The following is a 72,089-nucleotide window of genomic DNA, read 5'->3' as shown; positions in this document are numbered from 1 at the left end:
CTACAATGAACAAGGCGTAGGCTTAAGTATTCAGTGCTAGATACAGACCCACACCGCTCCCTATACAGCTCCTGGGTAAAGCAGACTACCACTCAGCTTGTTATTTTCACTCAGAAGATGGGTAAAACCACCATCAGAGGTTGCTCAAAATTCTGCATACCAAATTCCTGTTCCAATTCCTTGTGGTGAACCCAGGAGAAAAAAATAAAAGGCATCGATGGGATGAACCTGGTGAGGAGGCAGAACTTTGCCCTGCATCCACCTGCTTACTAGACATCATTGCGCAGGGATAGTTGCACTAATATTTTAAGTGTGCTGGTATTTATCTTCTGTCAGAATTTCAATGATACACATTCCCGCAGTCAGGAACCGGAGAGAACCAATGCGTAGCAAGGCACCATTGCATCAAGAAAGAGCAGGGCAATATTTTGCCACAGATGTGGCATCCTGTGCAGCAATGGAAATCCATCCATAAAAAGCAGCCTGTGTCCTCCATTTCTTCTCAAGAACCTTTTCCAGACGTACATTTAACCATTTCAGCCCAGGTCCGCAGTGGGTTTCAACAAAGAGCAGCTAAACATTATACAACCGGGACATTTCCAACATGATGGGAAGGGGCTTTTTACAGTGGTACTCAGTGACAGGACAAGAGAGCACAAGCTTGACCATAGGAAGTTCCATCTAAACATGAGGAGGAACTGCTTTCCTGTGTGGGTGGCAGAGCACTGGCACAGGCTGCCCAGAGAGGGGGGGGGGAGTCTCCCACTCTGGAGCCATTCCAAACCCGCCTGGACGCCGTCCTGTGTCACTGCTGTAGGTGCCCCTGGTCTGGCAGGGGGGGTGGAACTGGGGGAGCTCCAGAGGTCCCTCCCAACCCTGACCATTCTGTGATTCTGTGATTTCAGAGATAAAAGATAGACATGAATAAACAGCGCGTGGGTTTTAGACTCATAGAGATCTCCGTTGCTTGTTATGCAGGTTTGGCTGTTTTCTGCAGCTGCTTTCATCTGGATATCTGTCCTCCGTCCTGCTTCTGAATTTTATGTTATCCGCCACCCAGAAGTTCTTTTGTAACTTTGTTGCCCAAGAGCAATAGCTGTCGTTGGGGATCTCTCCTTTAGTAGTTTATGCAGAGCCATGTATGGGGGTTGGGTAGTTAACTTCAAAAGGAAATGACAAATAAATGTCCCTACCATGAGACCCTACAATCATGGAGATGTGGCTATTTTATGGTACCGGAGGTCACAGATGTATCCCTGCAGGTATATGCATAATGAAGATTCACATTCACCCTCTCAATCCTCTTGAAACTTTTAGAGACGGCTAAAATCCCTTCAGAAGTATTCACTACATTCTGCCACTGACACGGTCAAGAGGCTAGGAATTATCTGATATGCTCTAGTTACACATCTACTGGCACAGTAAAGGATTCGTTTCGTTTAATTTTGGCTGTCTGAAAGTTAGGTGTCTGGTTTAAGTCAGTCATCCAGACTCCAACTGTAATCCCATGGAGAACAGCACACTCAGGAGCAATTCATCCCAGCTTAAAGAGGGTGTGCGAGATGGGTGAAATCAGAATCACAGAATGGTTTGGGTTGGAAGGGACCTTGAAGATCATCTCATTCCAAGTACCCTGCCCTGCACAGGGACACCTCCCACTAGACCAGGTTGCCCACAGCCCCATCCAACCTGGCCTTGAACACCTCCAGGGATGGGGCAGCCACAGCTTCTCTGGGCAACCTGCGTCAGTGTCTTACCACCCTCACAGTCAAGAATTTCTTCCTAATACCTAACCTAAATCTCCCCTCTTTTAGTTTAAAACTGTTCCCCCTCGTCCTATTGCTCCACTGCCTGATAAAGAGTCCCTCCCCAGCTTTCCTGTAACCCCTTTAGGTACTGGAAGGGGCTATAAGGTCTCCCCGGAGCCTTCTCTTCTCCAGGCTGGACACCCCTAACTCTCTGAGCCTGTCTTCACAGTAGAGGGGCTCCAGCCCTCTGATCATCTTGATGTCCACCTCTGGACTGGCTCCAACAGGTCCATGTCCTTCTTATGTTGGGGGTCCCAGAGCTGGACACAGTACTCCAGGTGGGGTCTCACCAGAGTGGAGTAGAGGGGGAGAATCGCCTCCCTAGAAATGAATCTCACATTGCAGACACTCGAGTATTCATGACTCTAGAGGGAGCCTGTACCATGAGTCTAGATTCAAAACTGAACTCTGGGACAACTGATCTTCTCTCTGCTTCAATTTACCCATCTGTAAAATGGGCATAGTAACAATGCAAGATAGTGACCAAATAACGTATAAATATTGCTTGCCTATTAAAACAGCCAACACTGATCTTGTCCAACTAATTGAAAAAGATGCAAACATAGTACACAGGATTCTTCAAGCAGCTAACCAGATGCGCATGAAGTGTAAAAATAGGAAACCTCAGTGTGATACACTTTTCCTTCTTTACATAAATAGACACATTAAGTGTTTTGGGGTGCACAGTTACGAGCCTGTCAGTTACTGCTGGTCAGAGCTAGATGCCAAAGGTCCCATTAGTGTAGCATTAAGCTGAATACTAGACGCTGGAATCAGATCCCCTGACCTTACCATCAGAAGCCGTAATGTAATATTTTCTTCAGAGATACCTGTTTGTGGGAAGGCAGCTTCTTACCGTTTTCTATTCCATGAATCAACCCTTACTTCAGAACACAAACATCAGAGTCCAAAATCAAACCGATCTTTGTCATTCCCATCGAATAGGTGCTTGGTTGGATGTTAAATATTTCCAAATACCTTAGAAACTGCCACAATGCTAAGTGTGACACTTGCCTCATTTTTTCCTCATTTTAGCTCAATAGGATCAGAATGTCCAACCAAGTTTAGATAACACAGCAGTTATAAACTTGTATTTAAACATTTTTTTTTACCACTGAGTAATCGCAACTCAGAGGTGGTGGTAGGAGAAAAGCAGTATTATCGTTCCCAAATGGTGGCTAGAGTTGGCGACCTGTTCACATGCAAACTGGAACTGCAGCAGAACCAGAAAGTACATGTGGCTCTCTGCCTTTAATGAAGCAGCTTTTGCCTAGGAAATGCAATGCCATCAAAATAAAGTGTCATAAAATTAGGCAACTTCATCACAATTTCATTTCAGGTCCGATCTCAACTACACTGCACCTGCTGCTACTGCTCTGTCAGTGGAAACCCTTGTTTAGATCAGATGCGCCAGCTGACGGACTTCTCCAGCCTGCATGTTGTATCAGTCTCCCCAGTTAAAGCTAATTAACACAAAGGTCCCCTCTTTCAGCATAACTACCATTGATTCACAGGGTCTTCCCAACTTTGTCATGTCAGAGACGATGAGAGAGGAAACAGCTTTGTTGGTCTCCCAAAAGGAAGGAAAATACTTTTCCCCTTTTTCTTGGAGTTGTTTTGGTTTTTTTTAATTTTTTTTTTTTTTTTAATGCAAACAGCTTAAGAAGCTAAATTCAAAGTAAGATGTTTCGAGTTTGGTGAACACTTCACTGCCCCTGAAATGCTTCATGCGCGTGTGTGTAGATGTTCCTTCACAGACGTTTTTGCTTTCTAGAATGGAAACACTCTGCCAAAAATGTTCAGGGCATCTATCTACTTCCCTATCACAGCCAGCATACCCAGAAGCTACCCTCACATCTCTGTAGACTCAAGACCTAAGGAAGGAATGGAATGCTTGCTGATCCTCCTCTCCAAATCCTCAGCAAAGAGAGAGAGGGAGACGTAAGTGGCCCCTATTTGCTAGAAGAGGTATTATCCCCACAGCAAGAATTGATAAATGCCCCTCAAAGAAACTAATGATTTTGGGAAACAGAGGTCAGCATATAGAAGGAGCACCCACACCGCTCTGTGCAATGAAATAAGGCAACTGCAACATATGCAACTCACTATGTTTTCTGAGTGCCTCCTGATGAGGAGAACATGCATGTCCCTTACCACGTGTTTTATTCAGTTACCAGTTTATGTTCACTCCAGCGCGAAATGACAATGGTGTGGAACAGACACATGTTTGTGCTGTGCTCTTTCGGCAGGACTCCTCTCCTCCCTCTGTTTTGATCTCTCTGTAATGTCTCATAATGCTAGCGTTCAGGCTGTCGGCCTTTTGTGGCAGACATCAAACCTTTTGCTGTCTTTGGACAACAAACTTACCATGGCAGTACCTAAAACAACAGTGCTAACACAGGAATACCTGCTTGCTGGGGAAGACACAACACCAAGGCCAAATAAAAGTGAAGCTTACTGGTTACAGTGAATTGGGTAGAAGTCCTGCTTTCATCGGCCAGGAAGGCAATCTCACCAGCATCTTCCATCTTACACTCTCGGATGATCATGGTATGTTGCTTGCCAGAGCATGTGATGGATATTCGATCACTGGGTTTCACTTCTTCTTTATTTTTCAGCCATTGGATGTTCTGGCATTCATCGTCCAGCTCCACACAGAAGATAGCTGTATCATTTATGAAGACCGCAGTCTTTCGTGGAAGTTTTTTAATGATGTTCCCTTTAAATTAGAAAGTAATTGTGATCAGCAAACAGCAGATAGTAAAGTCTCTGGCAATACCGGGCCATCCAGACTACAACAGGTCTAGCCAACAGCTCTCTCCTAATCAAAAAATTGTAAACTCTATGCAGACATCCCTAAATGAATTCCTAGGCTCCGAGTTATACAGAACAGATAATCCCAAGGACTCATTTTGGCCTTCAAAGAGAGAAAAGCAATCTTGTTTGACTACAGTCGCTCATGTTTCTAGCCTAACATGCAGAGTCTGCTGTTGGATAAACACAAGGCACGGGGCCTTGCCAAGAACAGGTTTGACAGTGATGCGGCTTTCATTGCCTGCATATGGTAGGAATTCAAATTAAAACTTTGCTAAAGTAGGGCAGTCTTAAACCAGACAGGTCCTCACCTGTCTTTGGGATTTCACCTACATCAAATGACCAGTAGGTCAAATAAACAAGAAGGCAAACACACCTCTCATTGAATTCATACAAAATGCACTGAAAACCTCAGATTTCTTTTTACAGTCAACCCAGAAATTCACACACAATAAACTTCACCTACTTGTGGCCTCTCCAAGTGACTGTGATGATTATGACTTATTAGAATAATCTCAAAGTTACAAGATGTGGCTATTCCCAGGAAAGCTTGGACAAAGCATCAGGAGACCACCCCTGTTGACAGATGGCTCCAGCCCTGGCACAGTCCCTGCGAGGCAAAAGCACCCTCACCGAGACAAAGCACCCAGAGCTATTTAATGAGAAGCAATGCTGAACTCTTTCATGAAACAGTAGATCAGGCACACGTTTCATCAGAAGGATTCAAGATCCCAATTCTCTGCTCATCCTCTCCGAAGCTTGGCTGCGTGTCTGCTTCTTGCCACCCTCAGCGGTGTCCCTGTCCCTGCAGCCCTTTGTGTCCTGCCAAGCCCTCACATTCTCCCAACCCCACCCTGCTCTCTCGAATCTTCTCTCCCTGGGGCAGGCACAGGGCTCCCCCAGGCACACTCTGCCTCCTTTCCCTCCTGAGAGCTCCACCTGGCTCAGTCACTCTCTTTTTTAAGATGTTCCAACATGTTGTGGTTCCATAGCACAAACAAGTAAAACAAATACCAGCTGTCCCACTGAGGCCAAATGCACTTACAATGTTTGGCTGGTCCAGACCTAACAGAAGGTGCAAGAAAAAGATGTCTATCTGAACTCTCCCACATCTCTGGACTCAATTTCCCCTTCTGCCTCCACCTATGTGCACTCTCAACTCTTTGCTAATGATACAAAAAGGAATTTGCACAAGGATGCATGTCACCCAGCTGTCTTGCACCAATTTACGTAGCAAAGAACAACTTCCGGTTTCACTGGGAGTAAATTCAGGCTTCAAATGAGTTAGGACAAGTGCAATCCTGTAGCTATGACAAGTCTCTAATTCATGCAACAGGAGACATATCAATGATACCAACACAAACCTCATCAAAATCAAAACTGCAGGTCTTGGAGTTGCATGGGTAGGTTCTTGTTCATACAGCAAGCCAGGGAGCTCCAAACCGATGGCCCCTTCTCAGGGCATGCCTGTGTGTCTGATGTGCCTGTCTACTGGCTGTGAGACACCTACAGCACACCAGGATCTACACCTACTTGCATTTCAGTCCTAAACCACCAGGCTCAGAAGGCTTGGACATGGATCTGTATCCACGTTTTGTCCCTTTCTCATCAGCTTTCCAACCACCAAAGAACAAGTGCGGATATCAGAGATTTGGAGTGTGGATCTGGTGCTGACCACAGCCTGCGTCACACATCAGACCACAAACCACAACTGCTAAGTCAGTTTCCCGCTGTGGTCAGCACCACTCTCGGACAAGATTCACCGTTGCATTTGCCAGACATCAGACAGCACCTGTGTGAGACAGTGCCAGGTGACACATCCAATGCGTGGGATCATGTTAAGGAAAGTCTACAACACTAGGCTACAGCTTGAGGACTTTGCCTTCTAGGAAGTCCCTTTAAGCATAAGGCCCCACCAGGTGATATCTCTTGTGCAGCAATGCAATCTGTCCCTGCTCTCTGACCCTGTGTCCCAGATACACCCTGGCAGGAGGCCCAGGGACCCACTGACCCACCACACGTGGTTCTCATCTCACACCATAACAGAGTCTGCTGTTCTTCACTGCACACATGTGTGGGGTAAATGCCATTCACAAGGTCAAGTCTGGAGCCCCACACGTGAATCTCACAGTTTGTAGGTGAGACTTGGCCAATCTGGAATAGCAAAAGCCTTTCTTACCCTGCACAGACAACTCTGCGATGGTCCTGCTCCCTTCTTTCATCTCGCAGATATAGACAGCATCATCATCTGCGGTGACGTTCTGGACAGTGAGCCGGCGATATGTGCCTTCTTCTTCGATGTTGTATTTCTTGCTCTGCCGGAGTTTGGTTTCCTCCTTAAACCAAGCTGTCTCTGTACTAGGAACAGGCACTTCACATTGGAAGGTGGCGGATTCCTTCTCCCTCACTTCAAGATCCCTCAGTTTTTCCTTGAAGGGTATTGAGGGTTCTTAAGAGGATAAAAACAGAAAGGAGAAACAAGAGTTTATGACAGTCTGTGGTAAGATACATGCAAATAAATAAGCCAATAGAAAAAAAAATTAAACAATAACACTCCTTATTAAAGATATTGATTTGTCCTGAGCAGCCATCCAAACCCATAATCACGCCCTACTACAGTAGGTGTTCTGCTTTCACACACAAAAACAATCTTAGATCCCAGCAGAAGTATTTTAAGGACTTACCTAAAAACCACGCAGTATCAGTCTGAAGTGCAGTACCTGCCCCACTACACCACACGGAGGGGTTTGCTCTAATCCAAAGCAATGTGAACAAGTTGGTGATAAATTAATAAATTCTGCTCTTGTAGCCTGCTTGTCCTCTAGTGTGAATATGTCTGCATTACACCCTGTCACCTAGTGATGCCAACAAGATGCAGGGCAGAGCGCACCCAGCCTGGCTCTATACATGGCAACAGCCACTTCATCTCAGAGTAAAAGCCCTGAAAAATAATCATGCTACAGGTGGGTAAATAGCAAACAAGCTGGTGGTAGGGAGAGGGCACAGGGCAGCAGCTGTAGGTGAGCGTGAGCAGCTGAGCTGGTCAGCTGGTGCAAGAACCAGTGTTTTTGAGGTCTTGCAGCAGAAGTGAGCTCAGCAGAGTGGTCTGAAAGGGCACAGAAAGATGAGGGGTGGCTGTGCACAGAAGGACAGATGTGGGGGAAAGCAGAGAAGTAACTGATGGAGGAGTTTTCTGTTCTCCCCACCAGCGCCAAAGGCTTTGTGTCAGCGTTTTTTTGATGACAACAAAAGAAGAGAGAAAGAGCCCAAGTCTCCCAACTCTCTGCTCTGGAGGAAACCTCCAGCAATGAGGCTGCAGTGCTCCAGCTTAGGCAGAAACCACAGATCAAACATGCAGAACAGCTGCATGGAAGTGACGGAAGACATTTTACAAAGAGAACAATGTTTAATTCCAGTGACAGCTGCGCTGTGAAATCATCCTGATACCCCAGCACTAAACTGGAGAAAGGGTAGTTGGACTGAAGAGGACAGCCGGTGGTCACAGCCACGGGACTGGTGCCAGTCATGTCACAGACTTGGATTAGACGGTGCTGATGCATCACCACTCATGACAGATCACATCTTGACATGTGCCTTCATCTTCTAATAACTGCTGCACCACCTCCCAGCCTTTTCTTGTGACTCCGCTCTCCCTCTCCCTGACCACACATACACTTCCCAGCTGGTAATTTCATGTGGTCACTAACAGTCACCATTGCCAGAAGTTAGTCCAAGAGTCAAACAGGAGTGGACTTCTCTTAGATGTATGAGCCCATGCGGCACATACCACTCAGAGTCATGGTGCTGTAGAGGCTGGAGAAAAACAAATCGAGACCCTCAAACATCCCACATCCAAGTCCAGGAGCCCCCATTTTGTAAAATTCAGATCTGGTAGCTCAGCATCTAACTGTGTCCATTACCTGCCCCACCGTTAGGACAGGAGCTGCTACAGCAGCAGCGCTCTCTTTGATCTGGTTTGCTCTTTTCTGAACTCAAGCCCTAGAAACTCATGCGTTCGGTTTTGCAGGTCTTTCATTTCACCCCACGTCACATAAATACATCCAATCATTCCTAGCTGAGCATAGCCTGGATAGAGACACCAGACCCTGAGAGACAGGTCACCTGGAGAGAGCGATGCTGTTTGCTACCTTGGTTGTTATCCTGAGGTTAAAGCCTGACTGAGCGCAATACCTTTAGGAACGGGAAGGTGACTCTAGCTCACCAGGCCGGCTTGGTTATTTTCTTAAAAAAAATGTTTTGCCTTAATGCACCTCAATTCAAGGCAAGTCGAAGTCTTCCCTTGAAAAGCCTTCAGCTATGGTTTAGATTGGAAATTAGGAAAAATTTCTTCACTGAAAGAGTTATCAAACATTAGAACAGGCTGCCCGGGGAAGTGGTAGAGTCACCATCCCTGGAGGTATTAAAAAGATGGGCAGATGTGGTGCTGAGGGACATGGTTTAGTGGTAGTTCTGGAAGTGTGCAGTTGATGATTGGATTTAATGATCTTAAAGGGCCCTTCCAACCTAGACAATTCTATGATACTATGGTTACACAGACCTCCTCTGCCCCCACTCCACATGTTAATTATCCTTTTTCTTTAACCAACAGGCAACTCAGACTCCTGCCTTGCAATCCCATATATCACCTCTGGAAGCAGCCCATGTAGTCAGGGGGAATAAAGCAGTTGTAATTCTCATGCCGTGGGAACAAGCAAGAGGATGAGATCAAGAAAACTTTAATCAGAAGGATGCCGGCCTCTGGGGGCAAGATACAGCATTGCTGTGTGAGACAGGAGGGAGCCTGGAGCTGACACCGAGAACACACGGACATACCCAAGGGCCAAAAAGAAATACAAGATGCACCCGAGGAGCACACAAGTGCATTCCCACGCTTGGAGCAGCAGGCCATATCGTTAACCCCTCTCCCTTTACAGACACTAAGCAGTATCTAAGGTAGAAAAAAAGAAAAGCTACTCTATGAAAAAACGCTTAAATATGCAAACAGAGAAGCATTGGTTGACTCTCGTATGTGTTGCAGCAACAGTAGTGCTTTTCCAGCCAGGGAAAGTAGGTGCAAGGCTACCTTTGGCAGCTTGGGGTGACAGATATGCTCTGAAAACAACTTTGTTTTCATCCTACAGACACGTGCACATACATCTTATCTCACTTTGAACAGGGCTTCAGAGAGACAGCAGGTGATAAACTGAATCAAAGCCTGGGATTCACACAGACCACAGCTTAGTTTTGCTTTGGAGATGCAAGAGAGGCTCCGACACCCACCAGTCTCCTCTTCCTGAATATATCTTCATGCTCTTTACATAGTCTAGCGTGTACCTGGTCAGACAGAGGGGGTTGGTTTTGGTCAGGGGACTACAGAAGGACCACAGGGCTCTTTTGAGTAGGCATCCCAGATAATTCATCTGGTCCATATCCAGCCCCCTGCCCAGGTCAGAGATGCTCAGAGAGGTGGCCAGGAGGGAACCGTGTCTCCAGTTGATCAATGGGCAACCCAGATCTCAAGGAAATAGCTGTGAAAGGCAGGTGGTTCATCTTCCTTGTCAATAGACTAATCAACACAGTTGGAGTATACAGCCATGTAATTTTTACATGAAGAAGAGTTATTCTGAGGAAGGAAGCACTAAGCTTTACACCAGCCTTACAGCTAAGTGTGAAAACAAATAAATACACTTATTTTCCCACTGGCCAGCATGGGGAGTTGAGCAGAGACCTGTTTCACCCCACATTGGCCTGCAGTCCGTCAGATTTTGACACACTGCAATTTCTCTAAAGTAGGGATCTTCTCTTAACTATTCATACAGCATCCAGCACAATTCAGAAATATTATTTGCTGTAACTACTACAGACACATCGGGAAGAGCTGCTGCAGATAACTATATTTGATCTGTCAGACTCCATAAATATTGACTGCTCATTTCTAAAAGCCTGTTTGTCATGTATCACCCTTTCACAAGGTAATTCTCAATGTAAGCTTATGCTAAGTATGACTCTAGTGTGGAAGATAAAGCCATTTAGCTATCAACCATTTTGCTTATTATCCAAAATGCTCCTAATATCTAAAAACGCCCTTGTAAGATAAGCAAAAAGTGTGCTCAGCTGAGGTTACATGTGACATCATTCCCACAGCGACCCTCTGTTTAAGATAAGAAGTACAACCAACTCCCTTCTCTAGTTCTTATAAATATCAGAGCTGGTTAGAAATTATTTAACATTAAGCAAGAAAGGGGATTTCTGATCTTTCAGTTCCACAGCAAAATGCTGATTTTGCTCAAAATACTCAATTATTCAAATCTCCTTTGAGAAAATCTAGGTGGTTTGTGTCAGAATGACTGGAGTGGAAACATGATCTGCTCTGGTGACTTCGGAAAGCTGTGGTCTGATGGTTCCCTGACCACATCCTTTCCCATGGATGCTCTCCCAGCTGGGCTGCATCTCCCACAATAAAAAGCTCTTTCAGGTCTGCTCAAGTCACCTGAGCTCCATGTACATGTGAGTCCCAGTTACCACAGAAGAGACAATGTAGAGCTGACACAGGCTGCAGTGTGGGAGCAGAAGCCAGAGGCCCTGAACTGTACATCTTGCAAGCAATCACAGACTGGTCAGGGTTGGAAGGGACCTCTGGAGATCATCCAGTCTGCCCCCCCTGCCAGAACAGGGGCACCTACAGCAGTTGCACAGGCGTTCAGGCGGGTTTTGAATGTCTCCAGAGTGGGAGACTCCCCCACCTCTTTGGGCAGCCTGTGCCAGTGCTCTGCCACCCTTAAAGCAAAGAAGTTTTTCCTCATGTTCAGACAGAATTTGCCATGTTCCAGTTTGTGCCCATTGTCCTTTGTCCTGTCACTGGGCACCACTGAATAGAGTCTGGCCCCATCCTCTTGGCACCCACCCTTTAGATATTGACAAGCGTTGATGAGATCCCCTCTCAGCCTTCTCTTCTCATGGCTAAGCAGACCCAGGTCTCAGCCATTCCTCATAAGAAAGGTGCTCCAGTCCCCTGAGCATCTTCATATCCCTCTGCTAGACTCTCTCCAGTAGTAGGGAGCCCAGAACTGGACACAGTACTCCAGATGTGGCCTCACCAGGACAGAGCAGAGGGGGAGGATGACCTCCCTTGACCTGCTAGCCACTCTCTTTTTAATGCACCCCAGGAGACCATTGGCCTTCTTGGCCACAAGGGCACATTGCTGGCTCATGGAAGAGCAGTTCAAGCACGTGCCATTTCATACACAATCCAACCAAAAGTGTTTTTCTGATCATTCCAAATCCACCATCATCTAGAAACAGTGGTGTGAATTTGAATAGCAATTCTGCTTTGTCCTTGTAACATCTGGACTCCTAGGTCGTGGCTTATTTTCAGTGCCCTGAGGGGTCATTTAAATTAATCTCTAGTATCAGTATGGGTTTTTTTTAATTTCTTTTTTTGACTGTACAGTTTCTTCTATTAATTTGTTTTTAGCTAAAGCAGAAATACTCATTAAGGCATATAATGAAGGCAATAACATTGCTAAAGGAGGAGAAATAAGAGAGCTACAAAAACCTACCTAATAGGAAAAATAAGAGATAGAAACAGCAAAGCAAAACCCCAACAGAGCATGGAGCAAGAGCAGCACATGGAGTTAGCAGGGAACTCCAAGAGCTTAAGCCAGCTATGAATTTGGCTGCTTGTCTTGAGAACATATTTCTCCAGAGTGTCATTGGCTTTTTTGTTTGGTCCATATCAAGCAAACTAGCAATGAGATGATGTTATTTTTTAAAAGCAGGTCCTGCTAACACATATTTTGCTAAGAATAGGTGCAGCCTGCAAAGAAGCCAATGTTTCCTTAACCTTCTCAAGGCATATCTGTCTGCTTGACCTGGGCTTCTCACTTGCCTACATTTCCTCTTGCCGATTCCTGACCTTCTCATGGGTTCTCCATTTATTATTCCCAAGGCAAGTTTTCCCTCTGCCTAACACAAAAGTTCCAGTGAGAGTTAGAATATGGAGAATCCTTCCAAAGGGGAGCTATCTAAAGTTGCACAGACAAGCTTTCACCTTCTCATGCCTTTGGTCATCTTACTAGTTACTGTGCTTTCCAAGTTTCCGTTCTACCTCCACATTTCTGAAGTTCTCTTTCAGGTCTCAAATGTGACTACCATGTTAGTGGTCATCCAAAATCAGTTCAGGTCAGAGAGGAATAAAGTGGCCTCAGCACCAGTCTGTTTTTCCAGTCTCTGTCCTATTTTGTTTGCAACCTTTAACCTTTTCATACAGTATCTGATTACTGTATTCAGGGACTCAGATGAACATTGCTTGGCCCAGACCCATCGATGGAGACCTGTATGCTGTTCTTGCTAACTTTATATACGGCCTCAGGACATCTCCAAAGCCTTCAGGAAATTCAAGTCAGTTATTCGTGTTCCTCCCATCCTCTCTGCTCTTTGATTTAGCAAAAATCACAAACTCATAGAATTATTTAGGCTGGAGAAGACCCTTGAGATCATCAAGTCAGACCTTCAGCTGAACACTGCCTACTCCATCACTAAACTATGTCTCTCAGCACCCCGTCTACACATCTGTTAAAAACCTCCAGGGATGGCGACTCCACCACTTCCCTGGGCAGCCTGTTCCAATGCTTGACAACCCTTTCGGTGAAGAATTTTTTCTTAATATTCAGCCTAAACCTCCCCTGGCACAAAGGTTTATTCTTGGTTGGTATTTCCTAACCTCTTTTACATCTCATGTTTCAGCACATGGCTTGTGATTTTATCCCTGCTCTAGACACTAGAATCCAGCACATTTCCAAATCAGAGTAATGTTGGTTTTCCTTAATTGTGAGAGTGACACTCTACCCTGTAGCCTCTCCTTTGAGATTTATGTCAGATTCACTACATCTCATTTGGGCACGGCTCAAAAATATCTTTTTCTTTTTTTTTTTTTTTTTTTTTCAGCTCAATGATCTTTAAGGCAAGGATACAGCAAATGCTTACAAACTGTGTTGAGTACTGAGTCTCTAGGTCTAGGATCCAGATTGACAGAACACAGGAGGTGAGCTAGAGGAGAGGTTTGACCTGTTCCCACCCCTATGCCCTGGGAGACTGCTAGGAGCCACCTCACAGGCAGAATGCTGGGCTAGCTAGTTTTCTTTTATTATTATTATCTTTAAAAGACCCATAAATATTCTCACTCAGATTATTGTGTTGAAATTCTGTGGACCAAAATGCCACAGCACACGTAAACCCATGAAGTTTGTCTTTCCTGGTACGTGTGTCTATAGACACACACTGTGGATGCAGCTTCACAGGCTCTATAAATATGTTGCTACCTGCAGAAAGACCAGTGCAGCAGCATGGTGCTTACCAGTGCAGCAGCATGGTGCTTACCAGGGGTGGCTGCTCAGAGAATTTAGTCTCTTCTGCACGACTGAGCAAAGAGAAGGTTGTGTGGCAAGATGACCTATCTCCCTAAACACGATGGCAGATGAGCTAATGGTGTAACCAATGGCATAAACCACATAATTAAAAGCTCCCTTCATTGCTACATCATTCTGAGCTGTCTTTGGAGGGCTGAGAAGGACTTCTGGTGACACAAAGGAGAGCCATTATTCAGGGCCTAATTATAACCAACGCACGTAGATTTTCCATGGCAGCCTTGGCCTGGTCAGAAAGCCCAACATGGTATAGTATAACAAAGAAACAGACCATAAACATTTCCACTTAAGCCCTCTGACTCACAGGCATCTCTTGACAATGGGCATTGATAAATAACCTTTTCCCGTGGTGCTTGCTCCCAGACCTGCTGCTCCACATGCTTTCCCTGTCTCCTTTGGAACAGGTTGCACCCATTGGGAATAATCAAATAAGATGGGCAGAGGGGAGGGTGCGTGGCTTTGCAAGACAGGTGTTGGGCAAGTAATGGAGCTTGTGCCATCCTCGGAGTGAACATCCACCCAAGGGCCAGGCTTGGTCTCCAGCTCCGAGTCCTGCCTCATGAGGTAATCACAGCTTTACGGAAGAGGGCAAATGACCTTCCCAACACCACTCAGCACCTCCAAGGGATGGCAGCGAGTGGGGCAAGTGCCAGCAAGTTCCACAGATCAGGTGTGACTGATGGATTCTGCCCCTCTACTCCACTCTCGTGAGACCCCACCTGGACTACTGCATCCAGCTCTAGAGTCCCCAACATAAGAAGGACATGGACCTGCTGGAGCATGTCTAGAGGAGAGCCACGAGGATGATCCGAGGGCTGGAGCACCTCTCCTATGAGGAGAGGCTGAAAGAGTTGGGGCTGTTCAGCTTGGAGAACAGAAGGCTCCAAGGAGATCTTATTGCAGCCTTCCCGTACCTAAAGGGGCTACAGGAGAGCTGGGGAAGGACTTCTTACTTGGGCATGAGGTGATAGGATGAGGGGGAATGGCTTTAAACTGGAAGAGGGCAGGTTCAGATTGAACATTAGGATGAAGTTTTTCACATTAGGAAGAAGTTTTTCACTTTGAGGGTGGTGAGGCACTGGAACAGGTTGCCCAGAGAGGTTGTTGAGGCCCCATCCCTGGAGGTGTTCAAGGCCAGGTTGGACGGGGCTTGCAGCAACCTGGGCTGGTGGGAGGTGTCCCTGCCTACGGCAGGGGGGTGGGAACTCAATGATCTTCAAGGTCCTTTCCAACCTAAACCATTCTATGATTCTATGACTCATGGACTGAGTCGCTGATGGGAAAGATGGTGAGTGTGAAAGGAGAGGTCCAGAAAAGGGAAACCAGAAAACTGAATAAAATCTGAGAGTCTTAAAGATGGGTATGAAACACACACTCTTCTTACTCATTTGGATTTCCATTTTTTTTTGCAGCTAGTCATAAACTTCTATTTTGCCACCTAAGTGGCAAAGTGTTTTATATCTGAGTGAATTTACAGGTGCTGCCCGGGTTGCCAGCAGTCTGCTGTAACCTTGCCAAATGGGAGAGCAGCTTGGAAATGTAGAGCTTCCTTTGTGAAAATATGCTTGCCACATTTTTGTCACTGTTCTGGTGAAATTGATCTGACCTCCACCAGCACTGAGGGACCTTCTGAAGGCAAGCCCATCACCCCCCACCACAGCAAACAGAGGCACCCTGGACCTGGTAGAGCTCTGGGAGCATACAAGGACTATAGGCTATCCAGCAACACAAGCTGGGAAAAGGCTGAAGAGGCCTGGCAAGAACAAGGCTGCTGGTCAGTCACTCTGTACAGGAAAACTGAGATGGACTGTAATTAGACTTGGAGCAGGTCCCCCAAGGGACCCAAGGCAGCCTGACACACTCCACTTGCAGGGAGAAGTTTCCTCTACTTCTGCATAAATGGCACGTGTGTGCTGGTTTGACTAAACCCTGTGGTGAATATAAAGGAGGGTAAGACAGCTTCAGCAGTCCCTGATCCAGAGGATGGTAACGGATCTCTTAGATTACTATAAAAGCAGCAGGGATGGGAGCTTTAGAGATCTGGTTTATCTCAGCTGCCCCACAACCAGATTGTTCTTGTAGAACTTCATCCATCCCTGACTGACATTTGTTTATTGCCCTTCCTAAACCCTCCCAGTAAGAAAAGTCTCACTTCACGTCATCTATTCCAGCACTTAACCCCCTCTACAGCTGGAGGGCTTCATTCATGTTTAACTCACACTCCTTTACAGCAGTTTGGTGGCAGAAGTTTTGTTCACTCTCCCACACCAATTTGGAAGCGCATTGCCTGTCTCCTCGCAGGCATGCCCACCCTGGTATGAAACATACACACCCACCTTTGACAGTGACAAGCACCGAGCTGTACGTTTGGCCTGCCAGGTTGGAGGCCGTGCAGGTGTACAGCCCATTGTCTATCTGCTTGCAGAAGAGGATTTTCAGCACAAAGTTCTCCTGATCGTCCTCATAGATGACATGCCGTCGCCCTTCCAAAATGACCTCGTTGTCCTTCTTCCACACGATCTCTGGCTTGGGCTCACCCGTTACGTAGCAGCTCAGCTTGGCATGTTTCCCCTCCGTCACGCTGCACATGCGTGTCAGTGTCCCAAAAGTCGCATTGCGGGCCCCTTTGGTGGTAAGTCCAGCTGCCCTCTCATAATCCCTGGAAAGGCTGTAGCCGATGCTGGACAGCCCTTCCGCCATGGAGTAAGACTGGGCAGATGTTGAATCAAGAGTCCCATGGGAGATGTCTGTCTTCCTGATCTCCTCCCGCCTCTTTTGCAAGTGAGACAACAAGGATGCCGTCTTGCCACAGCTGGTATCAAAGTGGCTGCTGCTGCCTGGGTTGGAAGAACCCTTCGTTTCCACCACCAGCGCGGCAGAAGCGCTGGCAGAGCCGATGGGGTTCTCTGCCCGGCAGGTGTAGGTGCCGCTGTCCCCGAGCCGGGCACACTGGATGGTGAGAGCATTTGACTCCCCGGCAGACTCAATCTGGAAGCGTCCAGCATCAGCCCGGTTCCGCAGGTGTCTCCCATCCTTCTCCCAGTTCACCGAGAGGGGAGGGCTGCCCTGGACTTTGCATTTGAACATGGCGTCTTCTCCCAGCGTTACTTTGATGGAAGAGGGTTTCTGGATGAAATATGGGGCTGACTCTGTTACTGTGGTTTCCTCTCCAACTTTTATGCTGACAGCTGCAAAAGCTTCCCCGATGGTGTTCTTGGCCCGGCATATGTATTGGCCACTGTCCTCCAGGCTCAGATCATAGATTGTTAGTCGATAGAGATCCCCATCTTCTGTGGTTTTAAACCTTCCCCCAGACTGGACTGGAAGTCTATCCTTTTCCCAGCTCACAACTGGGATGGGGTTTCCAATAATCTGGCAGCTCAAGGTGGCATCCTTCCCCACAGACACCATGAACGCCTTAGGCCGGGTCAAGAACCGGGGGACTCCACTGAACGAGCTGTAATCCATCTTGGTTTCCTAAAGGGTGAGAAATAAAAGTGTCAAGAAAGAACAGATTAGGTGGTGCAGGCAAAGAATTGCTGCACTTCCGTGGTATCAGGGCGTTTGTCATCTAGAACAGCCACATTTTATTGTCCTTCTCATTATGGGCGAGAAGGTCTTGGAATATTTTACGTGTTGCAGATTTCTTAAATTTGAGCTCAATAATCATAAAATGGTTTGGGTTGGAAGGGACCTTGAAGATCATTGAGTTCCAACCCCCTGCCATGAGCAGGGACACCTCCCACTAGACCAGGTTGCTCCAAGCCCCATCCAGCCCGGCCTTGAACACCTCCAGGGATGGAGCTTCCACAACTTCTCTGGGCAACCTGTTCCAGTGCCTCATCACCCTCAGAGTGAAAAATTTCTTCCCAATATCTAATCTAAATCTACCTTCTTCCAGTTTGAAGCCATCACCCCTCATTCTATCACTACATGCCCTACTAAAAAGTCCTTCCCCAGCTCTCCTGTAGGACCCCTTTAGGTACTGGAAAGCCACAATAAAGTCTCCCCGGAGCCTTCTCTTCTCCAGGCTGAACAGCCCCAACTCTCTCAGCCTGTGAATGCGAAACCACTGATGGGGAAGGTAGCTCACTTCCCCACAGGAGTCACTGGGTAAGATACAAGTCTTCAGGCAGTTCATACAGAAAGAAGATGATGGTCCCTTTCAACTTTGGCACGAGGAAAGTGATCTGCACAAATGCTACATAACATGGACTAGTCCTGTAGCCATAGAGAAACAAACGGACATTAAATTCTGAGATATATCTACCTATGAAGATACCATCTCCCTCATGCTCCTCTCCTCTTCCTTTTCATCTCTCTTTTTATATCTCATTGCCTTTGCTTTTGACAGCTTTTCTTTTTTTCCTCTTTCTCCTTACCTTTTTTTTTTTTTTAATTCTACTTATACAACATGCTCCGTCTCTCCTCTTGCCCCCTCTGGTCATTACCCACCCCTAGGCCTTGTTCTCTGAAACACGCTTACACAGACTTTACGGTAAACCCCTTTCCCCTACAGGGTCCAGCCTTTAGGAGGACACACAGATATGCCTGTCATGTTATTGACAATATTTTTCTTCATCCCAGTTTCTATTCAACACAACCACTGAGACACCCACTTTGGTGGCAATGGCAGCCAATGAGTATCTATGACTTATATACAGCCTCATCCAGATGGTGTAGGGCCAGACACAGCGGCAGTGGGGATGGGTGCTCGTGAACATCCATGGCTTGGTACACATCCAACATGGAACCGCCATGGGGAATGCATGCAGCAATCCAAACGGTGCCCAGGCTTCTCCAAAAAAGCCCACGTGGCTTAGGGCTTACAGGAAAGATGTCTCATCGCCCGCGTATTCTCAGCTGCTCTCAGAGGGAGCTGTGCACCAGCCTGCAGCTGTTTGACGACATGGATCAGTCGAGGGGACGAGGCTTAAGCAGCGTTCAAAAACTAAAGCTCATGCCAGTTCTGGTGCCGTTGAGTCCCGAGAAAGTCAAAAGAAACCAGTGGCACTAATCTTTACAGCCATATTCGCTCACACACAGAGTCTACCTACACTGGAGAGCAATGCAACAGAGATCACCTTCAGGGCCCCCCCTGAAGTCCACAAAACACACAAACTTTTCTTGTTTCTTCACTGCTCCTCACATGGACTCCTGGATGGCCTTCCCCTTCTGCTGGAGTGAGTCTGCTCCTAATCCTTCAAGAACCCCCTTTCCATGCATTGACTAGCATTTACTTTGATAAGTATAGCACAGCTAAAAACCTGGTCTCGACCCCATTAGCACCAGTAACTGAACCAGCTGACTCACCCTGGGAGCGGGATTAGACCTGACAGTAGTGCTCTGTAAGGAGAGCAAGCGTCCCAGCTCCAAGCCTCTCTGGAAGTCCTACTCAGAAGACTTGAGTGCACCATTTCTCTCCAAGTTACTCTATCTCTTTGGTCTTGTGATGCCAGACACTACTGTCCTAGCAAGCTCCTGCAGCTCCTCTCTGAGATATAGGAACAGCCTCTACTCAGGGGTGATGGCAGTGCTGCTCTCGCATCCGTGCTTTTTCACCTTCAAAGCGCCACACAAAGCAAAACGACCAGGGCACTGCATGTTGTAACTCAGAAAGGAAATAATGACCAGCCACCGCGACAGAAATATCCTTCTTAATCCAACGGCAGTTTGGCTTCCCCGCTGGCCACAAATCCACCCACTCTCTCACCCAATGGCCGATGCTCTCACAATCTGCCCCTCACCTCCAGCAGAAATCAGTAGGAGCCGGCCAAAAACCTGCTTTCATTTCTTGAGTCACCATTCAGCAGAGGTTTCATTATTTTTTCCATCCTCCTCCAGCTGTTGCAGTGCATTAACGTTAACATGCAAATCACCAGTGGCACCAGGGAGAGGGGGTTGGATTGACCTGCTGCATGACCTTGGGGAAATTGCTTATTTTCCCTGTGTCTTGGCTCCCTTCCCATTTCTTCTTCATATCAGGACAAGGATGGTCTCACAAATAATTATCTGCACAGTGTATATATACTTGCTGGAGTATGTGACAAATCATGCATAAAAATTAATAATGGATTACAATGTTTCATTTTATTTACTCTGCTGGGGATTGAAAGACACAAATTGACATTAAAACTAAATACTGGGAAAGTGGTGGCACAAAACCACAAAATGGTATTTGTTATAACCATTATTACCATTGAAGATGGCACAGCTGAGCTAATCTTCAATTTCCTTTGGGCCACAGATCTAAGGCAGAAAGAATCATAGTCTTCTTTCTATATTTAACCGGAAAAATATACTTATTCCTATCCTGTCCTGTCTCTCACTCTTCAAAGCACATATGAAACTCATAAGAAGCAGTCAAAGACCTTTGCTTTTAGAGAAAAAGCATCCTTTCTAAAGTGAGTCACATTCGGTTGTATTTTTTTTTCTTTCTGGTATCAAGCAAATTCCATTATTCCACCAAAACTCTTTAGAAATCAAAGAAAATGCTTTCACAGTTTAAACCTAAAAAGAAAAAAAACCCCAACCAGTAAGAGGGAAAAATCATTCTTAGTAAATACTAAGAATGCAAAGAATGTTTGACTTGCAGTCATTAGCGCTAAGACCGACTGGTTTTCAGTGGCTTAGAGTGGTTGCCTTCACTGCTAGTTGCAATGAACGCACAGAACTGTTTTTCCCTTGGTCTCACACTGGTCTAGAAATCTGTGAACTAGTTTGCACTTCTTTAGTCCCTCTTATTACCTTCAACCTCTGTCCTCACTTGAGCTTTAAAATGTGTTTTCCGTAAACACTTGCAAAGCTGCAAGCAGAGACACTGCATGAATGGTTAGAAGACGGAGGTACAAGCTTTGGGCTTGAGCCAAAGTACACTGAAGTCAGTGGAAACTTCCACTGAAGTCAATTGGTTGACGAACAGAGTCTTCTGCTAATTTGGCGAAGGACCATTTCAATGTTCGGGGGGGATGCTGGGATTCAAGTTCACCTCTGGAGAACCTACCAGTAACATTCACTACATTAACTTAGAATTAACAATCAAAACACAGACCCGGAGCTCATGTCCTCATCTTTCCCAGCCATTAGCGTGAGTTTTTTTGATAACTGTGTCAAAGTGCTTGGTTCCATCTTCAGAAGACATTGCCATGTCTTGTCCCTCCTAGCTCCCTAGTTCTTTCTGACAGATGTGTTGCTCCGACTCATTTCCAGCTTCAAATCCATAGCATCAGAAAGTGCAAAAACCAAAGCTGTTTCACCTGGTTTAGTGGGACATGCTCCTGTCCGTGGCAGGGAGGTTGGAACTAGATGATCTTCAAGGTCCCTTCCAACCTAAACAATTCTATGATTCTATGATCCACTTCTCCTTTGAAGCGGGCTCTGCATAACATGGAGAAGTGCCTGGAGCACAGAGATGGCTTACAGACACAAGAGTTGCCTGGTTGGGAGCCAGCCAGTGGCTTCCCTCAAACCAGCTAGGTGCAGTTTTCCTCGCCCACTCCCCAGGAGATATATCCACACCTGGAGGAGAGCTCTGCTCTGTGGGACCATGGTGGGCACTCTCCAAGCCTGGCTCTTACAACGGTGAGAGAAGGAATGCTGCTGACTTCCTAAAACTCTTGTGCATCCTCCTCCTCCTCTGCCCTCCTGTGCTAAACAGTGCCCAAACAAGCCCCAGCTGCTCGCTGGTATCTCTGATAGTTAAGAACAGTTAAAACACAGGGAAGCTGCTGCATCAGGTGCCTGTTGCTTTTGCTCCTGAACCACAGTGGTGCAGCAAATCCATCCAAGATGCTTCTTTCCAGTGGCCATAGCCTCAAGGTCCAGCCTCCCTCTCCCATTGCTCCCAAACACTTGCCTGGTGGTTGCAGCTCCCTTATCTCCATCAGGTACAAGCCACTGTGTTCACAGACCTCCTAATGCAAGGTGAAGACCCCACGTCCCATGCCATAATCTACGCTGCACCTTGCTCTCCACCAGTTTTCATCACATGCCCTCACCCGCAACGCTCCTTATGCCATTATGAATGGCCAGGGTGCCAGAAGAAAACCCAGGGATCAGCAAAAGCAGTGTGTGCTCATCAATATTATTTTAGTTTCTAACACAATAGGAAAGCAACATGGGGTTTATTCCTTGCCCTGCCACTGGCTTACTTTTAATCATCAGAAGGTCACTCAAATTCTTGTATCTTCAGTACCTGTCTGAAAAAAGAGCATGAAAACCTTGTCTTATGGGTGTTGAGAGCATGAAATCCAGTAACCGGTATGAAATCCTAACTTGTGGCAAGGATGAAGTTACAATAAGTATCTAAAACTCAGACAGATCAAACCATTTAGATAGGCTGCACTAGATAAACTACATTTTATAAGTTTAAATGGGATAAAATGCATCACATTATATTAGGCTGATAAATAGATTTAGGAGTTAGAGAGAGAAGATAGCCTTGTGGACATACACAAAGGACAAGATTTAATATTCCTATAGGGCAACTCGTTAAACAATTACACTAATTCAGTTTCTTTCTATGTATATTCCAACTTTAAAAAAAAATAAATAGTAACTCTGCAGGTGCCAGGACAGCTCCCTCGGAAGCCATAGGACCAACGACAAAGCATGAATAAGCCCAGTCAAGGCAGATGCCCTTTCCAATTAAACTCAGACATTCACCGGTGTCATATTTCTCCTTGTAATCCCTCTGTGATTAATCATTTGCAGCAGAGATCACATTCCCATCTGGGTATTTCTGAGCACACCCAAGGCAAAGTAGTGGCACTTGGAATTTTACTTTGGTCTTTATTCATTCAAATTTTCACTGGTTTACGTTTGGGGGGAAGAGGCACAAGAGCACAGACCTGTCAGATAATGCAAATAAATCAAAATCACTGCCCAGGAACCAACACATGGCCATGCAGCCAGTCAAGGCCTCCTACCCACTCTGTACCTCACCGCTTTCCATCTCTGCCCTACATCTGCTTCCCCACAGACAAGCAAGCCCCTGCCAGTGGAAACAACCTTGGACTACTCCAGTTCCTGCTGGACTGGCCTGAGGTGGCACTCATCAGGAAAGACATCAGGAAATGTTGAGTCCTGATGGTGGTGCCATCACTCTCTTGACCTCCTGTGATTCACCGTGCTGTGCTGGCTGACGGGTTGGCTTCAGGTTGCTTCATCAATGTTAAGCCACATCTGGAAAGCCTTCAACAACCTCTGGGTAGGTGCAGGTCCCACACCATGGCATAGTGCCCCCCATGCAGTCAGCAGCCTGTAATGATGCTCTCTGGCGTGAGAGAGGGCAGGGGTGGCACGTTATTCTCTGTCCAAGACTTTCTATTCATCTCAACAGTTAGAAAGGGAATCCTGTCCACCATGACCCTGGCTGAAAAGCACCAATTCATAAAATATTCCCCATATTCATAAAATATTCCCACGACAAATACGGCCACAAGAGGCACACCTGCATAATCAGAAACCTGGAGGATGCAAAGCACGTGTGACAGCAGACACCTAAACCTAAGACCACTAAAGTCCAAACACAGATCAGGACCACAGAGGTTCTCTCTGACACCAAGTTAAGACTCATCCCATGCCTGCTTGCTCATTTTCTCAAGCCTCTTTTACCCTTTCTTTGCCCAAGGAGCAAACTGTTGCTCCGGAGTCTTTTTATTTCTATTAGAGTTCATATTTCCTGGACCTTCTCTGCAACACCAACTGCGAAGCCTTGCACTCCGTCCTCTCCTGATGGGAAAAGTAAAATTAATGGGGAACCTCCCATCTCAGGGTCCCCAGCTTTCAAAGAATACCACTGAAACCAAAGCTCTAGATAAAAATCAAGGCAGCGCTGGTATTACTGCATGTCTGCATATGTTGTTCCATCTAAAAACATCAGGAAACGGAGTCTGTGGGTGGGAAGGGAAGTTGATGGGTCACAAAATGGGAAGTGCGGATTTCCTTTGATGTTTAAAGTTCTGCTGAGGGAAAACGGCGGTAACCCAGCTGCCCTGTTACTTCTAACAACCTCCCAGGGAACGGGCAATGTTGAAATAGCACAAGTATTCAGTGTCAGCTGCAAGCTCACTGACATCAGACGGGCACGGATGGACACCTACAAGCTGTTATACCATGCTTTGAGGGTGAAATGCACACCAGCACACCCAGTCCTACATGCCCATTACATCTCTAAATCAGGTGTAAGTAGAGATTTGCACTGATGCACTAATCTGAGATGGCAGAATTTATCCAATGCCCCTTTCATCAGAGCAGGAACAGTGTTTGCCACTGAGAAGCTGCGCTCAGAGCTTAGCTTGGGCTACTCTAAATTCCACTTCAGTGAGGGACGACTGATTTTGGCATGTTCAAAGGTCATTTGATGAGCAGATGGAAGCGCTTTCTGTGGTGGTTTGGAGGATCGGTCTCCATGTGCTGTAGATGCTGAACACAGAGTACCTGCCATAAATTAAGCCTAGTGCAATAAGCTTCTAACTCAATTCAGAGTAAGGTTCATTTGCATTCCCTTCCATCTATTGCCTCCGTGGTAAGCCAACATCCACAGGAGATGTGAAGGGAAGTTTCACAGCAGGTCAGTGGCTAACATGGTGGTACACTCGGTGAGCAGCCCTCAGCAAAAAGATGGGTAAGCTCAAGGCAAGACAGTCTTACATTTCTGACCTCAGGGTAGGGCTAAATATGCACCAGCTGCCTAGGAAGGGACCTGCATCACCTCATGGTCCCAGTATTAATTCTTCATCAATAACCTGAATATTTCCAGTGACTGGTAGCAAACAAGAGAGTCAAACAAACCATTGGAAAATTCCAACAAGAAAAAGAACAAACGGTATGGTTTGTGCACAGTATCGAGCGAGGCAGTCAGATCACCCTCCAGCCACATAAGCGAGCATACACTTAATGTAACTGAAGCCACTTAGATGACTTATACAGTTAAAGCACATATTAACTTTCCTCTTTGCTACAGAAATAGACTTATTGTTTATAAAACTCATCCCTCTTTTAACCACATGGCCAGAAAATACTTCCCATCAACACACCAATAGCTTCAAGAAGCTCCAGGCAAAGAAGGAATAACTTCTTCCTACTTGGTCTTTGCTACAGCACAGGGGTTTCACTTTGATTTCCCCCCCTCGATGGGGCTACAAAACAACCCCAGAAGCTTCCAAAGGACTAAAAACTTCAAGACTCCATGGCAGCATCTTTCCCTTTCATTTTTCTGAGCCTGAAGGCACCCGGACTGCTCTGACAATGTGTAAGAAAAGGCTACAAGCACAGGGGAGGTCTTGGACATACAGCGATGCTCATTCCTGCTCCAGGGGGGTGAGAAGGCAGGAGATGCATCGAGGGAGAAGACAAAAAAATCTGGCTTTGCCACCCCTGGGGACAGAAAAGGAGCGATGTAAATTCTAGCAATTTCATCACAAATTTCACCCAGCCCTATTTCATTTAACATGCAGCACCTGGAGGGAAGTGGCTATGGCAGAATCCCGGCTGTAGGTGCAAACCAGCGCCTGCCTGGATGACAAAGACTGACAACTTGAGACAGGTGAGCTTTAAAGACCCAGAGAAACAGTGGGTTCGCACTGGTTTATTTTACTTTATTGGTCTTGTGGTTTAGAAGGCTAGACTTTTATATGTCTGAAGCTGGCAGCACTAGGTTACGGCTGCACTAATGCATGTTTCCTCTCCGCATGCACACATGCAGAAGTGCATGTACCTTCCTCTCCCTTGCACAAATAAAACCAGCACCAAACCAAATCATCCCAACTCTTAAATCCTTTTCTTAATGCAGAAAAATAAACTCGCTTATGTTAAGCTAGAAACACGGCCTCCAGTATTAGCGCATGTGATTTCCTACACGGGGGAGTTGCAGGATCACAGCTTCCACAGGGACATAGAATTCCCTCAGTGACAATTAGCAGCAAGACTCCGACCTAAGCCCTTGTATTTTAACAAGTGGACGTCATTGTCATTACAGCCACTCCACCCCATTGAGCTGTTGGGCCAAAAATAGCCTCAGCTGTCGAGCTCCATCTCTCTCCATCTCTCGTCAGAGCCATTTGTAGAAATGCGAGGAGAGTGGGGGGTTGCAGCGTGAATCAGTGTCGACACCCGAGAGAAGCTCAGAGGAAAAAAAAAAAAAGCCCTTGCTGAAGAGAAAAGCAGCACTGAGGTTATGCCCTGGAAATAAAACATTTTAAAACAACTTCTTGCTGTCACTTCTCCACAGGTACCATATTTTTTCCATGCATGCTGCCATTGCTGATTTGGGGACAAAACATTAACAAGTAGAATCAACAGCTTTAAACCTGATTTTCCTCTCTTTCCTCCTCTCTGGAGGTTGATCCTTTTGATAACATTGCCAGAAACAATTAAGCAAAGCAATCCACATTCAGTTCAGACCAGGAGGAGGATGGATTTTACCACCTGTACCTTCAGCTCCATCTTCTAATATGTTTTATAAAGCAAGACATACTCCAGCATAGTAACAGTGACACAGAAATAACCTCACTCCTCCCTCAGCTACTAAAAACATTCTCTACTTTTTGCTGGAAACCATAGTCCCCAAGTCCGCTTCTCTTTAGAGGAAGGTTTAGGTCTTACCTGGAGTCTTCTCAGAGTCTGAGGAGAAACAAAGCTCTGGGCAGGGTAAGAAAAAGCTGATTCCTACTGAGATGACAGAAGGGGGAAGGGGGAAAAGGGGAACAGAGGACATGGGGAGATCATGTTGGTTTTGGTTCCCCCCCCCCGCCTTTCCCCTCCAAGAAAATAAAACAGAAACCCCAGTGGTGGCAGGGACGCGCAGCAGAAGGTCCCCCCCAAGTCCCCCGGCAGTGGCTTTGCTGCTGGGGGTTAGACTGTCCCTCCCCACCCCTCCACTGGGTTCTCCTCCTCCTCCAGTCAAATTGCTGACGTGCTTTGCTGTCCCTCTGCAGCCCAGCTCCAAAATAGCTCCGGGTGTCATTTAGCGGGGAGATTAAGTTTCCTGCAGGAGAGAGGCAAAAGGGCATCATTTGAGGGACTCGCTGGGACGGTCCAGCAACAAGGTGGGGAGGAAAAACCAGAGGGGGGTGTGTTTGGTGGTGTGGAGGACAGGCTGCAGCAGCAGGGTGGGTCAGAACCGCTCCTCAAGAGTCCATCCCAAAGCCAGGGGGCAAATGTGACGTGGGGACGCAGGAACAGGCAGCTGCCAACTTACCAGCATTGCACACTGGACAGGAATTCTTTTCCAAAGGCATCAGATCAATAGTACCTACCAGAGTTGTTACAATGGTGAATAAACAGCTAGTTAATAAACCTAAGTGTATCTCTCCCTTGCTTAACCCAAGCATATCTCTCCCTACCTTTTTGCAGCATCAATCTGAAACGTCAGCAAAAAATGGCGAGTTCCACATACATCCCATCTCAGAGGCTCAATTTCTATATTTACCACTAAAATTGTTATTTTATTAACAATTTCCTGAAGGCAGAGCTCACACCAACTCTTATTAGCAAAGTCCTGCAAATTTAAAAGTCATTTCTGCTAATGATAGAGGAGCAAGAACAGCATCCAGCAGGCTCCCCCACAACCACTTCACCTCTGCATGGCTATCAGGAGTGACCTACGAGATAGGCTTATTTTTGGCAGTAAACAAAGCAGATAACACGCTGCATAGTCTGAGCACGTGGATCAGCTGAAGACACAACAGTATGTTGTGCTTACTCACTTTTCAGGGCACAAACACACCAGCAGGGGAGTAAAAAGGAGTTTTATTTGGGACTTTGGAAGCATGGGTTGAAGCCAGTGAGAGGGACCAAAGATGGGGAAGCAGAGTAGCCAGTGTCCTATTATCAGGACACAGGAACGGCCTTGCACACAGTAGGAATCTAAACTCTTGAGGCCTCTAAGTTCTGCATTGGGTTTGCAGGGCATTTGGCTACTGAAAACTAAAATGCGGAAGAGATTCAGCATGACCTGATTGCTAGTGGGATCTCCTTGAAAGCAGAGCTCAAGGAGAAGGTGACAAGGATGAAAAGCAGTAAGATCAGGATGATTCCATTGACTTAATGCAATGGGATGATCAAGGGCAAGGATGCTGGCCAGCAGGAGACACTGGAGCTGTCCTAGGGCTGGTTTCTCTACAGAGGGAAGAAGCTGGACACTGGTTTGTTCTAGAAGCAGATCATGTTGCATCCCATCCAGTGACCTGCTGACAGCAGGGCTGTCACCTGCTGGAGAACTGACCCAGGGTTGGAAGAGAAAAAGCCACAGCAAGTGTGAGATACACCATAAAATCATAGAACAGTTTGGGTTGGAAGGGACCTTTGAAGGTCATCTAGTCCAACCCTCCTGCAGTGAGCAGGGACATCTTCAACTACATCAGGTTGCTCAGGTTTCCATCCTGTTCCAGAACGGGAAAAGAAAGGGTCGTGTTGACACATGACACACTGATGAGGGAGATGGAAGGACCCACCTCTCAAATCTAACCATAAGCAACATGCTGCCCACCAGTGACCAAAACTGAGACACTGCAGAAAGGTGCCATGCTACGGCCTCATGCTCCCTGCTCCTTTTGAGTCAGAACACAGTCAGAACACCCAGAGCAGGTCAAAACCAATCATAAAGATATAAGATTGAGGGTACCTAGATCCCAGGTGTCATCTGAACTGCTGTACATTGGCTGAATAACTTCATCTGATGTTTAGGGACAGCTTTGTGAAACTCATCTCCCCTTTTAAAGATCCTGGCCATTCTGCTTGGTTCTTCCCTCTGTTTTGGAAATGGTTTAACATTTTAGCTGCAGGCACAGTAGCAGATACCTACCAACAAACAAAAAGACGTCCCAAAGACACAGAACAGTTGCCCTAGTTTTGTTACTAACAGAACTCAGCACACCTTTGAATCAATGCAGTTTCATTTCTGAACAGGATACTTTTTATGTTCAACTCGTGCAATAGTACAAAGAAATTATTTCCTATCAAGTCCCCCTTTGCACTTCAAGTTCTACCCCCAACCTGAAACTTAGCATAAATCAGCGTCCCATTTGGAGCAAACCAAAGCAAATTAAACCTTCCCCAGCCCCTTCTGAAGCAGCCTTGCTTATGCTTCCCTGCGCTCTGAGACCCAGCAAACTGTGGAGTGCAGCAATTGCCAGAGGCACGAGGTGGATTCTTACGGGATTAAATGAGCAAACAGTGCTTGTCTTTCAACACATTACTGTCCTCAAGGAAGAGCTCAGAAACAGCACTTCATGGACTCCACTGGTTTTTTTGTAACATGTACGAGGGGCCAGGTCTACATACTAGAATTACAAAGTCATGACAAGCTCATTTTTACCACTGTCATGATTAGCAGCTCAGTGACTATCAGTACCTTATCGCTGGAGCCACATGGCTGATGCTTCTCTGAGAAACAGAACAAATGCCAGCAAAATGCTCCACCAGACATTTAGACGTAAATAATGAACTCCCTGCAAGCTCCACCGCCAGAACCTTGAAGAAGGATTAGGTAATTAATATACAGTAATCACTATTTGGTGATGCAAATTATAAGACAAATGCAACTGCATCAGCTCTGCTTGGCAACCCTGCAACGATGGTACCAAAGCCTTTGCCTGGCCTCCAAACCACCATCTCTGATCCTGTTCACTTCTGAAATGAAGGCACATTTTTTGGAAGGGCTTCCAGGCGTGCAGTTTGTTTCCATGGTTCACCTGGTGCCCCTCAGAGATGGACAAGAAGTGTTTTTGTTTTATCTTTAGCCAGGAAACGAGAGGTGTGGAAGGTGGTGTTTTTCATAAGGGAGGCTTTTAATCGTACTTCGGTCAGCAAATCTTCGCAATCTTTTTACACTGGGAGGACAATCCTCCCTATGGTCCAAGGAGAAAGTGCCCAAACTCAGTTTAATGTTTAATTTCATATCTAATGGCATATTGCCAACTGTTTTACCGAATGGGAAAGAGGATCCTTGTCTGGATTGCCCCCCACCTTGGCATATTGCCATGGAGCATTTGTCTCATCATTTAACCGTAGGCTCCTTCCAGCTCATCTTACGGTGTCTGCCAATACTCAGGACTAGCATCTTCTAGACACCACATGGACAAGGGATAATCGATCCCTGTTCTTGAACTAGCGGTCTCTTTTCCAGATGCTGTGACTTGCCCTAATTATCTTAACACAAGCGGATTGCCTGAGAAACCCTGAAAGGTCACTAAAAATGACATGAACAGAAATATCTACAGTATCAATGAGCTACTTATCTACTCAGGAACTACAACACCTCATGGGCTTAAAATAAAGTGAAATCTACATATGATGAGCTAATAAAAGCTTGAATTTATAGAGAGAATGATAAAAGGGTTGAAGGAACCTACATTCAAATAAAACAAAATGTCATCAGGCACCATACTGTTCCCCTTCTTCAAAAAGCCAGCAGACAGCTTTTCCATAAGTATGTTTTCTTCCCACTCCAAACATCAGGGAAATGTGCTTTAAATAGCAACTTAGGCTCATGCGGTTTTAAAATACAGGAAAATCTTTCCTTGCACTTGAGAACTGTATCTTTGAGCTCCAAAATTGCTCATCTAAACTCTGAAGTTGAAAGTAAAAGGATGTCAAACTGATTTAACAATAGTTTACAGATACAGAAACAAGCTTGGTTTTCCTCCAAGAAATCAATTAAATTATTTGAATTACTATAACTAGCAAGCCCTGAGGTGTTACGTCTTATTTCAATGTGCCTCTTAAGTACTACATTTTTTTGCATAAAAAGGCAGGGTTTTGTCAAAAAAAAACCAAAACCAAACCTCTGGCTTCTCCCTATGGGAGAATTTAATGTGATTTTTTCCCCCTCATGTGATAATGTACTAAAAATTTAAAAGCTGACACCATTTTTTCTTCTCAGTATGTTTGTTCATTTACAGAAAATGAAAAAAAATACTGTTTTGTCTCTCCATCTAACATTAATTCAAGGGGGGGGGGGGGGAAATCAATGCTAATAAAAATGTCACATACAAACTACCCACAGACAACATGAGATATTTTTCCTACCCACATCTAATTCTGATAGGTAAGACCACCTAATTCTGTGTTCAACATCTTTAGCCATTCCCTAAAGCACTCATAATGTAAGGGAGCATATTCCCCCCAAAAAGGTTAATTATGCCTGGCAACATTAATTGAGTCACGGAGCACACAGGAAATTACTATTACAAAGGGAAATCTAAGGATTATGTTAAGAAAAGAACAAGAGGTGCTGGATGTTTGGGGTTTTTTTGGTTTGTTGTTTTTTTTTTTTGTTTTTTTTTTGTTTTGTTTTTTTTTGTTAAAGGCAGCTTTTCAGAATTTTAGGAAAAATTGATTTGTGGACTGACAACAACAAAAAGGCAAAAGGCTTCCGAAAAAAGCTTATAAAGGATCCAACATCTTTTTCAGTGCTTCCCTGCCCTTAACATTAACCTTTTTCCTACCTAGCTAAATTCCTAAATTCAAAAATTCCTCCTGTAATTTAACCCTATATGGCCTGAACAGGAAAGACACATGGTGCCCTTCCACTTGGGCAGGACACCTGGAGATGTTTGAAGACCTCTGTCTCCACTTGCCTCCTCTTCTCCAGCCCAAACGTCCCCATCTCTTAGCTCTGGGCTGCACCGACTCCAGCTGTCTACATCGATTGGAAGACCGAGGACCAAACTGGGCTGCTGCCTTATCAGGGAAGATGAGAGGACTACTGCAGCCACGCTGCTGCCTTTGTACATCCCATGATGGATTCTTGCCTATTTCAAAGCGGCCGTGCATTGTTGATCCCAAATCCATTTGTGTTTCCCGGTAATCCCCAAATCCTTCACAGAACTGCACCTGAGCAGCATTTTCCTATGCTGTCATTGAGCACTAGATTATCTTTTAACCCTTCTAGGGAACTTCATATATTTTTTCATTCATGAATTTGTGATCATGGAACTCTAAGCCTGATTTACCAAAATCTCGAAACATCCTGCCAAAAATTATATTTTTGGAAAAATATCATTAGTGCGCCCATGGCACAGCCTGTTTAGTTCTGCTTGACAAAGCCTTCTGTTTTGACATTAAATCTGCAATAACTAGATGTTGAATACGACTCTGCACGTGTCCTACAGTACTTATTCTAGATCATGTTCCAAAACTGTTTGCAAGAGTGTCATAGAAAACAGTGCCAAGTTTATTTTTTAATTCACTTTACATAACCTCGTTTCCTTTCTATTGGTATCACTCTCATACAGAGGAATTAAATTTGTCTGACAAAGCTTCACATGGGTAAACTGTGACTCTCCTCTTTAGCATCTTTTCTGTACTTACAAAATATGTTTTTACTTCTTATTCCAATATCTTTCTGGGACTTGAAGTCCAACTACCTGACCTATAATTATCTTTTTTTTTTATCTTTTTTTTTTTTTTTTTCCCCCATTTTAAAGACAGAAGTACACTTACCTTTCACTGGTTTTCTGGCACGCTGGCCACCATCAGGGGTTTCATTATTAATGTTGTGGCAGATCTCCTCACCAGCTGGAATATCAAAAGTATTCTACGACAAAGTTCATGAGGCCCAGCCCGTTTTAAAACATTTTTCCTTTTTATGCACTTTCTAACTTACTTCTTACTTGTTAAAGACAGGCATTTACCTCTTAGTTACAGGCATTAGCTATGACACTCATCTGGTTGTAGCCTGCTTTGTAGTATGTAAAAATAAAATAAAAAGAAAAAAAAAGAAATTCTTTAACAACTCTCCTGCTTTACTGAACATTCAACCAACATTTAGTCAATCTTTTCTTATCCTTTATATAACTGCAAAATTATTTTTTTTTATTCTTAAATCACTTGCTATTTTCATCTTATTTCATACCTTTTCTGGAGAATCTGTACTCCACTCTGTTCTGGCACACACCATTTTTGAGCGCACTTCCATCCGCAGCGAGAAAAGCAGCACAGCCACACTTCTTTTTTTTCTGAACAGTCCACACACCTTCCTTGATTACCATGCTCTGCTCTGAACACAGGCATTGCCATTTCCCTAAGTGCAACTCAAATTCACCTGCATCTTAACTGTGTATAAGGGGTAGAAAAAAGTTCCTTGTAAGGGTGATGCAGCACTGGAACACGTAGACAAGGACTGGGATCTCCACCTACGGAGATATCCTAGAATCACAGAACGGTTTGGGTTGGAAGAGACCTTGAAGATCATCTCCTCCCAATACCCCTGCCATGGGCAGGGACACTTCACACTTGACCAGATCACTCAAAGTCCCATCCAACCTAGCCTTGAACACCTCCAGGGATGGGGCAGTCACAGCTTCTTCTGGGCAACCTTGGCCAGGGGCTCACCACCCTCACAGTCAAGAATTTCTTCTTAATATCTGATCTAAATCTCCCTTCTTTCAGTTTAAAACCATTACCCCTCGTCCTATTGCTCCACTGCCTGATCAAGAGTCCCTCCCCAGCTTTCCTGTAGTCCCTTTAGATAGTGGAAGGGGCTATAAGGTCTCCCTGAAGCCTTCTCTTCTCCAGGATGAACACCCCTAACTCTCTCAGCCTGTCCTCCTAGCAGAGGGGCTCCAGCCCTTGCAGCATCTCTGTGGCCTTCTCTGGCCCTGCTCCAACAGGTCCATGTCCTTACATTCAGGGATCCAGAGCTGGATGCAGAATTTGAGTGGACAAGGCTCCAAGCTGTCAAACTGGCCCCGCTTTGCGCAGGGGTAGGAGTACATACTTAGAAGTCCCTAACAATCTTAGTTATCTTATGTTATGATTGTAGGAGCTGATCAGCTCTTCTCTTAGAATATGTTTCTTGGAGACGTCCCCTTTAAATTTGTCCATGAAAGCCATTCAGTACTTCTTGAATATTATACAGGTCACCTTTGATTTAAAGGGAATAAAAAACCCCTGAGAACTTGACTTCACTAGTTTCTCCATGGATTTATTCTCTACATGAAGAAAAACATCATGCTGCTAGAAACAGACACTGGGTTTACTTTTTTCTTTTCCACTAAAAGCATTGCAATTGCCATAGCTAAAAAACACACTTCATACAAACAAGTCACTTTTTTTTTTTTTTTTTTTAATAGAACTGTTTCTCAAAAACTCTTCCATTGCTTTTAAGCTCTCGCCATGCCTCCCATGTGTGTTTTTCTTTGCATTTCTTCTTTTCACATTTTTAAAATATTCACATTTTTAAATATTCCATCCTTTCTGAAAACACGTGCATTCCTGAAGTGCAGGATTTTTTGCAACAAGCAGTATTGGTCCCTGAGCAGTCATCACTTTCCTGAAGGTGTAGATCCAGAAGCATTTTCATAGTAGGCTTCGTACTGCTGTGCATCAGTAGTGGGCCAGCTATTGCCTTGCTACCCAGCAAGGTTTTATAGCAAGGTTAAAAGGTACTGTACTGGATACATTCGGATTTAATCCTGCTGCAAGTACTCTTTTGTTTGTGAGCAACTTCTTTGCTGAGTGGTGAAGGTCTTAATATGCAAATATCTTCGATCACACACAGTCAACTGAAGAGACCAGGGAGAAGCAGGTCAGAAGCTTTTGTTTGTAAATATTCAGACAATAGTAGGACATCAGAAGAAATTAGAAGTTGATTTGCCTTGTGGAATGGCTTTTACACACAAAGTTTAATCTATTTCAGGAAGTTCCCTAAAAGTAATGTCTGGTTTTCAGTGCTTAAGTAGTACCACTGATGTCAATGGGATTAGACAGATGCTCTAAGCTAGTCATGTGCACCAGTCCCTTCTGTGGAACTGGTTTCAGTTGAGGAAGGTGTCAGCGTTGATGACATTGTCTTGTCCTGAGCCTTCTCCATACCTCACCCAGTGACTCAGCTCACCCCAGTGCCTACCCAGCACCACTGTCTGGCTGCCCACAGGCCAGTGTCCCAGAAACATGCTCAAGTGTCACCTCAGCCTTTCCTTCTGCCTCTCCACCTCACTCATCTCTTGGGCTTCATCACCAGCAGAGCTTGTAGTGGCAGTGACAGCATTCTTGTTAATACACTGCCCTGTGGTCAATGACAATGAGTGTTTTACTCAAGAATAAAACTTTTATGACTACATTATTATTGGCTGAGGTGATTTCTACTTTCCAGGGATTACCTAATTGAGTGCATGTCTCATTACTTATTTTATTATATTACTTTCTTTGGACATGCTGGAGAAGCTAATACTGATACCACTAATTTCTTCCAACACTCCTATTACGAACCTATCTGAGTACATTCCAGGCATAATCAATGCCTGGGTCAAAGACTGAATACAAAAGAGATGGGGCACTCTTGTCTCCAAATTAAGAAAAGTAGTCATAAACACACCAGTCGATAGGTAAGGGAAGATTTCAGAGGGTGACAATCAGGGTTGTTTCGATTTTGTGTTTTGGGGTTTTTTTTTTGTTTGTTTGGTTTTTTTTAAAAAGCTATCTTAATTATTTTAGTTGTATTAAAATTACCTTAAATTATTTTTTTTAAGTTATTTGAAATTATAAATAATTGGGTTTGCCCCATTATCCTCTGGAAGGCATGCAAAGGGCCCTCAGGAAAGAAGAAAGGAGCAAACACCAAATTGTTACTCGAGTCTGCTCTTCTGAAAGGGATCTATCATAAAAACAATTTCATTTACAAGATAAACAGTGGCAATATTTCGTATTTCAATCATAGATAGATTATAAGAATATATTTGTATTGAAATAGTAATGGCATTAACATTGCACAACTTATAAAAATTAAGAATGAAGATAATATTTAATCTTCCTGCATAAAATGCTGAAACTCAGAGAGTGTATTTATCCATCCCCTGGTGAAGACGGATGGATGTCACTGGATTTACAGACTTCTGCGGTCACCACTCAAATACCTGGGGGTGACTTGGTGTCCTTTGATCTGCACACCACTGTAAGCTTGGCTTTTGTACCTTAAGTGTTTCCCTAAACCGCAAGGCAAAATTTTTGCACGTTATCTAATGACAGATATTTATATAATTATTTATACAACTACTGGTGGTGGCACTTACAGAACTTTAGTGTGGTTATGTCCCAACAGGATGCACATCCACACCTCAGAAAAGGCGTCTGCAGAAAGGATTTCTAATCCTAGTATGGCAATTTCTTTCCATATCACAGCAGAATTCAGTCCTTAAATTCTCCTCAGCTGCAACCCAGGTCAGTCATTTACAAGGTGACTAAACATCCAGGAAAGCCTTCACTTGCACACCTGTAAACCCACACACCAGCTTTTCTTCACAGTTGTTGCTAGCAACTGTCTTCAAAACCTAACTTGAATAGTTGGACTGAATATTGAAGTGATTCTGATTAAAATGGAATATAACTTTGCCTGCTGATAGCTAGTGCCTGTGCTGAACACAAGGAAAACAGAAGCTGTTGCTACCACACAGTCAGAGATTAATTGCAGTCTCAGTTAAAGTACGCTGACTCTCTCCTGTTTGGACAGCAACAGTAGCACAAACAATACAAGAACACCATTCCCAATAGCCATCCACGCAGCATGTTGGATGAACACGGGTATAAGACCTGCGAGAAGAGTGCAGTAACTTACTCTACAGAAAATTTATGGGGCCAGCGTAAATGCACAGCATGAATTCTAACCACACCTCCATCCCCATTTCTTCCAGGTGGCCACCGTATCAAAATGCACCACTTTGAGTATCCTGATAAAAAACCCCAACACTAGCAAGACAGATTTCGTTTCCCCCATTAACCCCTGTGATTTCATATGGCTAATCCCTCTTAGTAAGATGTGTACTCTTCCGGACACTGAGTTTTGATGGCTTTCTTGTGCCAGCAATCTAACAGGATAACATAAAATCATCTTTTGCATTAGAATCTCCATGCCAACAGGTTATCTGTTTGTTGAAAATGGACACGAGGATCACAGAAATAATAAAGCAGTACCGCACCAGTTCAGCTAGATTGCTCCTCTAAAACCACTCATCTTTGTTTGAAGTTCTGATACATCTTCAGTAGTCTTATTTTTCACTTTAAGTGATTATAGTCCATCCTGTACTGGGCATAACTAGTGTCACACTGATACAACTGTATTGGCTTAAACTCAAGCAGATCTTTAGTTCTTCCCTATTTACATCAACAACTAACAAGTCATCCTCAACCGCCAGAAAAAGCAGAAGGAACTCTCCCATTCAACAGGTCTGTACCACAGCAAGGTGGGAGAGATCAGAAACAGTTCCTGAGAGTTTGTAAGCTATGGATTTATCCAAGAGGATTAGCTAAACAGCTATGTACGCAACATAGCCTATGTGAGATGTGAATGAACAGTCAGCAGGAAACCTGAGCTTTAATGTCATCACCCAAGTAAAGAAGGGAATGGAAAAGGAGAAAAATCCCTTTTACTTTGAGCAATCTGGAGCTAGAGTGTGCAAAATTGACACTGAAGGTGGATTTGGGGTGTATTTGTGGATTGTCAGCCACTTTGTAGCCAGTGGCTCACATTTGTTCCGAGAAACACACGTGCATTCTTGCACTCACAAAACCATGAACAAGTTTGAAAGCATTCAAGCAGGTTTTTCTCAACACTGACTTTACAATTAGAACTCACGTACCCTGCTACTTGCATCTATCTGCCTGTTACTGTTGTGAGTCAGTAGAAGCTACACTGGCTCCAGATTCATATGCAGATCTGAAAAGAAAATAAGTATGACTTCAATATTGTACTTTTTTTTAAAAAAAGTTTTCTTAAATCACCCAAAGCAAAACAATAAACCCAGCAGCCAGTTAAAAGCTTACATTACAAGCAAAAATCTACCAACCCGACACTCAAGTTTGCAGTTCATGAGAGATCTCCAGCTCTTTCACCCTGCGACACGAATGGTTTCCTGTGACAGACATTTTCCAGCCACCACCACAGCCGAGGAAGGTCACAACCACAGGCGATGGGGGGGAAGCTGCATTCAAGTTACAGGTTACCTTCAGTAATGACTTACCCAAGCCACAAGGATCTGGGATCTATTAGGATTACTTAATTCTTCAAGAGTATTTAACTGAATTCACTACTTACTGAGGCTGTGCGTCTTTTGCAACCCAACACTCTTGAAATAGATATATATCTATACACAGCATGATTCATCAGCTAGAAATCAAAGGTCTCCTCAGTAGGTTTAACAAGTTAGCACTGTGGAAACACAGTGTTTTCATTTTTATATGGAACTATTATTCAAATCAGAACAGCACAACTAAATTGCACGGCTTCACAAAGGTCTGCCTATCAAACAAACATGTATTTAATAATACTTTAAATTATTTAAAAATCAATATAAGATACCAAATGTTATCAGACTAATTCAGGAGGAACAGGCTAGGAGAAAAACATTTTGCTGCGACTGTTTTCCAAAGTATCTTCACAGGCAAGGTGCCAGCATAGTTATACTAAAATAGTTGCAACTATTCCATTACAGGTGTTTTGGAACAAGTACCAAAGCAACCAAGCTGCATTTGAATAAAAGCAGAGATACATGTCAGCTGATCATTAGCGAAACATCCCTCCACTCAGTAATAGTGCTTTGGAAATCCTCTTCTCTACAGAAAAGAAAAGAAAAAAAAAAAAAAAAGGAAAAAAAAAAAAAGAAGAGGGGGTTCCTGCAGTGTCCCCAAAATCAACTTACAAAACACGGGCCCAAAACAGCTACAGCAATAAAAACCTTGTAAGCATAGATGAAGATAGTTTATGTCCAGGAGCCAACAAACAAATCTCATCTGCTGCCATTATCCTTACTGGGCATTTTTACAGGAAAACTTCACATTTGGTTCTTAAGTTATCCTGTAATGTATCAGGGTTGCGATAGCACTGAGGATATTTGGTAACCAAAATTCCTGTGGCATGCTGAAAGTCCCAGCCCATAATCATTCCTAAACCAAAGTGCATGTACAACCCGAACCCAGAGAGGAGCAGTGGGACGGAGGGAGTGACACCTCAAAGAGCCACTGTCACCTCCTCCCTCGCTCCACTCCTGACGCTTCCTCTCGGTTCTCTGCAGTATTAACGTACCTGCCCTGCCCTGTGGTGCCACACAAAAACTTCGGTATGTTCTTCCTTGGTCACCTATATGATACAGGAAATGCAAAAAGCTGGGGATTTGGGATACGAGTGAAGTGAAAAGGGAACCAAAAATGTTTGTGGGGCACTGATTTGTGAGGAACTCTCTCAAAGGTGAGCTATAGAAAAAGAGCTCAAGTAAGGTCACATTGAGATATTTGACATGTATAGGTCCGGTGAATATAGAAATGCCCTTCCTGCAAGTTACATGTTTAAATTATTCAAAGTCACCATGAAAATTTGTGAAATTTCCCACTAAGGAAAAACAACTATATAAATTACTTCTTCTGCATGTCACCAGAAAAGAAAATGCTTCAAAATGTTAAACTCTAAACTGAGGAACACTTTTTCCCCTGCGAGGTTTGAAATTTCACACTAGACTCCATAGGACAAACAAGCTGAATTCTCGTATTGTCTGCGACCAGTAATACATTCACAAACTATGGGGGACAGGATTAATCCCATTGACAAAGTAAGTAACAACAGGGATAGTCAGCTTATGCTCCATCTGTTACTAGTGGAAAAACTCAAGGGCAATTCCAGCCCCGGTGACCTGCCAGACTGGCACCACGTACCTGTGTCACCAAGAGGAATCTCCCTCAATGCTTATAACACACATCAAGCGCTGGCTGTTATACGCAGAACAGAAGGGATCCTCAAAAGCCTAAGAGCAGCTGCTAGTGCAAATAAAAGCAATCATTCACAATATATCAGCAATCCACTTCCATCTTTTCGACTACCTAAACCTACTTGCTGTGTACATATAGACACGCTACATGCAGTTCCAGAATATAGCGTTTCCATATACCTAAATTCAGTAATGCTATGGGAAGTGATGGGTACAACTGAGTGAAATGACTTAAAGATTGTCCTTTATTTTCAGCTATTTGATGCAATTCTACATTTTCAGAAGTGGTGTCTTTGTGTGACCTTGCATCCAGACCAAATCACATTCCTCAGACCCAGGCACAACAAAGCCAACCAAAAGTCCCCATTCTTCTCCCACAGAATTTGCTGAAACAACAAAGCCAGTCACATAAAACATGAAGAATTTTAATTTTTGTAACTGCATTAAAGCAGAAGACGTAACATGTCTTTTCAAGGCAGAATTACCAAACCCAAAATCATCTCACATGGAGAACAGCAGCGGGTAAATAGTGTCAGTTGAACTAAACAAAACAAGAAGCTGTAACTATTTATTAGGGACATACATACAACACAGTTAATTATTTAAATAAAAGGAACCAAATCACATACATAAAAATACTAGAAAATTACACTGGCCATGATTATTACAGGATTCTCATGTTTCTTAGACTCTCGTACATGTAACACAAACTGTATAATCTCTTTTGACCATTGTACCTTTTGCTGAACCCCGTGTTCACGCGCACAGCGTGCCTGAAGCTACTCTCCGCGAGGGAACCGACTCCAGCCCCAGCCACAAGGCATCCCGGTGTTGCACAGAAAATGACGAACAGAAGACAAAAAGAAGAGAAGATGAAATTCACAAGGTAAGGTGTACCAACACCCTGCAATAGCAAAGTACATCCCAAAGAGATCTGTGAAGTATAATTTGAAGAAGGTTACACAAGAGGTAGAAGTAAGATTTTTGCAGCCTTTAAACATCCACAGTTGTTTTACAGAAATACTGAAATAAGCCAAAACTGATTAATGATTAAAATCTTGTATAATCAACAATTGACTTTTTTTTTTAAGCTAAATTATACTTTCACATATTTCTGTTGGGCCTACTGAATAGATCAACTCACAAAATCCTCCCTCAGTAATATTTCACTAGCAGTGTAAAATTTGCTATTTTAAGTAAATGAGTTTGACCAACAAACATGTAAAAGATATACTTCAGACACCAAATAGTATATTAAAATATAGACACTATTAATCTTTGTATATCTGTCATAAAAAATAAAAGGAAACTTATTTTTCCCATATATATTGGAAATAGCCTAATTCTGTGAAAAAACTATGCTCATTAAGTTATTACTGTGCATAAACAAGTTTTAAATTGGTTGTATTTTATACAGTAAAAAAATGTAAAGCAATCCTTGTCTGGCAATGATTTTACGTTGACTGTGATTTACTCTTTCTCTCTACCAAGCTTTTTAAACACTATATGCAAATATTTTCCTTTTTAAAGCTCATTCGGCAAACAAGCCAAGAGGATTTATACTCCAGTTCCTCATTTTTTTAAAAACTTGCTCCTAACCTGATATATTTTCAATCTCTAACTGCACAGACTACACACATACATAATGCATCTCTTTTTTTTGCATCTTTGATTACAGTATTGCTAATGAAGAAAAATAAGGACCTTTCATTCCACATAACTGCTAAAATTCATTGGCAAAGTTGTTAATTTTTAAAAAAAAAACAAATTAGAAAGCAATATCTACAAAAAAATAAGAGATGCTTGATTTTTATATAATGTTCTACAACACAAAAAAAAGTGCTGGTGACTGAAATGGAGAAACTGCAGAGGAAATAAATCAACGTCTTGGTATGGTTAAGGCTATATTTCCATCGAAGCAGATTAGGATAAAACAAGGTGCAAAATTCTCAGAAACTCACAAATTCAATTCAGCCAAAGTTTTCTGCAGTAGGGTACATTCCTCAGCTTTAAAAGAAAGCAAAATTATCCTGCTAATTCCAAGTTGTCAGTGTAGTGAGAAACCTTATAAAAAAGGTTGGGAACACATCCTTCTGGAGTTTCTTGATAACAAATGTTCAAGGTGAACTACTAAGCTTGTACTTCAAAAAGCCTACTTAAGAGATCATGCCAGTAAAGCAACAAAGCCAGATAAAGACAAAACTCTATTAAAGCTGCTGGCTTCAATGGAAGCAGGACAACACTCATCTCTTCAGTAGCCTAATTTCAAATGTGCCTATTTAAAAACAATAACAAAAATCTATATTCCAAAGTCAACTGCTCTCATATTCCTGATGTGCAGTATTCCCTGTTCTCGTTCAATCTAATCTACAACAGTGAAGAGTTAAATAACCAGGAACAAGTTTTTTCCACTTTAATTACTCTATTAGGGAAAAAAAAACCCACAAACCTATAGAAGACTGTGGCCATAAAGTAGAATTAAAAATTTAGTTTTGCAACTATGATCACGTACACTGTCAAAGCAATAAAGATACAAAAACCCCCAAACCCTACTGCTTTGGATTGCTCCAATATGCAGCATTTTCACATCACAGCTCCCCAACAGAGAAGGGGGAAAGAAAGAAAGAAAGAAAGAAAAAAACCAAACCAAACCAACCAAACAAACAAACACGAAAAAAACAACAAAATGCCAAACACAAAACCACCAGGTTTCACAGCAGGTAACAATAGAACTTTTAGAAAAATACATATAGGCTTAAGGTCTGTTCGTTGCATAATCTTTACAGCATTTAAACAACAAGAAAAAAAAAAAACCTAAACCTCCAACTTCCTCCAGAATTAGAGCTATGACCTAATATAAATTGTGTATCTATCATACTGAGCAAAACTGAACAGTGTCACTTGAGGAAGAACAGATTTGAAAACCAAACACACAGTTTAATGGAAGTTTTATGCTAAGTACACCTTGCTGTCTGTTGTTTTCTAAGTCTAGAAAAGCTGAGCTTAAATCCTACTTCATTCTGTTCCCTTACAGACAGCAGTTGCAAGGTGAGAGGTGGTGATCTCCATCCAAGAGGGAGGACTATACCCTGTTGGGTTGCACCAGCTGTTCCCAAGCCCTCTTCTAGCCCCTCGAGCTGGTATGCAGTTTGATTCCATACCATTAAAGCATACAAGGGTGGAAGGATGGCTACCAGAGCAGGACAAGAACAAGCCAACTCTGCCACAAATAGCAGTTAGACCCTGACAGCATCTGTGAGCAGCAGGTGGCGAAAAGGAGAACTCAGTTTGAGGAAAGACAGACTCCTGGCCCCTCAGGCTCACATCCCTCTGACCACAGAAGCCACAGAGGAGTGGTCCTGTCCCCTGGAAGCAGGGTTTCCTCTGGCTCACTGTTTTCTTCCTTCTTGTAGTTCCCCTTTCCTTCTTTATTTCCCCAAACAGAATGGGAGAAGGCCTGGGTAGCAGATCAAATGTAATCCCCAGGAAGCTGTGCTCACGGTTACTTCTGGAAAAGTGCAGAGGCCTAAAACTAGGAGGCTTTCCACAAAATTTTGGAGTATCTCCACACTTCTCCAAAAAGGCAGTAAAGGCTAAACAGCCAGCAAGCGCCTCAAAGCCTCCCACTTGCATAATCTCCATCTTCTACTATTCCCTTATTTCATCAAAGAGAAAAGGTACCAGGAATAATAAGAAGAGACTTATTATGAAGACTAGAGCATCAGTTTCCAAGCTGTAAGGCAAACCATTTCCAAATTATACGTATCCAGGTACAGACAAAAAGATTAGCAGCAGTGGTAAATACCAAGAGCAAAGAAGAATATGCAGTCTGAGAAGAAAAGAAAAACAATAGCAGTAGTTTGGGAACTAATAGTCTTATACACGGTCCTGAAAAGGCCACAGCAAGACAAGCACCACGAACCTAGACAATCTCCCTGTATGCTGTTCTAATCAAAATAATAACAAACTGATATCAATTTCTCAATTTTAGTTTACATAGATACCATCAGACTAAGTTAATTGCCAGAGGCACCCTGTGGATACAGAAGAAACGGAGAGATACTAAACCTATAACCAGAAAAAAAAAGTTCTCACTGTGATGCTGGCTGCTCTTCTGGGAACCAAGAAGGCTGAATCACCAGAAGCCTCCAGTTATTTATACAGAATACAGACATAATTGTAATTCTTAAATCTATGTTGTATTGGAGTATCTATTTGGGATTTTAAAGCATTAAAGATTCACTACAAACTACCAAACATTTCAAAAGTCAAACCCAACTCCAAGGCAAGAACACCTCTCTGCCTTAAGTGTGACCTAATACTCTGCTTCCACTGAAGTCAGTAAAATGTGAATACAATTAGCCCCTAAACCCAGAAGCAGTATACTTATTTATACCAACAATTCAGTGCAATACTTACAGAATTTGTACCTTGTTGCCAAATTAAACACTAGGCAGCTAAAAATATTTTATGACTGTAACAGAGCTGCTGCAACTCCAGGTAGTTATTTTACAAAATACAGTGGTTTTTCTTCTCCTGAAATACAAAAGGGTGTGTAATAAAGCAACAGAACTGAAGCATTCTGAAAGGACTTTTGTCTTTATAGGTCTAACACTGTCTGTAATCATTTAAAGAAATGGGCACAAAAATAATTTTGATATGAAGACCCAGAGTTTTTATGAAGAAAACAGAGTAAGGCAAAATGAAACATGAGCGCATGCTGGTTGCATTTGTAGGGCATGACAAGGAAAATCTGATACTAACACATTTGACCTGTGGCGACTCTCCGCAGCTACAGTGCTTTACTCCTGTTAAAGAGCCCATCACTGGACGATCTAGCAGTATGCAAGAACAACATTAACAGCTTATGCTAATTGTTAGCTATAGCCAAAAGCAGCCACACTGTAACCCTTTTAAAATGCTTTTTTAAACTGCAATTGAAAAGAGAAGGGAGCATACAGCTATCTACCATTTTTGAAAAATGAGACTGTTAAAGGCACATTAACTATATTATGAACCAATTAAGACCACATTCCTTCACAATAATAAACACCACACGAGCAATACAATAAGGTCCTACTACGCCCTACACATTCACCACTACAAAACAATCCTGCAGGACTACAATTGTTCTGTAAACAGAAAAGCTGATCAAGACTTCCAAATTCTGATTTCCTGTCAACACAGTAATCATAACTAAAACACAAAATTATTCATTAACTTAAATACTGTAGAGTGCACTTTTTAAACCATGGAGTATAGTTAATTAGTTTCACAAACACAAATTTAACCTTCTTAAATTAATTTGTGCAAATAAATTGCACATGCACACAGAGAAAACACACTAAAATAACTCTCTGGTTTTTAGGCTACAGCTGAAAACGTTCTTTTAAGTTGAATTAATTTTCTTTAGGGGAGGAAAGAAAAATCTTGCTATACTAAGATTCTGATTTCCATCGACTCTTGCTTTTAAACTTTGAGTGGATTACGATGAGGCTTGTGTAATTTTTGCCTACAATGTTATGTAGCTACTGCCTCATTACAGTAAACGATGGTAGTACTGAGACCACATCTGCTCTAGAAACATCCACGGACCCAAAACTACAGAACTGCATTTGGAACATTTTGCAAGTACATATATATATGGAAACAATTATATATTTATCCACAAAATGTCAAATTCAACATCGAACACTATGGAACATAAAAAAAAAACATCATTTTTATCTTTCAAACTTTGTTCATATCCCCAACTTAATTGACTTTTAAAATAAGAACTGCTCTCCAAAGCCATTCATTAATATACTGATACCTAAGAACCATTGGTGGTTATTAGTACATGTTAAGAGATCGTGTAACAGTAAGACAGTTGTTAAAGAATTAAAATATTTATAAGTGCCCTAAGAACAAAACTCGAATTACTCATTCTTTTCTAATTCTCACCCTGAACATTCACACCAATACATAACACTTCTGATTGTCTAAGCCACAGAATGGAGACTAGTTAACAGCAATTAAATATATTAAATCTTCCATGCGAAAAATTAATCCGTTAAACAGCTTTGGTAACCTAGTATAATAGTTAGCTTTGTGTAAATATTTTGCAAACATCCCTTCCCCCAAAAAAATCCCTATGTACCGTGTATATTTATATAATAATATACATATTTCCTGAGTAAATCGTTAAATCTGATTATTTGGAAGATTTGGCAAAATATCCAACTTTATATTACTAAAATAGAATTTTAAATAAACATTCAATAAACACATTAAAATAAATATGGAATGTTTCTGAAAATTATCGTACCATGAACTTACATTAATAATAAACAATATTTTTTTAATTAAGTGCATACTATGTTATATAGTTACTGTTTTTTAACCCACTGAGGAATCAATAAATCTAATGTCTAATCCTGAGTGACAATTTTATATCACCTGCTAATGTGTACTTCAATGCAGTAAGTACTGCAATACTACAAAATGCCTTTTTTTTTTTTTTTATGGAAAATTTTAAGACTATGCTATAGAAAAGCTCGATTTACACTGGTTTAGCTACAAACTGAATTGGCAGCACAACTGCTGAAGCATCTCACACAACCAACATTAAACACTGATTATTCTTGTCAAACTGTCAGCGATAACCTGAATGACCCGACTCCCTGTTTCAAAAACAACACAGGAGTGTGGATTGCTCCATACAGAGTGATGGGATGCCAACTACTTAGTGATCACTTTGGCACTTCAAAGAACTATGTAATGGTGCAAAAAAACCCTGAACAACTATGGAATACCTTTCAAATGGTTTGTTTTGGTTGTTTTTTTTTTGTTGTTTTTTTTTTTTTTTTTAAGTATGCTAAATTGTATCATTAACAAAAAAAGGAGAATTAAGTTCTACCACACTCTGGTTTCTCAGGTCATGGCTTGACTCACAGCTGATACATAGCTTTTGCTAAGCACACATGGAAATGCTCAGCTATTGTTTAGTTCCTCTTAATAATAAAATTCTTATGCAGCAGACATTGCAATACCAGCAATATTAAAATTGCATTAACACTATTACAAGATGTGTCTCTCAACACCAGAATCACAGTAATAGAAGTGCAGCACTGATCAGTTACATTAACCCTTTTGCTTTTGGATAACCTGTCAAAGACACCCCCCATGGCACTATGCAGGGCACTTTGCCCTTCCCTCCCAGTCCTCAGCCTTTTGCCTCCTTTTTGTTATTGTTATTGTTATTATTTGCTATTATTCTAGAATCCTCATGGGTTCCTCAGGTTTTTCTTTTTTGTTTCCTTTGTTTTCATGTTCCATGCTGCTTTTTTCTTGTGTGCTTGTGTTTGGAGGACAAATCTCTTGCAATGCCCTTTCAACAACTTCTTGTTTTACTGGACCGCTTGAAGAGGTTTTTGGCAAAGTCACCTGTAGCGCACACCACAAAGCGGTACGAGCCTTGCGCGTGGAAGCAGCCAACTCTCTAATGGCAGCTGCCAGAGCCAGAACATCTACAAAAGAAAAACACTACAGGTTAAACTACTATACGAGCCTGGTAATATTAATATATTTAAAAATTCTGTAAATTTGTTCTACCCACAGCCAGTACACAAAGTGTGCTCAAGAAACAGCTGACGCTGTTCCCTGGTACTGCACTGGTTGAATTCCATCAGTTATCATTCTCGCAAGTGATAGTTAGAACATCTCACACTAATAGCAAACATAATTATGTCCCAAATTCACTGGCATATCCATCAGGCCTAGGATACAACAATTAAGCCCATTTAATTGGTTTTATTAGAGGGGACTATCTACAATGATACTCAACAAGTATTACTTGATATGTAACCACCAACAGTAGAACTCAAAGAAATACATATTTCACAGCGGAAAACAGACTAAAGGCTTTTCTATGTGTGATTTAGATTGTGCTCAGACACACAACAGCAGCACAGCTCTTCTTCAGAAACTTAACTACACTGCAGATGTTACCAGTAACCATAAAACTAACTGCAATTTTGCTAACAAGTATGATACAGGATTGCTCCCATATGCCTTTACAATAAAGCATTATCAAAAACATGGTTTGTGGGATTTTTTTTTTTTATTTTATTTTTTTTTTTTTGTAAATTGATGACTACCTGTTTCCTGGCTTATGCTTGGGGCTAATGTCACATTACACAATTTTAGAAGCTGGTTTGCATATAGAACTATTACTTTTAAGGATATGACATCATGCTTGACACCTAACCTGTGGAAGCAAAACATTTTGACTCTCTTTACAGTTTATCTTTCCCTTCTTACAAGGAAGAACTATCCCATAGACATTACTGGAAGCCAAAGGAAGCCCACTGTCAGCTTTACTGCAGCAAGAGGAAATAAGACCGTACAGGACAGTGCTGAGTAAGGAGCCAAAAGAAGATGGGGGTGAGGCAGGGGAAGCGCATTCCTCCTTGGAAATCATTTTCTGAAGAAAAATGACATGATCTTTACCACCAATCCCCAAATCCCTATACTTATCAGCTGTACAATCATTACATTGAATACCAAGTTATCACTTACACTATGCTATTAGAAGGGATGCAATTTGTCCTAGTTTTGCATTACTTCTACAGAAGTACATACTACTGCTACAGATTATTCTGGCTTTACATCAACAGAAGTTGGACATTGTAAAACATAATTTCTGGCGTTTCTGTGATTCAGATAAAGTAGACAATTAATTAATACAGCACCAGCACTTTTACTTTATAAGCTGAAGAGAAAAGACTAGCAATACCACTAAAAAAAGAAATTCAACTTGTTTAAAAACGAGTACATTTTTATTTTTAGGACAACTACTTACAGTTATATAATATCACTGAAGAGTTTTACAGTTCTCCTTTAGTCAAGAGGAGAATATTTCAAAGTGTTTAAACTAGTAACAGAAAAACAGAAAAGAAAACGGATCTCAAAGTAATTTAAAGTCTTTTTAAAAGTGACAGATTGAGATTTACAAACATTTTTTGTTGAAGTTGCAATAATTGCTGCGTATTTCAGGTTTGCATATTTCAAATGGCATATTTTCACAACTAAATCTTTGAAAAGGCTTTTAAAACTACAGCAATGGAAAGCAGTTACCTTTCTCATTATTGTAACGTGGTACTCCTTGTCGCTGTGGATCAGCAGCATTAATAATCTCATCCTTACGCCTCGCCTGTGTTACATGAATGGCTTCCATATGGCGTTCCAATGTAGTGGATATGTTCCCATGTACAGGGGTACCACGAAGCCTTTCCATTTTTCCTATTAGTGTGAGCACCTGCCAGATACATTGCAAACACCAAAATCGCTAAGTATTTGTAAGTCTCCATTAAACAAACAAGCGTAAAACCAAAAAGAAATTCAGGAATTATAGCTCAAGAAAGCTTACCCTGGCTTGTTCTCGTAACTGGTCGACAATCAAACGATCAACTCGTGATGGGTTAGCAGGAAGTCGGGACACAGGAGTGTTATTTGAGCTAGATATGCGCTTCCCTGGAAAGTTTCTTGCAAGGTCAGCCTCAGTCTGGAAGGGAAATAGATAGCCATAGTCAACGTTTTACATTAGTACAATATTTAAATTGATATTTTTGGGGTGGTTTAGAATTTTCAAATACATTAGAAGTGCGTTTCCTATCTTTACTTACTGTATTTACAGAAAAATGTTCCCGAGTATCTGTCTAGCTGTACAACCAGACGCTGTAAAAATAAGAATACTTCTCTAATTCAGCTCTACCTCAGCATATAATGCTCAGAGGCAACATTTAGAACCAAAGTTGTACAACTTTATTTTAACTAATCTTAGGCACAGACCTAGGCAAAGAAATTCTTGTACACTACCCCAGGAATTTAAACTGTATGCCTCTCCCTGCATCTCTCAAATGTCACATATTATGATATTAACAAATGAAACAGGTGATAACACCAGCGTAAGTTGTATGTGAAGTGCATCAGGGTTAAGCCAGATTTTACACAAACTGGTATCAACTCTGAAAAAGTCAAACTCCCTATTGAGAAAGGAACCGGTGAAACCACTGTACAATGCAGGCAGTGACTAAACATCACCAAACCTATTTTTGGATAGGAACTTCTTACTCTTGGAGTAAAAAAAAAAAAAAAAAAAAAAAAAGACACAACTGGCAGCTGATTCTCTCTCCCATTCTTTCTTCAGTGTACAATAGACTTAGGAGAGAAAGATTAGGTACCATGTTACAGTTCAAGGTGAGGTTAAGTCCACATTCATACTGAAAATATGTGCTGAAGTTCTTTTCTTTCCACTTTACTGACACATCCATATTATTTAGCCTGTGCCCTCACCTGACATGAATTACAAGAGCTGACTGACTCTACTTGCATTCATCTGAGAAGCTTGAAAGACATTCAGAAAAAAAAAATGGATGGAGAAAGGGTCATGAATTCATGTAATTCTTAAATACCTGGTGGCTTTACAACTAACGAGTAGTTATCAGTACTCATCTATATGCACATTTAATATTTCAGGCAATTCCAAACAGACAATTAGTAGAATTTTTTTAAATGAGGGATCCATGGAAGAGTGAGAATTATAAAAGGAAAGAGGTAAGCTCACTGTCACTGTGAACTCCAAAGCAGCTGCAATGAACAGGTCTCAGAGCTGAAAGGGCTTACTGATTAGACAAGCTAGAATTAAACGCAAGTCCCGCTGGGGGGAGTTTCTGTCTATGCTTAAGGAATTCATGTAGGGCAAGAATATCAAAAGGGTGAAAATATCAAAAGAAAGACTCTTCCTATATACGGGTGAGGTATACATACATTAGTTAGCCAAACAACAGTTTAGGTGTTGCCAAGGACAGTGCCTTGGGATAGTTTAGGCTGTTGGGACTGTAAAAACAAGTTCTGAGAGTTTTAATTCCTGCCAACCAGCATTCTCCCATACCGTACCTACAAACAGGGATTAACGCAGTGCAGGCACATTCCCGTCAGGCAGTTGGGATGCAGTCATCCCCTTTTGAGGAGTACGTAGTTTGGTTGTAGGTATGTGAGCCATGCTATGGCAGCTGGTTTGTGGGGACTGAGAACAGTTTACACTCATAAATAAAGCTATCTGCAGGTGTAGCCTGTAACTACAAAAATCAAGGACTGAGAAAGCCTGAGTAGTTCACTAGGATAAAATTGGATCACCTAGAATAGACCAGGCTATGTTCAACAATTAAATCCCTTAAATTATTAACAACATCATGAAATAGGGATAAACAATTATTTAACGATGAAAACACAAAAACATATATTCCGAGATAAAAACTATGATTCAGTCTTCCCAAGTGACTTAATTGACCCAAATCCCGCATGAGCAGGTTTCGAGCAGCCGCCTTTGCCACAACAGAAAGCAGAGGAGTTTCTGAAAACACTGCTGCCTCAGACACACTGGAGCAAGAATCATCATCACCCTTTCTCACTTCTAGAGAATTCCTAGAAGACTGGACGGGCAGAAAGGGGTCTTGTTTAAAGGCATCAGAGAGCAAACAATATAGGCAGTTCTATTTACACTTCCAAAAGTCTATTAGCAAGGTGTCACTGTTGATGTTGGCAAGAAAAATATGCTCTCCAGAGATCAAGTTTGGTCACATACCAGTCTCTTTCTCCAACAAGAAGACTCCAAGGAGTCTTCTCCAGCATGGAAGAAATAGACAGGCACTCAATGTATAATTAGGACCACGGATTACTGACAATCTAGTTTCCCAGATGTGGCATGGAGATCAGAGATTTGACTCCTCTTGGGAAAGCATCTCATGCTCCTTTTGAGCACAGAGCTTTCATTCCCAGGTGTAACACCTTTATCAGTAGTGTGATCCCTCCCTGACAACAGTTCTTAGCAAGAGAGTCTGAAGCGGGAAAAGCAACTGTAACAAGAGTAGTATAAATTTAAACTTCCTTTGGGAAAGAAAACACTGTAGGTTTTCCTCTACAGCTATGTACAGGGTGCCCAGGATTCCTTCCTTACTTTTCTTTTTACTGAATCAAAGCTTTAGAAAAACAAGAACAAAAAAGAATAAGGGAAAGACACCACTATATCATTGACAGTAAAAAAAAAAGCCAATAAAAACAACAACAAAAAAATCAAAACAGCACAAAATTTTATCTCCTTAAATGGGCTGGACAGGGAAAAAGAGAGTCTGGGTTTATAATACTTGAGTTAAAGATTTAGTTGAAGAGAAGGAGTATGGGACAAGAAAATAAAAGAGATGCATCTAACTAAACTGTGCAATATGAGCATTTAGAGCACCAAGGTGCATAAAATGCCAGGACTTTTAAGAACCACCTGTGGTAGTGAGGGCCCTGCTGTATCATCATATATGGCTGGTGGCTCTAGAGTCATGACAAAGGCATAATGAATTAGTAACAACTAATGATCTTTTATTGACCATATCAATGAAAAACATCGAAGATAACGACAATTCAGTGCTTTGACCAGTGACAGTATCATCACATTTGTTGTAGCAAATATTGTAGGTTAATGGAGAGTAATGTGTTAGCAGCCCTGTCTAGGGGGAAAGAGCCTTAGAAACGGAAGTTCAAAGCCACACGTGATTTAAAAGCAATCATGCCAAACAATGCAAGCATTATATTCAAAGCAGATGATGTAGATCGTGCTCAAGGTATTTAAGACTAATAATAAGCCAACAGAATTTTCGCCCCTGCAAATGGAGCAACAGCCAGTAGTATCTACTCTCTACAAATTGTTTCATGTAATCAAAGCTTTGATAGGGAGTTATTGTCTGTTGGGTTTTACCTTCTTTCTCTCTTTCTCCAAAGCTCTCCACTGCTCATAACACTCCTCCAGTCGGATATGAAGCTCATTAGCAGGTCCACTGCGATTTCTTGGAGGTCTGTACTTGTTAAATGGTGTTGGAAAGGCAAAGTACGGTGCAGCTATTTCGCCACAAAACAGATCGTTGATGAAGGGATTCAAGTGGTTAAAATCATCGTAATGAAAAAGATCAACAAGTTCTGAGAATGGAAATGGTGATGGAGGAAAACTGAAATTATTTGTTGATGAAAATAGATGATGATTAAGTGGAGGAAAGCTGGGATTTTGCTTAAAATCAGACATTAATGGGAAAGAAGGAAGAAAAGAAGGATTGATGAAATCTGACATGCTACCACCATTCTGTTCATGTTTTTTTCGGAACATATTGAACTGCTGACGGTTTGGGGTTGTATACCCAAAATGAGGAATCCAATTCTTTCTGCCTCTTCTTTCATCTTTATTATTATTTTCATGCATCTGCTTTTTTGGAAATCTGTGGTATTTTTCAGGTTCTTCACTTACAGCATTCTGCTGTGTTAACCAGTCAGATGAAAAATTAATGGGGAATTTACGGTATTGCCCTTCCTTATTTGTCAAGGAATCATGCTCGGATCGCCCAATGGGTTTTACTTGCTTCTGATTTTCTGAGATGAAATTAGAAACTCCCAAATTATTAGAAACACCGTTTGATATTTGTAACCTTCCATCTTTCCTTGAAGGGAGGACAGGTAAAATCTGTGAGTAGTAAGAGGACTGTGTTATAGACTGATGGGTGGGAGAACCACCAGACATGGTTGAAACCCCTGAAGATGACTGCGGACTTGTTACCACTTGCTTTCCATATGTGATATCTGATGCAGATGTTGGACTTGCAATTTTCCCATCCAGCCATGTACGTCCATGGTACAATGAATAACTCCCATTTTGTATAACATTTTTTACAGATAAATCATATTCAGATACTTTATGAGAGCATGCTTTAGGACTAATATGAATCTTACATTCATTATTATTAAAAGCATCCCCCAAAGTAAAGCTATGATGACCATTTTGCACATGGGTTTCCTGTGGTTTTCTGTGTGCCCCTCCAGAAAAATTATTTTCTTTAGGGGGTTGATTGAAAAAATATAGCGGTGGATGAACAGATGACTGCAATTTATGAGAAGCTGTAAAGTTTTCATATCTTTTCGAAAACAAGTGGTTGTTCTGGGACACTTTATCCCAAGAGTCATCAACAGGCTGATTAGAAAGATCAGGGGAATACTTAGTTTGTTCTTGAGCATCATTTTTCAGAGCTTTGCTTCTTGCTCTTTCAGTTTTCCAATATTCTTTCTGAATACTAGTGCCATCTTCCGTTCTGTTCTGAGAAGAAAAAGCGCTAAAATTGGAGCCAATTCTTTCATAGTCTCCATTCAACTTCATGTGATCGTAACTGCATAAATGCTGTTTATAGTCTATGTTTTGAAATGAAAAGCCTTCTTGGTGAATTGTATTATTATTTTGAAAAGAGGAATTTTCAGGATAACTGTTCTTCAGAATATTATCAGTCTGCGTACAAGGGACAGACGGAGAAAGCCAAGACTCTATGAGATGAAGATCTTCCAAACCTCTGTGTAACATCTCTACATCGTGAGACTTTTGCAAGTGTTCCTGATAGCAGTTCTGTGCGCCCATCAGGTCTGAAAAATCCTTACTTTCAACACAGTGCTTAGATGAGAGCCCTGAGAATTCACTGTTGCTTCCAAGATCAGGAGCCCACATAGGTGGAAACAATCTTGAAAGAGAATTCCTGTAACAAAGTTAAACAAGCCTCCTGTAACGATTTAAAACATTTCTTACACTAAAACTGTTCACATATCATGGTTATTCCACACACACATTTCCCCTGTTATATTCTGGGCTAACCACACACAGCTATCCTCCGGATTATAAGGAGGAGAGGCAAATATTCCTGCTGCAGTTGAGTAAACGCTATGTGAAATCTGACTACCAATGCTGTTCTCTAATGTTTATAATATGTATACTCAGAACTGCAGAGTTTATTTGGATTTATTAAGTATTTTAGATTCGACTGTATTCAGTCAAGACCCTACTGGTTAAAATGAGATTTCCCCCCTTCCCCCGCAAATGCTGTAGGCTGATGGAAGACTTCAAAAAGTTTGCATTTGTAACAGCTCATTGCTTTTTTTTTTTTTCCCCACTTCTACATTTCAAGGGGATTTATAAGACCTTCTTTACTCAACTCCATGAAATAATTCAAAATGTGTACTGTATCTGAGTAACAAAGGACATAAAGAAAAAAAAAATATGCAACTTATAAGAACTTTCAGAACAAACTTACCAATCTGTAACTGGTTCTGGCTTGCTTGGTTCCTCCAAAATGCTTGACACTAGCCCAAACATATCAGGGCCATTGCCAGAATAAGAAAGATTTATTGGTGCCCTGAAAAAACAAAAAAGCCAAGGTAGATAAAAGTCTCTTTCTCCTAAACAAAACAGGTAAAAGGAAAAGTAAAGCATTAAACTTTTAATTTATCTCAGCAGCATCTGCTAAGTGTTCTGAATTTCATGTATTCTCAGCACTTATATATAGAAATCTCTTCCTGCATTCGTGAATTCTGTAGCCTAAATACAGTAGAACAATTTTCCTAAGTTCTTGCTTCAACAGAGACTTCTCAAGCTGTTACGTGAAGAGATGGGAGCAGCAAGAGATTCTCCTCTCTTTTCAATCAACATAACTAGTTTATGGACATTTCTTCAAATCTTGACTGTCTCTGTTAGAGGGTAAATACGATCAATCTTCTCAAAATCTTCAGGATTCTAATTTATCTACTTCCATAATTCAAGAACTATTGTTTTACTCTCAAAAAAACCCCTAACTTAGAATCATAGAATGGTTTAGGTTGGAAAGGACCTTGAAGATCATCGAGTTCCCACTCCCATGCCACAGGCAGGGACACCTCCCACCAGACCAGGTTGCCCAAGGCCACATCCAGCCCGGCCTTGAACACCTCCAGGGATGGGGCCTCAACAACCTCTCTAGGCAACCTGTTCCAGTGCCTCACCACCCTCACAGTGAAAAAATCCTTCCTAATGTTTAATCTGAACCCTCCCTCTTCCAGTTTAAAGCCATTCCCCCTCATCCTATCACTACACGCCCAAGTAAAAAGTCCTTCCCCAGCTCTCCTGTAGCCCCTTCAGGTACTGGAAGGCCGCAATAAGATCTCCCCGGAGCCTTCTCTTCTCCAGGCTGAACAGCCCCAACTCTTTCAGCCTCTCCTCATCAGAGAGGTGCTCCAGCCCTCGGATCATCCTCGTGGCCCTCCTCTGGACATGCTCCAGCAGGTCTATGTCCTTCTTATGTTGGGGACTCCAGAGCTGGATGCAGGACTCCAGATGGGGTCTCACAAGAGTGGAGTAGAGGGGCAGAATTACCTCCTTTGACCTGCTGGCCACACTTCTTTTGATGCAGCCCAGGATACAGTTGGCCTTCTGGGCTGCGATCGCACACTGCTGGCTCACGTTGAGCTTCTCGTCAACCAGCACACCCAGGTCCTTCTCCTCAGGGCTGCTCTCCAGCCATTCTTGGCCAAGCCTGTATTTGTGCTTGGGATTGCCCCAACCCAGATGTAAGACCTTGCACTTGGCCCTGTTGAACTTCATGAGGTTTGCTTGGGGCCACCTCTCCAGCCTGTCCAGGTCCCTCTGGATGGCGTCCCTCCCCTCCAGCATGTCTACCTCACCAAACAGCTTGGTATAATCGGCAAACTTGCTGAGGGTGCACTCGACCCCACTGTCCATGTCACTGACAAACATGTTGAACAGTACAGGCCCCAGTACCAACCCCTGAGGAATGCCACTCGTCACTGCTCTCCACTTGGACATCGAGCCATTGACCACAACTCTTTGAGTGCGACCGTCCAGCCAGTTCTTTATTCACCGAGTAGTCCATTTGTCAAATCCATGTCTCTTCAATTTAGAGACCAGGATATCATGTGGGACAGTGTCAAACGCTTTGCACAAGTCCAAGTAGATGAAATCAGTTGGTCTTCCCTTGTCCACTGCCGCTGTAACCCCTTCGTAGAAGGCCACCAAAATTTGTCAGGCATGACTTACCCTTGGTGAAGCCATGCTGGCTGTCACCAATCACGTTCTTGTTTTTTTATGTGCCTCAGAGCTTCCAGGAGGAAAATTCAAGATATTCTTAAGTTGAACCCTTTTAAATCCCCTTTTAGAAAGGAATTGGGCAAAACTTTATTAAATATTCCTGATAAATACCAAAGGTGTTCAACCATCTTTACTCTCACACAAGCCCAACTTTTACTTCAGGTGCAAAATCGGATCTTTACAGAGCTGTCTGTAACAACACCTAACTCTTACTCAGAAGTTAATTAAAACATAACACTTAAAATCTCCTTCCCTCTAACATGCATTGTTTTGCATCAATAAATTTCACTTATCCTATTCTCATTCATCTGATTGCTTCAGTGTCCCTGAAGATCTCTCAGGCTTCCCTGGTGTCAGCTTATCCAAACAACTACATTGCCTGCTAATGCTGCCACATAACTACTCATAATGATTTTGCGATTTGATTAACAAAGACTGTAAAACGTGGGATAAGCTACTAAGGCTGTCATCTTATTAATCTCTTGCCACAGTGAAAATTAGCCAGTTATGCCTTACTAGCTTTTAAGACCTCGCCACATTTTGACTTCTAACTACCTCTATTATTTCCTTCATGGCCATTTAGTTTTCTCTGTAAGGAGTCCAGTCTACATGATTTTGTTTAGGATATACATAAATGCAAAGATTCTTGAAAATGTTTTGTGAATATAGGACTGTAACTGATATTTGATAACTGGATCTCTTCTGTGTCCTTGTCAGATGGCAAATTATTTTTTTAGTGGTTTTTTTTGTTTTATTTTTTTTGGTTTTGTTTTTTTTTTTTTTTTTTTTTTTTTTTAAAAAGGAGACCGATTTACTTCCAATTTCTGCAACCAACTGGAGATCATAGCTGTTTCAGTTGCTGTGACTATCTCTAAAACTGAAGCTGGGGACATGCCCACAGCCTCTGAGGACAGAAATTAGATGGAACTAATCTCCTTCCTTTGGGGATATACTGCATTTGAGAAAATGCCTAAACTTATTAAAGTTGCCAATAACTTCATCCAATCTACTGCTGACCAAGGATGGATTTTCAAATGGACTTTCCTCAAGAGAAGTTTGTGGCACCAGAATCCAGGGGTAACAAAAGGCCTATGTATAGGTTTGAGGCACTGGGGCTCCTAAAATTTATTGTGAAATAATTTCAATGGCCAGAAAATTGAGAATTAAAAGGACAAAAGCATGAGCAAAACTACACCGCAAAGAAATCTCCAGTGATGGAGTAGTTAATGTCACCAAGCAGCTCAGAGGAACTAAAATGACACAGGTATACTGCACCTAATACAGTTAGGCACCAAGTATCCTAAAATATTAAAAGAAAAAAAAAAACAAACAAAACCCGAAACAAACAATTTTTTTTTTAAGGACTAGCGCATACCTGCGCTCTCAGAATGGGTGCACAGATAGATTATCATTAACAGACAAGTACCATTTAGTTGTTTAATTCTATGAATCACTTTTTTTTTTTTTTTTTTTTTACAAAAAAAAAAAAAATCTGGCTTGCATTTGTTACCTTGCAATGACTTTAAGGCTGCTTTTAAAAAGAGGTTGTAAATTTTAATGAGTGGATTGCCAGTCAGAGGTTAAACTTAGCACTTACAGCTAATACTAAAGCTGTATGATCTTTTATTAAAAAAATTAAAATACTAAAAATAAAGATCTCCGTGACACCTTTCAGGGAAGACTAGCAAAAAAAAAAAAAAAAAAAAAAAAAAAAAGATAATTGTGTTTAGCTTCTACGTATCTTCCTTAATTCTTACCTTTCGGTATCTGGTGAACCAGTGAACTACCATTTCTCCCCACCTCAAACTTCCTCTTTCTTATTAAGCAAGTGATAAAAAAAAATGCAATCGATATCAGAAATGCTAACAGCATCATCACTGATGTCAAAAGCTGCTGTGCCACTCTGTGCCAACCAGCCCCCACCCCTCCCCAAAAGGCAATATTATGTTGCCAGCACTAGGAATTAAGATGGAAAGAAGAGAGTGGGAAGCCTAACATAAAATAATTGTTTACGCATTTCTAAGGTTGCAATAGAAACATTATAATTTCAATTGCTGTACACAAGCTATAAAATTGCTAGTATGAAGGAGAGAAACTATTTCAGTGGGCATCCCCTGAGTTCTGGACTGTGAAATAATCATTCCCTGTTCCTCACAATCCTTGCATCGTTCATGATTTTATAGAAATCATTCCTCTGCAGAGCTGACTTATCAAAACCCAAGAAGAGTTTTATTTACTCTCCACTGACATGGAAGCTTTCAAACGTCTGTCCAGCCTCGTTGCCCATCTCTGTAACTTTAATAATTTTACTACATTATTAAGACTGGATAAATCAGAAATGCCTGCAATAGTCAAGACTTGGACAGAGTGGATTTCTCCAGGGGAATAAAAATGTTTCATGATTCCAGTAACAAAGACACTTTGCATTCATTAAGCATCCAAAACTGCAAAGTTTGGGGTTTTTTTTTATATAAAATTGAAATTGAGTGCATTATATCAAGGGTGCAATAAGACAGTAGGCTGGTGTATTTTCAAGAGTAGCTGTACACGCATTTACAGCTGAACTCAGCAGCAGAGGTACTGCTCACACCCAACCTGTGTCTAACTCTCTCTGCATTGTTCATGTTCCAGGAAATTTTCTACATTATCAAGCAGTATCATTATGAGCTACGGTACCAAGGGATGGGAGGCACAGAAGGAGAGTGGTTTTCTTTAAGGAGTTTTCAATTACATATAGCAGTTTCCCATTTCCTTCTGTAAATGTAGTATTCTTTCCAAATTTTAAAATGTTTTCACATGTAAACCCACACATTTATACACACACAGATCCCTCTTTTCCCCCCACAACCTCTAGAATAACTATTATACAGCAAAGAAAATTGAGTTTCTAGTTATCCCAGAAATTCTTCCTAAAAAAGATAACAATTTCAGTGTTCCAGAACACCACCATAAGGTTATACCAAGAATGTTCATACCGTTTCTTTGTGCAGTCTTGAAAAGAAGTTTTTGAGCTATTATCTTCCCCACATGCTGACCAGTCACTATACAGACGGGAAGATTCTAGCGGAGGTGGCGTACTAGTAATGGCTCCTAATAATGGGGAAAATAATTGAGTGTCCATTTTTTGTTTCTTGCTATTTACCTACATTGAAAAGAGAAGGAAACATATTTAACATTAGATGTTTATGTAAATGAGCAATAAAGACAACAAAGCAAACCCTTCCTTTTATATCTTGACCCAAATAACTTTTCAGGAAAGTGAAATGTAGCTATGACAAAAGGATACAGTCTAAAACTTGTTCCCTCTCCAGCCTTAAAAGTAGTCCAAATCTGAAAAATGCATGCATCTCCTAAAAATAAAAAACTAAATAATAAAAATTACTTACTATACAATAATAGGAATTCTCTACAGATCTCACATTGTAGGTGTTTGCGTGCCACGTTCACAAGCTCAGAATCTTCTAGTCTATATGACTGGAAACGCACATGTCATAGGCATACGCATCCCTTCTGAGGAAACAAAGGGAAGAGCTATTATCCCTGCTATATCCCTGAAAACACAAAATATTCCAACAGAGAACCCACAGTGAGCAGCCAGGGACGTCTGTAAACTTCACAGAGCAAAATCTGAGTGAAAAAAGGAATCTGACTTTAAGTACTGGCCCAGAAAAGACTATTACAGATAAATTATTTATTCAAAGACTAAATAATAGGAGCCCTAAGTAAAATGGGGAACTGTACCTCATGAGGTATCTCAATTAGGAATTGCCACGACCAGAACCTGTGATTTACAGAGGCTTAAGCAGAATATCAGAAACCTACTTTGAGTTGGAAGGGACCTCTGAGGTCATCTAGCCTAATGCCCTGCTCAGAGCAGACTCAGTTAGATCAGGCTACTCAGAAACTTGGTCAGTTGAGTTTTGAGATCCTACCACTTCCTCTCTGGGGAAATTTTTCTAATATGTAACTGATGTCCTGGTTTAAAAGAAAAAAAAAAAAAGTCTTGAAAATAATCTAGACTACCTTCTCTACAACCTCCCATAAGGCAGCTGCACGTATCCGTAAGATCTTCCCTTTCTCTTCTCCAGGCTGATCAGACCCAGCTCTCTCAGCCTCTCCTTGGACATCCCATTCTCCAGCCCACAACCATTTTGGAAGCCTCTGTAGGACTTGCTCCAGCACCCTTCTTGCACTGGGGAGCCCCAAACTGGACACAGAATCCAGTTATGGTCTTACAAGGGCAGAACGGAGAAGATCATAACAGCGCTCACCCCACTGACTATACCAAGACAGCCCAGCGTAAGGGTGACCTTCTCTGCTGCAAGGCCACACTGCTGATTAACGTCCAACTTCATCACCAGGACCCTTGATCCTTGTTGATTAACTTTTGCAAGTTTTGACTCCAGGAGTAAAACTTCAAGCTTTCTTAAAAAAAAAAACTTTTTATGATACAGAACTGAACTAGCCGTCCTTTAATTCTCATAAGTAAAGACATTCAGTCAAGATGGAGTACTTGTGCTTCTGAAAATAACACTTGGGAAACAACAACATAAACAAACAAACCCCCCCCAACCACCAACCAAAAAAAAAAAAAACCACCCCAAAAATCTAACCGCCCCCAAAACCCCAGATATATCAGTAACTACAAGAAGCCGTGGTGTCGGATGTAGACTGGAGCTGACTGTATCATCCCTCCCTGTGCTTTACACCTTCCTGAGGAGGCCCATAAATAACAAAATTGCCCTAAGGAGAACACTTAGGAAAACACTCTTCCTACCTAATTCTAGAAGCATTTCTTAGTGAACTGAGGTTCTTATAAACACAAAGAAAAAACACCACAGTTTAAAAGAATACATTGAGGGGATTTCCTATTTCAAGACATATTTCATTGAAGATGCTGTCTTTCAGTTTCTTTGAGTAATTCAACCCATTTTCCTGAAACAACTTCTGAATTTGTTTTGTGTTCTTGGCAAAAAAAATGGTCAGTAAGCCAACTCAAAAAATAAACTTCTTTTTGGCAGAGAAAAAAAAATTGCTTCCTTACAAATGCTAATATATTTCATCTTCAGCCCTCAAAGAGCACATCAAGTTGCCACCACACTGCCTATTAACATATGGACAGCAATGCCTTGAAGAATGGAAAGAAACTGCAGATTAAATGATTGGAAGTTCTAGTATATTTACACATCACTAACATCACTTCTGAGGCCATGAGACAACCTGGAAGTTGTTTGACAATCCCCAGCTTCACCTGGATGTGTTAGTCACAAAGCTTTTCAACAAAAGCAGTGAGTTAAAAAGAGGTGACATTCTGCATGTTACTCCTCTAGTAAACCCCTCCTGCTAAGCAGGTTTGTCCATCTTTCCAAGTCTCCCATTACCGACAGAGACAGAGGGGCACAGTGCTAGGATGTTAATGAACAGGAATTTGCAGAGCTGCTACTGGCAGACGTCCTGTGTGTACAACCTGGCAGCCGGAAGAGCTCTGAACATATGGCAGAAAAAAAAGTGTTGTTAGCTTACTCTAACACCCTAACACGCTGAACTCTGGATACCTGGCTGCTGAAGATGGACAACAAGAACGTTTTTAGGACTATGAAGATAAAATTAACTTCTGCCACATTTTTCATTGTAAATACAGCCAGAATAGGTACAAAAAGCCAGCTTTAAAAAACAAACAAAAAAAAAAAGCTCTTTCATCAGGATGGTCAAACTAGCCTTGGATCCAACAAATGAAACCATTTGCTAAATCCTTATTGAATGATTGCAGAAGGGGATCTCAACTATGCACTTATTAAATCCTGAGAAGGCTAAAAAACACAACATGAAAGGAACACATGGTGCTACAGTGATGACTGAGTCCTTATACTTAAAAACATTTAAACTGATCTACTAAACTCCCATTTTATTGCTCCCAAGATAAAAAAAAAAATGCATTGTCACTAGGAACCATATTGCCAACTCTGTGAGACTGGTCATTACTATTGGAGAAATACCTCTGAAGCCCTGAAGAAGCCAACAGAAAAACAGAGAGTTTAAGGGAAATTTCCACTGTCTGAATACAGCCTTATGCATTCAGCCAGTCTAGCACCACTTTAGAAGTTTTTTATAGCTAGAGCTTTTTAAAAGTTATTTATATCTAAATAAACTAAAATAACAAAACTTCTGTTTTGATCATTTCACTATCTCATGCCCCATCCTTTTAAAAGGGAAAATCCTAAGTCAATTTAATTTTTCTCTCTCCCCTCTTTTCTCAAAAGTAGAACAGTAAAATTTTGCTTACTACAAATCCTCGGCCAGAATTTGGTTTAGTGAAAGTTGTCGCAGACTCAGAAGATCTCCCTTCCTGGGTCTTGTCTGAAAAGGTAGTAAAGAAATATTACCTGGCCAAGTGTGCTCTTACCACAAGCAGGATAGAACTACTTTTTAGTGAATTTCTTGAACAAAAAAAAAAAAGTTTACACTGAGGACTTATCACTTTCTTTAAACTTGTCTTACACATCCAAATAAATCCCTATTAAATAAAAGAATTAGAGGTACTATAAACCTGTAGAGACTAGGCACATGTTCTGCAACGTTCCATACAAACACACTGTCAATAAGAGACAAGAACAACTTCCTGGCCCAGAGACTAAATGGCACAGCAGTGCTCTTGTGATACAGCAAAACACTTACCCTGCAGAAGAGGAGGAGAGCGATATCCAAATTATCTGCTACAAATGACTCCTGAACCACACACAAGTATCCTTTAGGAAAGCAGCAGCTGACCAAGGCCAGAACTTTAGCAACAATTTAGCAGTATTAACAAGCACATGCCAATGCCTGGGCCCTGGTCTTGTTTAGCTTGCTAGGAAGCAACACACAGAGATAAATTATGCTCCTTGGCTGGAGTATAAAATACTTTTGCATCGATTAAAAATAGGATCTGTAACTAATGGATTTATCTTTTATTTTCAGAGCCATTAATCACTGCTAATGCGAGCTGTGCAGGACAATGTGACTAAAGATCAGTAGAGGAGGTACTTTATGTACCCTAGGTACAGCCTTGTCACTCAGCACTTCCAAAACACTGGAGTCTGTCATTCTACCTAGTTAAACAGAATTGAAAAAAACTGAGAAACTCTCATCTGTGCTTTACATATGAACTACTAACAAGTTACAATAAAACCAAAAAAGGGATAAAACAGTGTGTTGTCTTCTATGGTTTGCTTTAGTTTCAAAATTCTTCACTGAATTTCAGTTAGTCATAACCTTCATAGCTGGCTTTGCAAAGAAAGAACTGCCTGCAGAGGCACAGATGTGTTTCACTCAGAATTCCAACCTTAAAAATCAGTGAATGAAATGCTGCCTCCAAAAAAAAATAAAAAAAAAAAAACAAAAACAAAAAAAAAAATCAAATGATGCCTGCAGTTTTCAATAGGGCTTTTATTTCATTCTTTCCACCCTGCAAATCATGGGAAAGCCGCTGCTCTCACTAAATTACCTCTCAAAACAACAACAAAAAACTTACGACATCTAAAACCTAGATATGTTATCTCGATGGATTTTTTTTTTCTTTCAAAGCATAACAAGACACAGCTTCTGTTCTTTCCTGTTAAGTGAAAACGTGCATGTACTAAATTCCCTCCCTGCATACAAACCTAAAACACTTTCATCAGTATAATGTTAACATTACAGCTATAAATATATATGAGACTAAATACTATCAGAGCTATTAGGCATTGATATTGTTATGGTATCTGTGAGATTAGTCCTGTGCTCCAGTACACACAGACTCACGTTTTGCTACCCGTCCCCTTTGTGCTTCTGCCTTGTCCAGGCTGTGTGCTAAGGATTTGCTGTTATTACATAGATGGCTTCACTGCTCCAGCAGTGAGGGCAAAGACCTTGAGGAAGGCTGTTACTCCCTCACTCCTCTTACTGCTATCCTCCCATTCCCCAATCAAGAGCCAAGGTAGCACAGCTGCCAGGCATGTAGAGGCAGATGAAGTCTACAAATGATTTGATAAACAGTAAATCATATTGGGAAGAGATAATCATGCATGGCAGAGATCTCGGAACAGCTGAGGTTGGAAGGGACCTTTGGACGCACAGAAGTGCCACTGTGCCCCCACTGTACCTTCCGACACAGACACGAGACCGATTTTTCACAGAGAGTTTTCTGGCTCACCACCACTGCTTGAGACAGACAGCTTGGAGACAGAGATCTGTGACCTTCTGAAAATCCTCTGTCCCAAGATTTAACAGCACTGTGAACACAGCAGAAGACTCAAATATTACCTCTCATTACTGGAAATGTTTTGTTTCTTGTGCTGTCCAGCTAAGGACTGGAAACAGCTCCAGACTGTCACCATCTATTCTGAGATGGTAATAGCTGCTGACAGAGCAATGCAGGCCCCTCAAGCAGACTGGGAGGAGTTTTAGGGATGTTCATAGAGATCACTACATTATGCCAACTGTATGAAACGTTTGCAGTGATGCTACATATATCTGGGGTACCTTGCTGAACTACAGCACTAGAGGGAGGACACAGACTCAAAAAATTCAACAGGGCTTCACTCTCCTCCTCTTTGGAGGTGAGAACAGTCTATGGCTTATATCAGACTGACAATTCTCTGAAAGGATATAAGTTAAAAAATAATGTAAACAGAGCTAAATATTTGCTTCATTATATAATTAGAAGAAATTACCTTTATTGACATAAAGTCCCATCTGACAGAAAGTTCTTGATTTTCCAAAAAGCATTTGAGCTAAATTAGGTACAGCCTTTTTACAGTCAGTTATCTTAAAACTGCAGGAACTCACTGTTACAAAGCATTGCTCACAGATGCTTTTTATAAACATCTATCATAAAGACAGTAAATGACAGCACCACACAGTATTATTACTTCTATACCAAGTCCATTCTTCTCTGATTTCTTGGCAGGATAAATACTACCTGCTTATTTCTTGTTTTTCTTGGCAAGATACAGCAAGGATAAGAAAAAGCATTGTTTTGTTTTGTTTGACTTAAACCCCTACTTCTAATAACTCCTACCTACAGCCATCTTAATCTACAGCACACTGAAACTGGTTAACCCATTCAGGATGCACTGCTATGAATTTTCTGAAAGTAGCGAGTAAAAAAGAAAAAAAATTAAAAAACAAAAAAATCAGAATTCTATAAATTGCCTTCCTGGGTTACCCGGGAAACTAACCAGTAGAAGTAGACAGGTGACAGGGATATGCCAAAAACTAAAACCAGGGGAGAAAATAGGTCAATTATTCAGATACCTCTTAATATCAGGGACAAAACCATAAAAATGGCAGAGTACTGGAGACTTCCTTCTAAATCCCAATTTCATATCATCAAAAAGGCTTGTTGCAGCAGCAAAGGGAAATGTTCCTTTTCAGCAGTCAAAGAATTAAGAAACTTTTTCTGAGAAAAAGGAATCAAGTCTGTCAGACCTCTTTTAGACAGTTGGATCGAAATCATATTAAAAAGCACCATTTAATGCGGGCAGGTGGGGGAGAAGTAGTACCTTTATGAGATGCTTGTTCGATATATGGAATATATGACCATTAAGAACACTCATGGGCTACTGGGCCATTTCTTCTGACATCTAAATACATGCATTTAATACAATGAAAGATACATTTTTTTGTCCGTGGTAACTTCCAGCAGTTGTTATTCGGAAGACTTTGTGATAAGTCTCACAAATGCCCTTGACAAGAGGCACTCAAAGCCAGCCTGAACGAGGAACTGCTGACTTCCATGAACAGAGGATTACTGTCCTGTACTGACACAAAGTAACAGTGAAAGCTGCTCCATCTGTAACGTAGCATTCTCTTCAGGTGCTCAGGGTTTTATGGTTATATAGTTATTCAATACATTTAGTTACAAAAAACAACATATCATACAAGTATTTATTGCTGTTTACCTATGCAAGTTCACTTTTTGGACTCACCTGTGACTTGAAATAACCAGGGGCAGCACTTTGTTTGACCATGTCCTTGTTATCAGTACACAATTTCTTGTCTCTGAAGTATGCAGCATTGCCGTGCAAGCAGAAATTTAGATTCCTAAGGACAGACTTAGCCTATTTAAAAACAATTAAAAAAGAAGGGAAAAAAAAGGCAAGAATTACTGGGCCTGTCAAAGTTGTACTTACTACATGTGAAACTCACTTCTAGCTACCTCTCATTGCTCCTCCCACCATCTCTCCACATTGCGCCACCCACAACTCCTCCAGTACCAGCTACATCTCACACATTCGCAGAACAATGGCGATGTTGCTTTACTGCTGTGAGATACCACATGACAGAACAGCTGAGCAGATACGAGAGCTGCTGACCACGGGTCACACAGAGTCCCAGAATGGGTAAGTCAGCTGCGCCGCGCTGCACCTAGGATCATGCAGGCAGAGGCAGCTTGCCTGACAAGTCTCCTCCCTTCAGCTTTATCCTGTCACTTAGACAGATACATCACACGGGTCCACATCTACCATGCCAGTATGTAAGCTCACCCCATGATCCTGCTCACCAGCACATCTGCCACAGAACTGAACATCCATCCCCATCATGTGAGAGGACAAACAATCCCCAAGTACCTGGGACTGCACTCATTCAAGGGCTCCACTCCGTCTTCAGACTCATCGCTTCTGTCAACGGCAAAGGCAAGATTGGCTCCTGCCACACACTGCTATCCAAAACCAGGTGTGATAAAACCAGGTTCCCATGAGAGCTCAAAGTATAACATGCCGATTCTGAAATCCTTTCCTATGCTCTCTGCACATCCATTTACACATGTTACAGTATAACCTCCTATAGTTCCCTTATCAAAAAGCAGATTATCAAGCTGCCACTGCCCACTGACATGCCTGTCCTTCACACGCATGCCATTTCTCCAACTTCACCCATTTGCAATACATGACACAGCAAAAGCCCGTGCATTTCACAAATGTAAGGCTTCATCTTCACTGACACAAAGCCTTAATTGGTGGAAGCAATGAATGGGGGAAGGGCTGCTTTTAGGATTAAGATAAACTACGATAAAGTCTGCAACAGTCATATTAAGATAAATTCTTAAAACTTAACAAAGCACCTGCTCTTCTCTTAAAGTAATAAGATTATGTCAGACTATACCCACGTCCAACTGTGGCTGACCTACTCTGACCTGCTGAATGGCAGAACTAAGGATTTACTTAATCTAACGTCCAATCTGAAGTCTGCTACAATGATTTGTTCAACCCACAGCCAAGTCCCCATTCTTCTCTTTTCCAAGGGCCTGCTGGAAACAGGCTAAAAGCTGGATACATTAGTTAACCTATTTCTGATAATCACTTCTGCCGGGTTTCCTATCACGGAATCACTGAGTTTTCAGAGTTGGAAAGGACCTCTAGAGATCATCCAGTCCAACTCCCCTGCCAAAGCAGGATTGCCTAGAGCACATTACTCAGGACTGCATCCAGGCAGGTCTTGAAAATCTCCAGAGAAGGGGACTCCACAACCTCCCTGGGCAGCCTGTTCCAGTGCTCTGTCACCCTCACCGTAAAGAAGTGTTTCCGTGTATTTGAACGGAACTTCCTATGTTCTAATTTGTGCCCATTGCCCCTCGTCCTGTCACTGGGAACCACTGAAAAGAGCCTGGCTCCATCCTCCTTCAACCCACCCTTTAGATACTTGTACGCCATAATAAGGTCTCCCCTCAGCCTTGCCTTCTCCAGGCTAGAGTGTCCCAGCGCTCTCAGCCTTTCCTCATAAGGGAGATGCTCCAATCCCTTCATCATCTCAGTTGCCCTTCGCTGGACTTGCTCCAGCAGTTCCCTGTCCCTCTTGAACTGGGGAGCCCAAAACTGGACACAGTATTCCAGTTGTGGCCTCACCAGTGCAGAGTAGAGGGGGAGAATGACCTCCTTCGACCTACTGGCCACACTCTTCCCTATGTAGCCCAGGATTCCATTGGCCTTTTTGGCAACAAGGGCACGTTGCTGGGTCATGGATAATTTACTGTCTACTAGGACCCCCAGATCCTTCTCCTCAGAGCTACTGCCCAGCAGGTCCGCCCCTAACCTATACTGGTGCTTTACATTCTTCCTCCCCAGGTGCAGGACCTTGCACTTGCGTTTCCATCACCATGTAGCAGAGAAACCTGCTCAGAACAACAGGAAAGCCTGCAGCCAGGAATGGGTTGCAGAACAGTTCAGTGAAATGTCCATGTAGGTACGTCAATGCTTCTGGGAAGCACTGAGCTTGCTCCTCTTGGTCCAGTTGGTCTTCAGTGCATGTACAATACACCAGCTGTACTGCAAGGGAAGAGTTGAAGCAATACAACTCTCGATGCTACAGAAAGGTCTGTGGCCCACACAGATGGAAGATTAGGCTCTTTGTATTTAAGCTAAAATAGCAGGCTCTGCAATGAAATGACTCAGGTGCATACAACTGCTTCTAGGTGCTAATTTTATTACAGTTTCCTTTCAGAAGGGATGACTAATAATAACTTTATACCTGCCATGATGATTTGTTCAGTCAATACCTGTCTAAGCTGCTAAACTTTACTGATCTTTTAACTATTTGTGATTTATTAGCTGTTCTTCTGTCAAAGCAGACTTAATGAAACCCATTAACAATTTGGCTAATCACTACCTTTGTGACACAATGTCACTATTCACAACTTTAAAAGCGGGTTTCACAAAGCATTAGTTGATATCAGAAACCCCAAACGAAAATCCCTAACTCTAAATAGGAACTACTTCAAATCATGGGAAACTTTCAAAGCCTTGCAGGTGCTGCATTAGGCTTCACAACCTATGTAAGAGTACAACTGAAGCTCAAAATTTACACAGCTGTTCAAAAAAGGTAAGAGTGCCACCTCTGTGCCCCAGTGAACATGAGTTCTTTCAGAAAAATGGATTTTCAACGGTAACTTTCTGTGGCTGTCACTTAGCTTTTAGGGATTGATAGAAAAAGCACGCTGATTGCACAACTGGTAAATAATTCATTCCTAGAAAGGCCTTTTGGGATATCTTCAGGATATGAGGGTGCTACATTAGAGCTTTTGTGGAAGCCAATGCTTTACTTAGAAGGACTGCCAGCTTGCATTGCATTAATTTAATAATAAAAACAAAAAGGTTCTTATTGAGTACTTGAATATCATGACCTCAATTTGTAAATAGTTTTATTTTCTTCTGGTATTGTTCAAAAAGAACTCTTAAGCAAAAAGACAAATGACCACAGCTCAACACCAGAAGGTAACAAGTTGTTCCACGAGCAGGGAAGACAGATGACTGGCTTCCTCCACATTCATGCCCTATCCCAAGCTCATCCTAACAGCATCAGTTTCCTTACCGCATCTTCTGTCTCCCCAGTCCCTCCCTACCAGCCAAGAGCCCACTGTAATGGTACCGGATAAGCAGGCCACACTGAACACTTATTAAAATCATGCGGAAGTCTTTCTCCCGGTGTGTGTGCTGATCTGGATCCCTCCTCTGCGAAGCTGTCAACTTCCACGGCATTTACAGGAATTCATTATCGCCAAGACATCCATCCATCTCTCCCCCAGTTTCACTGAATTTGATGAATGGTTCAAAACTTACTGGAGGAATGACAGACACCTCAACAGTGTAACCATTTGATATCCCAAAAAAAGCAATCCACGGTCTTTCTGAGGAGTTTAACATCCACTCATCTTCCCATCAACACTTCTTAAAGTTAACACTAGAAATTTTAAATGCACCTTGCAGATAGCAAGCCCTCTCAGCACGTGTGTACTACTAATTTTGGTGCCTTCTGCCCACAAATATTCTGTCCCACAGTAAAGACAGGGATGTTTTCCCTGTATACATATGTATGTACACACACTTTCCATAATCCTCTTGCACCAATCAAATAGAAGCCATAGTAAATATGAAACTTAACTCTGAATTACTCCTCACTGATTATTGCAAATTTTGCTAATCTGAATGCCTGCTTTTCAGTGTAATACAAATAGTAGTATCTTCAGGTGGATTTATATTGCACTTCCAGACAGATGCTGTGTGCATGTGTACACACGCTGATGCCAGTGGGGAAAAGTCACAGGTTGTGCAGTTCTGCATGCTACAGTACATCGAATCCACCAGAAAAAGTCAATTTGAAACATTACCTTAACATTGTGAGGAGATTACAAGGAAAGCTTAAAACCTTCCACCTACACTACCTGAGGGTTGACAAGTTCCAGAATCAGGCTACATGGGAAAACTGCACTTAAGTCTAGAGACCTACACTTCTCTTTTTGACACATCTGTTTTGAACTTCTTTTATATTTAGGCCTATCCGCTTTACAAAGCTACATGGCAGAAAGTTTGTTGGGGAAGATTCCAATCTGCTCCTCAATTCCACCTTTACAAAGCATTATCCTTGAAACAGTATGCCAGTAACTCTGTGAGCTTCCTCAGCTAAAAAAAAAAAAAAAAAAAAAAAAAACACAAAAAAAAAAAACACCAAACACCAACAAAAAAACCACCACACACAAACAAAAAAAACACACAAACAAAAAAAACACACAAACGCACAGAAACATTCTGCAACATTTATATTAAAACTTAGAATGTCAATGACAAGAAATTAAACATAGTAAGTACTTGGGAAACCATGCGATACAAACTTATCCACCAGCAACAGTGGATGTATGTACCATTATCACAACTTCAGCATTCCTAAAGTCAGTAATTTCAGACATTGAAATTTGTAACCTCCCCACTTACTGCAATTCTTGCTTTATCAATTAGAAAAAAATAAGGAATAATTTGCCAGCAGGTAGCTTAGAAACAAAGCCCTGATCTGCAACTCATTTAAACTATTTTTAAAAAGTTACTGATACTGTTTTTAATGACAGATTTTTATAGCTCTACACACTAACTGTGGTCCAAAGCCACAAGTACTTTGAACACCAGAGTCCTACTATTTCCAAGTACTTTCACTTGTAGCAATGACTGAAGCATCCTCCCCTTACTCTGGAGTTTCAGAGGATTTTTTTTTTGCTTGTTTATAAAAGCCATAATATCCTAATCCCCATTTAAAGAAGTAAAAAGACCCTGCATGAAACATTAACATGAAGTTGCCAGTTTTAAAAACAAGAACACAACTCAGCTGCAACATGCCATTATCTAAAAGTTCTAATTTGGGACTTCTAAGGGAAAGCTTTACAAAGGTGGTGAAAGACAGCTACTGTAATGCATCTATCACTAAGCAGCCTATGACGCTCAAAATATCTAGTCAGCAAATACACGTTTATTTAAACAACATATTCATGTTCAGTGTAGGCTCCATGGAAATAAAAGGGAACTTAATACCATCTACCTCTATACATTCACCTTCACTTACAATTCTTACCACGTGTCACACTCCGTTACCT

At 42.1% G+C, this 72,089-nt stretch overlaps 2 protein-coding genes across 11 annotated transcripts in view; both read right to left on the bottom strand.

The window, feature by feature from the left end:
• The window catches only part of OBSCN (obscurin, cytoskeletal calmodulin and titin-interacting RhoGEF), a 209,400-nt gene extending 182,488 nt beyond the window's left edge, over positions 1–26,912 (bottom strand). For all 10 annotated transcript variants that reach the window (XM_082480089.1, XM_082480091.1, XM_082480092.1 and 7 more), the window contains exons 1-4: positions 26,654–26,912; positions 16,384–17,524; positions 6,802–7,071; positions 4,267–4,527 (exon numbers count right to left, since the gene is read on the bottom strand). In XM_082480089.1, coding sequence (XP_082336215.1) covers positions 4,267–4,527; positions 6,802–7,071; positions 16,384–17,515 — 1,663 coding nt within the window. In that variant the 5' untranslated portion in view covers positions 17,516–17,524; positions 26,654–26,912. The remainder of the gene's footprint in view (positions 1–4,266; positions 4,528–6,801; positions 7,072–16,383; positions 17,525–26,653) is intronic.
• A 19,344-nt stretch (positions 26,913–46,256) lies between these two features.
• On the bottom strand, positions 46,257–66,752 carry LOC309669409 (uncharacterized protein; the record flags this gene model as incomplete). The annotated part of the gene is made up of 8 exons (XM_082480064.1): positions 46,257–47,252; positions 48,862–49,042; positions 49,154–49,288; positions 52,532–54,338; positions 54,891–54,992; positions 59,692–59,806; positions 60,103–60,182; positions 66,664–66,752. The coding sequence occupies 8 exons, from the start codon at positions 66,750–66,752 to the stop codon at positions 46,996–46,998; spliced, it is 2,766 nt and encodes a 921-aa protein (XP_082336190.1). The 3' UTR covers positions 46,257–46,995.
• Positions 66,753–72,089: the final 5,337 nt, after the last annotated feature.

Source organism: Vanellus vanellus, assembly GCF_965231255.1.
Source record: "Vanellus vanellus genome assembly, chromosome: 2".
In the NCBI taxonomy this organism is placed as follows: domain Eukaryota; kingdom Metazoa; phylum Chordata; class Aves; order Charadriiformes; family Charadriidae; genus Vanellus; species Vanellus vanellus.
The sequence above is the reverse complement of the archived record's forward strand: the minus strand, read 5'-3'. Positions and strand labels throughout refer to the sequence as shown.